General features: G+C 42.4%; 2 protein-coding genes across 2 annotated transcripts; one reads left to right on the forward strand and one right to left on the reverse strand.

Moving 5' to 3' along the window:
- The first annotated feature begins 4,801 nt into the window (after window positions 1–4,801).
- On the forward strand, window positions 4,802–32,672 carry LOC116518827 (ribonuclease P protein subunit p30-like). The gene is made up of 11 exons (XM_032232360.1): window positions 4,802–4,933; window positions 7,765–7,820; window positions 9,904–9,960; window positions 17,806–17,880; window positions 19,080–19,151; window positions 21,953–22,042; window positions 23,604–23,720; window positions 27,173–27,202; window positions 28,625–28,662; window positions 30,414–30,493; window positions 32,300–32,672. The coding sequence occupies exons 1-11, from the start codon at window positions 4,852–4,854 to the stop codon at window positions 32,410–32,412; spliced, it is 810 nt and encodes a 269-aa protein (XP_032088251.1). The 5' UTR covers window positions 4,802–4,851; the 3' UTR covers window positions 32,413–32,672.
- Window positions 32,673–36,085: 3,413 nt separating this feature from the next.
- Window positions 36,086–54,774, reverse strand: LOC116518615 (ankyrin repeat domain-containing protein 1-like). The gene is made up of 9 exons (XM_032232131.1): window positions 54,689–54,774; window positions 50,135–50,314; window positions 46,793–46,930; window positions 46,594–46,701; window positions 44,520–44,618; window positions 40,754–40,852; window positions 40,509–40,607; window positions 38,058–38,156; window positions 36,086–36,751 (listed from the first exon to the last, which is right to left on the reverse strand). Exons 1-9 carry the CDS (start codon window positions 54,713–54,715, stop codon window positions 36,647–36,649), a joined length of 954 nt encoding a protein of 317 aa, XP_032088022.1. The 5' UTR covers window positions 54,716–54,774; the 3' UTR covers window positions 36,086–36,646.
- Window positions 54,775–71,860: the final 17,086 nt, after the last annotated feature.

Raw genomic sequence — 71,860 nt, forward strand, 5'->3', positions numbered from 1 at the left:
TGCTATTGCTACTCGACCGAACCTGTCCAAACTGGGAGGAACCCACCTCTGAAAGGAAGAAAGATAATTTCAATAAGCTGGCCAACTAGAACCCATCTTTCAAGGGCTACGACGATCTTTATTTTAATTGACACAAGTGTCATGTCAGTTTCTCACCAGATCTGGCCAAACTAATTCCTGTAAAAATTTGTAATAAGTTGCCTCTAGGAAAAGAAACAAATACACAGTGTGGTTCTCACCTGATGACCAGAAATTTTGTTGGAAGCCCAGCTACCCATGTGACTGAATCTGTTTTTTTTTTTTAATGTTTTTGTGGTAGTTGTTAAGTGAATCACTCATCATAGAGTGAGCCGAGGTGGCGCAGTGGTTAAATGCAGCACTGCAGGCTACTTCAGCTGACTGCAATTCTGCAGTTCGGCTGTTCAAATCTCACCGGCTCAGGGTTGACTCAGCCTTCCATCCTTCCGAAGTGGGTGAAATGAGGACCCGGATTGTTGTTGGGGGCGATATGCTGACTCTGTAAACCGCTTAGAGAGGGCTGAAAGCCCTATGAAGCGGTATATAAGTCTAACTGCTATTGCTATAAAGCAAACCCATTCTTCTGAATGGGCACTTTTGCAGAAACCAGCCAAAACACTGGAAACCGACAAAAAGTTACAAAGCATGATCGTGTGGCCCCAGGACCCTAAAGACAAGCCAACTCCCAAACACTTGAAATATAGTCATGTGACTGAAGGGTGGGGGACATTTTATGATGCTCGGAAGTGCTTTACAGGTCATCAAAAACATTCATTCCAAGGCTGTCATAACTCCCAAGCCTAAGAACAACTGGTTATAAGTCAAGAACTACCTGTATATGTTTTTCCATGTGTATCATATTCTGTGTTTTCAAGGGACAGGATACAATACAATAGCAGAGTTGGAAGGGACCTTGGAGGTCTTCTAGTCCAACCCCCTGCCTAGGCAGGAAACCCTATACCGTTTCAGACAAATGGCTATCCAACATCTACTTAAAGACTTCCAGTGTTGGGGCATTCACAACTTCTGGAGGCAACTTCTTGTTCCACTGATTAATTGCTCTAATTGTCAGGAAATTTCTCCTTAGTTCTAAGTTGCTTCTCTCCTTGATTAGTTTCCACCCATTGCTTCTTGTTCTACCCTCCCTGGAGAATAGTTTGACTCCCTCTTCTTTGTGGCAGCCCCTGAGATATTGGAAGACTGCTATCATGTCTCCTCTAGTCCTTCTTTTCATTAAACTGGACATACCCAGTTCCTGCAACCATTCTTCATATGTTTTAGTCTCCAGTCCCCTAATCATCTTTGTTGCACGCTTTTCTTCCCCACATACCCTGCCCCCTGTGTCAAAAACCCCAAAACCAGCTGGCCAGTAGGAGGCACAAGCATGGCAGAGCTGAACTGGGGCGATGGCTCACGTGTCCACAGAGAGGGCACTGCACACCACCTCTGGCACACATCGGTTCCACCACAAAACCGCGGAGTACAAAATCGCGCTCGACGAAAGCGCGCATTTGATGTCATCACAGCGCGACGAAAACATCGCGCTGTGATCGAAAAATGTAAAAATAAAGCGAAAACCTTACCCTAACCCCCCCAAACCTAACCCTAAACCTAACCCTAAACCTAACCCTTAACCTAACCCTAAACCTAACCCTTAACCTAACCCTAAACCTAACCCTAAACCTAACCCTTAACCTAACCCTAAACCTAACCCTTAACCTAACCCTAAACCTAACCCTAAGCCTAACCCTTAACCTAACCCTAAACCTAACCCTAAACCTAACCCTTAACCTAACCCTAAACCTAACCCTAAGCCTAACCCTTAACCTAACCCTAAACCTAACCCTAAACCTAACCCTTAACCTAACCCTAAACCTAACCCTAAACCTAACCGTTAACGTAACGCTAAACCTAACGCTAACCCTTAACCTAACGCTAAACGTAACCCTAACGCTCTAAACCTAACCCTAACCCTTAACCTAACCCTAACCCTAACCCTTACCTTTATGTGAATCGGCTTGCTTTAATTTTAATTTTATTTAAATTTTTAATTTTTTTCGTCGCGCTGTGATGACGTCACATGCGCGCTTTCGTCGAGCGCGATTTTGTCCTCCGCGGTTTTGACGGGTCACGTGGCCATCATGGTCATAGAGTTACTTACAAACTGGCCTTCTCCATGGTTTCTACTTGCACTTTGGAAGATTCGCTCTCTTAAATTCACAGATCATTACTATCATTTCTTCCCCAGCTGTTGAGAAGCTGTGGTTTATATTTCCCTGGATCAGAGGTGGATGAACATGTTTTTAGGCAGGAAATGGACTCACTCTTTAACATCCCCCACTTTCCTTTAATGGCCCATTAAAATGCTCAAGCCAGTTCTACTCCACGTAATAAAGAGTTCTCCCCTTCAGCTCCAGAGTGATGGGATTAAGGCATGATAAATATTAGCCTTCCACAGAAACTGATCTCAAATCTTGGCCTCATGGGAGTCGGATAACCAACCAGAATGCATTCCTTACAGAGGAACAGGAAACAGAGAGGTGGCTGAATAGAGGATAATAAATCCAGGAACTTTCAGCCCTTCTCTCTCTTTTCTTCTTCACCCAACATCTGGAAGCATGCGATCCCCCTTTTCTGTTCAGGAGCTCCAAGCCATGTGATCCTGTCCACCATTAAACCATCTTTCCAAGCAGCCTCCATGTCTCCAGTGTCTTTTTCCCCACTTGAACCTAGAAGGACATTTCTACCAACAAAACAATTTTGACTCAAGTTTTGTTTGCATATGACAAATCCCTATTTTTTTCCTCTGTTGAAAGAAATGTCCTTCTGGGTTCAGCTCCAAGTGGGGAAGAAGACATTGGAGACATGGAGGTCTTTATTATGTAAAGTGGGCTAGCCTGGCCTTCTCAATGGCCTATTGACAAAGTGTTAAGGACATTTCTACCAACAAAACAATTTTGACTCAGTTTTGTTTGCATATGACAAATCCCTATTTTTTTCCTCTGTTGAAAGAAATGTCCTTCTGGGTTCAGCTCCAAGTGGGGAAGAAGACATTGGAGACATGGAGGTCTTTATTATGTAAAGTGGGCTAGCCTGGCCTTCTCAATGGCCTATTGACAAAGTGTTAAGGACATTTCTACCAACAAAACAATTTTGACTCAGTTTTGTTTGTATATGACAAATCCCTATTTTTTCCTCTGTTGAAAGAAATGTCCTTCTGGGTTCAGCTTCAAATGGGGAAGAAGACATTGGAGACATGGAGGTCTTTATTATGTAAAGTGGGCTAGCCTGGCCTTCTCAATGGCCTATTGACAAAGTGTTAAGGACATTTCTACCAACAAAACAATTTTGACTCAGTTTTGTTTGCATATGACAAACCCCTATTTTTTCCTCTGTTGAAAGAAATGTCCTTCTGGGTTCAGCTCCAAGTGGAGAAAAAGACACTGGAGAACATGGAGGCTGCTTGGAAAGATGGTTTATTGTTGGACGGGGCCACGTGGCTTGAGCCCTGAACAGAAAAGGTGATCACATGCTTCAATGTTGGTGGAGAAGAGAAGGGCTGAGGGAGGGGCTTGCTAGGCTTCTTATAACCTGTTCAGTCCCACCTCTCTGTTTCCTGTTCCTGTGTAAGAAATGTATTCTGATTGGTTGTCAGACTCCCATGGGGCCATGCAGGGGGCTACTCTCTAGGCTGTTTTGAATCCAGGTATAGATGAGTTCTCAGATGCCATGTGGAGAGTTGAGTAATATCCCTTCCCCTTGCAGCTGCAGTGGGGGAAGTCTTTATTATGTAAAGTGGGCTAGCCTGGCCTTCTCAATGGCCTATTGACAAAGTGTGGATGGGCAGGAAGCTACAGGCTACAACTATTCTGTCTTTTAAAGCACGCTTCTTTCTTTTCACATCCAGAGAAATATTCTGCCTTTTCAATATTTCCTAGGATATTTCATTTTTCTGGGAGAGGGCTGGATAACTTCCCACACCTCTACTGATTTCTTCATCTTCTTTTTACATTCCACTTGCCTCCAGAGGTTGTGAATGCTCCAACATTGGAAGCTTTTATAGAAGACATTGGATAACCATTTGTCTAGAGTTTCCTGTCTAGGCAGGGGGTTGGACTAGAAGACCTCCAAGGTCCCTTGGAAGCTTTTAAGAAGAGGTTGGATAACCATTTGTCTAGAGTTTCCTGTCTAGGCAGGGGGTTGGACTAGAAGACCTCCAAGGTCCCTTGGAAGCTTTTAAGAAGACGTTGGATAACCATTTGTCTAGAGTTTCCTGTCTAGGCAGGGGGTTGGACTAGAAGACCTCCAAGGCCCCTTGAAAGCTTTTAAGAAGACTTCGGATAACCATTTGTCTAGAGTTTCCTGTCTAGGCAGGGGGTTGGACTAGAAGACCTCCAAGGTCCCTTCCAACTCTGTTATTCTATTAGAAATCTATATACAACCTATTTTCTTCCCAGGCTAACATGTCTTCTTAAGAGTTTCTGTAAAAACAATAAACTGTGTTTCCCACGGCATTAAAGACGCATTAAAGGCATTAAACAACTGCCCATTTCCTGAAAAATATACACAAATCCACAAATAACATTTTTATTCTTCTTTCCTTTAAAAAAAAAAATCATAATTTACAGCCCTAGCTCTGGAACACCGCACGTGCGCTCCTTCCTTCCGCGCTCTGCGCAAAAAAGCCAACGCTAGCCAATGCGCAGGTGCAAACTAAGGTTTTTTTAAGAAAAAACTACACTTCCCAACATGCAACGCGCGTTTAAAGGCGCAGGGGCTTGTTTTCTGTTTTTTTTTTTTGCTCTTTACGGTTCCCCTCCACGTGGATGGAAGATGGCCGCGTTTGCGGACCTCAACATCCTCTACTCGCCGGAGAAAGAAGCCTTGCAGAAGTTGGTGGAGGCTGCAGCGCACCGTGAGTTTAGATCCATGGCTCCTGTAAAAAGTCCAGGGCGGCCGGGATAAGAGGAGGCGGCTCCGCCCGGGGCCCAATTGAATCCAAATCCATCCACTAGTTTAAAGTGGAGATTGTGGGTTTCCCTTTTGCCATTCAAACTCCGTGCCACCTTTAGATTGCGCGGATGGTTGTGTAGGGTGGGCGGTCTGGAGGGCAAATTTGCTTTCCCGTCGTTTAAATCAGTGTTTCTCAACCTTGGCAACTTGGAAGATGTCCGGACTTCAACTCCCAGAATTCCCCAGCCAGAAATCAGTATTTCTCAACCTTGGCAACTTGAATGGGGAATTCTGGGAGTTGAAGTCCAGACATCTTCCAAGTTGCCAAGTTTGAGAAACACTGATTTCTGGCTGGGGAATTCTGGGAGTTGAAGTCCAGACATCTTCCAAATGCTGGCTGGGGAATTCTGGGAGTTGAAGTCCAGACATCTTCCAAGTTGCCAAGTTTGAGAAACACTGATTTCTGGCTGGGGAATTCTGGGAGTTGAAGTCCAGACATCTTCCAAATGCTGGCTGGGGAATTCTGGGAGTTGAAGTCCAGACACCTTCCAAATGCTGGCTGGGGAATTCTGGGAGTTGAAGTCCAGACACCTTCCAAATGCTGGCTGGGGAATTCTGGGAGTTGAAGTCCAGACATCTTCCAAATGCTGGCTGGGGAATTCTGGGAGTTGAAGTCCAGACATCTTCCAAATGCTGGCTGGGGAATTCTGGGAGTTGAAGTCCAGACATCTTCAAAATGCTGGCTGGGGAATTCTGGGAGTTGAAGTCCAGACATCTTCAAAATGCTGGCTGGGGAATTCTGGGAGTTGAAGTCCAGACATCTTCCAAGTTGCCAAGGTTGAGAAACACTGGTCTAAATAGAAAGGGAGCAGGGATCCCTTTTGGGAGATTGGAGCAAAGCGAGTAAAGACTCTTGAAATAAAATGCACTGTATGTGAAATGCTTTTGATTGTTACCCATTGCTGCCCACTGTTATGTTTTCACAGACGGAAGTGAAATGATTGCATGGGGTTAAATTATCTTCCTTAAAATAATAAACACTCTTTTGTTTTTAATTTTTTTTATATATTTTAAACACATAAGCACATCAACAAAAACAAACACATAACTTAAAAACAACATAGCGACAAGAAGTTCCATCGTATATCATACCGCAGTTCCGAATCGGTTTCTTTGCAGTTAGTGTTTTCCCTACTCTACATTTCCATCTTTCATTCATAATCTCCTTATTCGTTATCCATTTTTGTGTACAATTCTTTATTTTATTTAAACTTAGCTACTTATGGCCAAATATTATTTACCTATATTGCGCTTTATAATTTTACTGTCATTTATTCTCTTACATACAGATTATAGGTACACATTCACATAGTTTTTCTTTGCCATTCTTATATTATTGTTATTCCATTTGGAAGGTTATCAGGGATAGTTTAAAATGCTTTGTAAAATAATAAACACTCTTATTCCATTTGGAAGGTTATAAGGGATAGTTTAAAATGCTTTGTAAAATAATAAACACTCTTATTCCATTTGGAAGGTTATAAGGGATAGTTTAAAATGCTTTGTAAAATAATAAACACTCTTAATGTGCTCAGGGACCATAATGTCACACTGATTTTTTTTTTAAAAAAAGTTACTACTACAAAAAGCGAAAATCACAGTTCTAAGATCTGATGTAAGTTGGAATAGCCTCAGACCTGTACATTGAATTTGTGAAGATTTGTGTGTGTGTGTGTATACACACACACACTCATATTAAGAAAAAGAAGAATTTTAAGAAAAAGCTAAATATGAACAAATCCAAATGCTGTAACCTAGAAGGTTTTTTAATGTGCATGTGTGTATATATAATATTTTGAAGATTGTGTTAACTATTTAGCAGTTAGCAATAGCAGTTAGACTTATATACCGCTTCATAGGGCTTTCAGCCCTCTCTAAGCGGTTTACAGAGTCAGCATATCGCCCCCAACCACAATCCGGGTCCTCATTTTACCCACCTCGGAAGGATGGAAGGCTGAGTCAACCTTGAGCCGGTGAGATTTGAACCGCCGAACTGCAGAACTGCAGTCAGCTGAAGTAGCCTGCAGTGCTGCACTCTAACCACTGCGCCACCTCAGTTCTCTTTAATGTATTATTTTCATTCTGCCTTTTATTATTATTTTTATAACTTAAGACAACTCACATACCTAATACTCCTTCCTCCTCCTATTTTTTCCATAGGTAGGTTGGGCTGAAAGATTGACTGATGCCTGAAGCAGAATTAGAACTCCAAATCTCTTGGGTTTAGTCTGGTGCTTTAACCCCTGGGCCAAACAATCTCACAGTTTTAGTTTTAACTTTTTATCGTCATTTGTTGGAATTAATACCTGCATAGAATCAGAACAGAAAATACAGTGTTTGGGGTTGCAAAGAATCAGGCATGACTTAACAACTGAACCACAAAATACCAAGCATATAATATTGTGTTTAATTAATTACTAACTTGTTCATGATGCTCTACAAAATGATAGTGAAATTTATCTTAAGCCTCTTGGTTCTTCAGTTGGAAATAGTTTTGTTTAAAATTGTGTGTAATTCAGTCCAAAGTCTCCTTTTTGGGGGGTGCCTGAGAATAAGCAAACTTTAGATGTATATTCATAAATTGTGTAATTGCAATTCAGAATAAGACAGGAAATCATCTGGTATACATGGAAAGCAGGATAGCTACCAGCTGCATCAACTAAAATGCTTTTTCCCCCCCCTTGTTGAATATCCTTCTCTTGATTAACTGTATTATGTTTTCTTTTTTTTAAGTTGGCTATTCAACTGTGGCAATCAATTATGTTGTCAGCTATGAAGAAAAGAAAAAAGTAAGTCTTCTTTCTGAAACGTTTATTGACCTTATGTGGTTGATGCCTTTGCAGGCTTTAAGCATGACTTCCTTCTACAAGGATAAAGTGTGCTAGAGCAGAGCAAACACAACAAGGGTAGTGTGATTTCTGTGCATTAGATAATCAGTTTGCTTTATTTTATTTTACAAAAAAGGATGCATCTTTATTGAATGGCTAGAAAATTGACCAGGCAGACTTTCCTAGGTTTTTATTTATTCATTTCTATTTCATATTTCTTAACTACCTATCTCCCTCTGAAGCTGGGTTTTTATTTTTGTTTTACTGGACAAAAGATGGGGTGATATTTGTCCCTTGGCAGTGGTAAAACTTTTGCGGGGCAGCAAAATGAGGGTGGCGACAGTTGGAATTAGTCTCCGAACCAGCCATGGAAATCTGAGGAAATAAACAGCCACTAATAATAATTACTAAGGTGTGCTGAATATAATCTAATCCCTCCACCCCTTCAAAGGAATTGCACAGCCTTGCTTTGTATAAAGCCTTTATACCAGTGTTTTTCAAACTTGACAGTTTTAAAATGTGTAGACTTCAACTCCCAGAATTCTGCGTGGGGAATTCTGGGAATTGAAGCTCACGCATTTTAACATTGCGAGGTTTGAAAAACAGGCTCTATACAGATACTCCTTGCCAACCAACGATTCAAAGATAATGGACTTCCCCAGTGTTCGTCTGGTGCACCAATTGCGGCCCTATTTGGATCGGGAGGCACTTCAAACGGTTACTCACGCCCTTGTCACCTCAAGGCTGGATTATTGCAACGCGCTCTAGATGGGGCTACCCTTGAAAAGCGTTCGGAGACTGCAGTTAGTCCAGAATGCTGCCGCACGAGCGATATTGGGTGCACCGAGGTACACCCATGTTACACCTGTCCTCCGCGAGCGATATTGGGTGCACCGAGGTACACCCACGTTACACCTGTCCTCCGCGAGCTGCACTAGCCAATTGGTCTCCGGATGCAATTCAAGGTGTTGGTTATCACCTTTAAAGCCCTACATGGCTTAGGGCCAGCATACCTACCCTCTCTAAGCGGTTTACAGAGTCAGCATATTGCCCCCAACAACAATCCGGGTCCTCATTTCACCCACCTCGGAAGGATGGAAGGCTGAGTCAACCTTGAGCCGGTGAGATTAGAACCGCTGAACTGCAAATAACAGTCAGCTGAAGTGGCCTGCAGTACTGCACCCTAACCATTGCGCCACCTCGGCTCTTTTATCTTGCAAACTATTTCTTTTCTCTAAACAACTATTCAGTGGTTTGCAGAATTGATTAATACAGATCAACCATTAATGGCTATGAAAAGAAAGTGTAGCCTATGGGAATAGCTCTTTGTGTCATTTGGATTTTTGTTGTTTATTTCACAATATAGCTTTGCATGCAGGTTATCTGTGGGTTTTTTTTCCCCCTGTTGGTGGATATACGCTTCAAGGTGCTAGTCGTTACTTTTAAAGCCCTTCATGGTTTAGGACCTGGCTACCTGAGAGACCACCTCCTGCCATTTACCTCCCAAAGACCGATTAGATCACACAGATTGGGCCTCCTCCGGGTACCATCGGCGGGTCAATGTCGGTTGGCGGCTCCCCGGGGCAGGGCCTTCTCTGTTGCTGCTCCGGCCCTATGGAACGATCTCCCCGTAGAGATCCCGACCCTCACTACCCTCCCGGCCTTTCGCAAAGCTGTGAAGTCCTGGCTGCTCCAGCAGGCCGGGGGGCTCTCGAAATATCCAGGCCCCCGGAGATTGTGACTGTTGTATATTTTAATGTTGTTTGTGTATTATTCCCCCTCCCTGTTTTATTGTAAGCCGCCCGGAATCCTTCGGGAGTGGGCGGCATACAAATCAATAAAACTATAAACTATAACTAACTGTTGATCAGCATCCAGCCCCATTTTAAGTGTATTTTAAAATGATTATATATTTTTATTTTTTATTTTATATTCCCTTGTTTGTCTGTAAGCCTGCCCAGAGTACCCTGGGAGTGGGCGGCATACAAATACTAATAAACTTCCAAACTTATTTGTTTTTTCCCCCCTTTATATCTGTTCCTAGGAAATTGTCAAGCCAATAACCTCCGCAGAACTGTTTACATCCTTGCCTCTTGTACAGGTATGCTTATGTATTTAAAACTATTGTGTTCTGAAAAGCAGATATCGCCCGTAGACTTCATTGAGACCGTAACATTATTTTGCTTCCTTGAAATAAATTCCGTTGAACTTTCACGCCCGGGAATTATGGTTCTGGTTGCATACACAGCAAACAATGAGATGAATGTGCTTAGAATGCGGAAGATATGCTTTAAAAAAAAAGTTGCTCGGAGTTATTGCGATCCAAACTTAGCAAATCTGAGAACCTAGGTTAGCTGCTTCCCTCTTATTTATTTATTTATTAGACTTATATACCGCTTCATAGGGCTTTCAGCCCTCTCTAAGCAGTTTACAAATTTTTTTAGCAAATTGAGTCAGCAACTTGCCCCCACAGTCTGGGTCCTCATTTTACCCACCTCAGAAAGATGGAAGGCTGAGTCGACCTTGAGCCGGTGAGATTTGAACCGCCGAACTGCAGATCACAGTCAGCTGAAGTGGCCTGCAGTGCTGCACCCTAACCACTGTGCCACCTCGGCTCTTACATTATTCCTGATTTATTATTTGTTTGCTTGTATGTGCCCCGAGAGCTTATGCAGCGGAGACAAATTCCTTGTGTGTCCAATCACACTTGGCCAATATACTATTCTATTTGTATGGAGATAATTTTTTTTAAAGAATGTATTTTTCAGTTCAGCTTATAGTTGAATGCAGTCCACATTGTCATTTCATGTAACTTCATTCTGCAACCTGCATAGTACAGCTGCATTTGAAATTATTTGGAAGATAATTTTTTTGTGAGCACAAAGGAATCATCTTTCCTTGAACAATGAAAGCAACCGTAATTTCCAAAAGGATTGGTGAGCATGATATCTGGGAACGTCAGAGGCAGAAGGAAGAGCCATTGAGTGGACAACATACCTCCCAACGGCCGATAAGATCTCACAGGATGGGCCTCCTCCGGGTGCCGTCGACCGGACAATGCCAGCTGGCGACTCCTCGGGGGAGGGCCTTCTCTGTAGCTGCTCCAACCCTATGGAACGATCTACCCCCAGAGATCCAGACCCTTCCCACTCTCTCGGCCTTCCGAAAAGCCACTAAAACCTGGCTATTCCGGCAGGCCTGGGGCTGTTGACCTCATGGATGAGGTCCAGCCCCACCTAGATTGAGTGTATGATGTGTTGCCTTTTAATCTGTTTTCTCTTTCCTTATTTTTAACTTTTTTATCTTTTTAGCCCTGTATTTTGTAAGCCGCCCGGAGTTCTTCGGGATTGGGCGGCATATAAATTCATTAAATTTACAATTTACAACTGACAAATAAAAGAAATCTCAGCTGACAGAAGGATGGAGCGTGTTTCAGAAGGGACTCTCCAATATTTTAAAGAAAGCAAGAAGAAGAGAAGGGAAACATAATTTCAGTCATTCAATGTTATTTTAATGCAGGGATGGGGAATAATGGCCCTTTTATGACTTGTGGACTTCAACTCCCAGAATTCCTGACCCCGCATGACTGGCTCAGGAATTCTGGGAGTTGAAGTCCACAAGTCATAAAGGGGACATAGTTCCCCACGTCTGTGTTAATATAATCTTACAATAAAGGACTACTGGATAAGCATGCATGATTGGCCGCTTTTCCCCTAGATGAGCATCCATCCTACTGGTGGAAAGCAGCTAAGTCCCGCCTTCCAGTGGATATTTCCCTTCTGCAATGCATTTTGTGAATTACCGTATTTTTCGGAGTATAAGATGCACCGGAGTATAAGACGCACCAAGATTTTGAAGAGGCAAATTTTTTAAAAAAAGTTTTTGCACTCTGCAGACCTCCCAAAAACGTCCTGTTTTTCACAAAGACGGGTGCGTTTTTTGTCAAAAAAAAAATGGGCATGCATAGCCTTTAGAAGGCTTGTAGAGTGCTCCTGGGGGCGGGGGGGGGGCAAAAACAAGCAAAAAACAGCCAGGTTTTTGTCAAAAAAAGGGCATGCATAGCCTTTAGGAGGCTTATAAAATGCTCCTGGGTGCTCCCCCCCCCCCCCCAAAAAAAGGGAAAAACGGCCTGTTTTTTGCTCATTTCTGCCCTCCTGGCCCCCAGGAGCACTCTGGAAGCCTCCTAAAGGCTATGCACAGCCATTTTTGCAAAGGGAACGGGGTTTCGGGAGGTTAAAAATGCTGTATTCAGTGTATAAGACGCACCCAGATTTTCACCCTCTTTTTTGAGGGAAAAGGGTGTGTCTTGTACTCCAAAAAATACCGTACTGCTTTCAGAGGCTTTGCACAGCCTTAGTGATTTGGTCAGATTTATGTTTAGGGTCATAAAGGGGAACTCTGTAATTGTTTTCCAAATTAAATCATACCCAGGCAAAGCAACTCCAGGGAGGCTTTGAGTCCACTAAATTAAATAATACATTGTAGGCTGTTAGTCCCCAAGATTCCAGATCTGTTTTCCATAAGTACTAGAGACAATATTTAGGATATTGTTTTTAAATTTTTATTTCTTTACTTTCAAAACAAACATACAACTCCTCCTTCTTTACATATTGTAGAAAGTGTATCAGCTGGTTACAAAAGGCTTTTGTGCATCTCTTCCACCGTCATCAAATATAATCCATATTAATTCAAATATCTTAACTCAAATATTTACTATATTAACCTCATCATACCTCCACTTTTATTTGACTATAGTTATTTAAACATCCTTCATCCTTAAATATACCAAGACTCAATACATTGAATCAGATTATTATTATTAATAATAATTATAATAAAAAAATAAAACTAGATAGAGTTAAGTTTTAACTAATAGGGGAAAAATGTTATGATATAGAATATAGTTAAATAAAGAAAGGATAATGATAATAAATTATATACATGGAGGATTAGAAAATTTTGGTATTGATTATTAGGGATGTTTAGCTAAAACAGGATATGAGGATTAAATGTTAATGGAGGATTTTACAAATAAGCAAATGAAATGGATTAGAAAATTTTGGTATTGAATATTTAGGACATTTTAATTTGAATATAAATTTTATTGATATTAAACAAAACAATAACAAATGTTGTTATTGTTCCTGATTTATTTGATATTCCCTTCTTCAGTCACATTCTAAGGAGGATTCTTGCAAGACTCTGATTTGTACCTATAGATCCTGAGAAGTCTTCAACATTTATTTGGTTTTGTCTTAATACGTTTTAATCTAACGTTATCTGGCCAGAATCCATTAGAACTGAGGGAAAATGTAAATACTGGAAACTAAATAAAGTAAATAACTGTGGCACGAAACACCCTGTGACTGATGCCCAGTATATGTCAACTCAAGTATGATCTATTTAGGATATTCTCCTCATAGAAAACTTGGACTCATCCCAGGGAAGCATTAGCTGCTGTACTGGAAGCAATTTATGGACAGGATAACATTTTAATTTTTGAAATGTCCAGCCTTTAAGGTTAAATGAAATTCATGCGTATATGTGCTTATGGAAGAATTGTGTAAAGAGTAAGGTAGTTGTCCTCGATAGAGATATACAATACAATACAACAGCAGAGTTGGAAGGGGCCTTGGAGGTCTTCTAGTCCACCCCCCTGCCTAGGCAGGAAACCCTATACCGTTTCAGACAAATGGCTATCCAACATCTTCTTAAAGACTTCCAGTGTTGGGGCATTCACAACTTCTGGAGACAAGTTGTTCCACTGATTAATTGTTCTAATTGTCAGGAAATTTCTCCTCAGTTCTAAGTTGCTTCTCTCCTTGATTAGTTTCCACCCATTGCTTCTTGTTCTACACTCAGGTGCCTTGGAGAATAATTTGATTTTCTCTTCTTTGTGGCAACCCCTGAGATATTGGAAGACTGCTATCATGTCTCCCCTGGTCCTTCTTTTCATTAAACTAGACATACCCAGTTCCTGCAACCGTTCTTCATATGTTTTAGTCTCCATCTTTGTTGCGCGCTTGTCATCCCCACATATACCCTGCCCCCTGCGCATTCGCGGCAAAACCCCCAAAACCAGCTGGCCAGTAAGAGGCACCAGCGCATGCATGGCGGAGCTGAACTGGGGCGATGGCTCACGTGCCCACAGAGAGGGCCCTGCACACCACCCCTGGCACACATGGCATAGGTTGGCCATCATGGTCATAGAGTTACTTACAAACTGGCCTTCTCCATGGTTTCTACTTGCACTTTGGAATATTTGCTCTCTTAAATTCACAGATCATTACTATTATTTCTTCTCAAGCTGTTGAGAAGTTGTGGTTTATATTTCCCTGGATCAGAAGTGGATAAACATGTTTTTAGGCAGGAAATAGACTCACTCTTTAACATCCCCCACTTTCCTTTAATGGCCCATTAAAATGCTCAAGCCAGGCTCAGGCTATTTATTGATATTCTGCCTTAGTTATGCCCCCCCCCCTTTCCACTTCTTATACTTCACTTTTTTGTCTTTCAATTTGTCAGAGAGTTCTTTATGCAGCCATGATGGGTTTCTTTTGGGAGCTGTTATTTTTCTTCTTCATTGGTATTGTGCTAGACTGGGCTTTTGTAATCTCATTTTTCAATATTTCCCAAGCTTCTTGAGTTGTTTTCCCCTTGAGGATTCTCATCCATGGAATTCTTCCCAAGCTCTCTCTAAGTTTATTGAAATTAGCTCTTTTAAAGTCCAAGACTCTAGTTTGACTTTGTTCTACTACTTGTGTTTGCATAATGTTGAATTCCAGTATTGCATGATTGCTTGATCCCAAGGTTCCTGTAGCTTCAACACCTTCTATCATTTCCTCTCTGTTAGTGAGAATTAAGTCTAATATGGAACCAGGAACCATTACTTAGCCCAAAGGAACTGAAACGTTTTTTTTAAAAGTCCAGATAACATTAGGAAGAGACTGAAACAAACATCTCCAAAATTCATTGGCATATAAAGAGGAGGAGGAGGTACACCACATAATCAGACCTGCAAAATTCTGTTATTATAGCCTATTTCAATAAAAGTGGATGTAGCTTTCCTCTGGAGTTGAACTCCTAGTCTGGTCTAACTAATGGGATTGGCAATTTCCCTGCATTGTATCATTTAAACCAAAGCCAAAACAGATGTGAATGGGATACCGCTGATGGGTCTGGTCCAGATTCAATTTTTTTTACTACCGGTTCTGTGGGCGTGGCTTGGTGGGCGTGGCAGGGGAAGGATACCGTAAAATCTCCATTCTCACCCCACTCCAAGGGAAGGTTACTGCAAAATCCCCATTTCCTCCCGATCAGCTAGGATTCAGGAGGCGGAGAATAGATGGGGTGGGGCCCAGTGGTGGGATTCAGCCAGTCCGCACCTATTTGGGAGAACCGGTTGTTAACTTGGTAAGCAGTTTGGAGAACCGGTTGTTGGGAGAAATCTTATTTAGTTTTTTTCCACTTTACAGGGCTAATCCTGTAAGGAAGGCAGGAAGGAAACATTCTGGTGTTGTTTCTAGCCTAATCTTTATTGTCCTCGCTTACAGAAACTGCTTTTCCAGTTAACCCTATTACATTTTAACAGCTAAGACGAAGCGCCTATCGACCTGAGTGACATTGAGTTGGCCACGCCCACCCAGTCACATGACCACCAAGCCACGCCTACACAGCTGGTCATTAGGGCAAGGAGCCGGTTGTTAAATCATTTGAATCCCACCACTGGTTGGGCCAGTCAGAGGTGCTATTTACCAGTTCTCCAAATTACTCAAAATTTCCGCTACCGGTTCTCTAGAACTGTTCACAACCTGCTAAATACAACCTCTGGGCTGGTCCCCATCATTACATAAAATAAAGCTCTGATGGGAAGTTTTAGGCTTGTGTGTAGAAGGAAATCATTTGCTTTATTGTGGTTTTACTTCCACAGATAAGAAAAGATCTTGTGAGATCTTACTACCTTTACTGGTTCCAATCCAGGGGGCATTTTTTGTTGCTTTGCTTCTCTACCAAAATGTGCACCATGCTCAAAAGAATAACTCTTGTAGAGCATTTATTGTTATCATAATAATTACTAGGCCTGAATCACTAGGCTTTGCTGGTTGGCCTTGGGACAATAGGGAACTAACCACAGTGGAGGTGGGTATTGGACAAATTAGCTGACCCCACCTCCCTGCTGTGCTTCCTACCGTGACCCGACAAATGCGTGCACGACAAAAGCACGCCGACGAAACCGCAGTGCGAAAACCGTGACGTCATCAACGTGCCCACAACAGCGCGCCGACAGAAGCGAGATTTAAGTTAAGGTAAGGGTTAGTGTCAGGGTTAGGATTAGGTTCAGGGTTAGGTTCAGGGTTAGGGTTAGGTTTAGAGCACGCTGTTGTTGGCGCGCTTCTGCATTCATTCGTCGGCACGGTTTAGAACTCACGGTTTTCTCGACACGGTTTCGTCAGGCGCGCTTTTGTCGGTGAACCGCTTCCTACTACTCTTCTGCCCATCTTTTTCATTACCATATGGTAATAAAGTAGTGTAGAGTAGAATAGAATAGAATTCTTTATTGGCCAGGTGTGATTGGCCACAAGGAATTTGTCTTTGGTGCATATGCTCTCAGTGTACATAAAAAGACAAGATACATTTATCACGAATCATAAGGCACAGTACTTAATGATAGTCATCATAGGGTACAAATAAGCAATCAAATCATACTAGGAAGCAATATAAACCATAAATATACAAGCAGCAAAGTTGCAGTCATATGGTCATAAGTGGAAGGAGTTTATCATTTATTTCTATTGTTTCATGGCTGTAAAATTATTTTTGTGTTTTGTTTTATTTATTTTTTCTGCTTTACTGTTGTAAGCTGTCCAGAGCAGCCCTGTGGCAAGTTGGATTCAATGAATAAATAAAGAGGAATGACCACTTAAAACCAGAAGTATCTATGGGTGGGGGTGAAGAGGGGAGACAATTGTGTTATTAAACCACACCCTTTTTAATATGTGCTCAAGTGTGACATATAAAAAGGGGCAAAGCTATGTTGTCAGCATCCTCTCCCCCTGCTTGAGCTCTCCAGAAAACACTAATGAGCAGAGCAACTTTAAGGAATCTTACACGCGCATATACAATCTTGATATATTTACTGAATAACAGGAGTGGAAAACAAATGGAAAAGTAAGTAGTAAATGATAATGCGAAAAATGAAACAAAATAAACCCTAAAGTAATTAAAATGTCAAACAGCACCACCTTTATTAAAAATAACCGATTACAACTGAATAATGTTGATTTACTTATTTAATCAAGTTGATATAGTCTCCCCGTCTCACAAATGAGATGGCTTTAGTGGTACTTTCCTAGCTGTGGCTGCAAAACGAATTGAGGTTGTAAAGTAAGACAAGAAAGTTGTGGACTTCCTTGTCTTACTTTACGTAGAGTAAAGTAACACGGTTCACCGACAAATGCGTGCCCGACAAATGCGCGCCGACAAAACCGCCGTGACAAAACGGTGACGTTGAAAGCGCGCCCACTAAAGCGCGCCGACAAATGCGCGCCGACAAAAGCACGCCCTAGAAAACAACGCGAAAACAAGGGTAACAACGTTAACAACCCTAAACCTAACCCTAATCCTAACCTAAAAACCGTAATCGCGGTTTTGTGGGCGCGCTTTCAACGTCGCCGTTTTGTCACGGCTGTTTTGTTGGCGTGCATTTGTCGGGCGCGCATTTGTCGGCTCACGAAGTAACACATGGCGCTGTGTTTGCTTTCAAGGTGGGCCGTCTGATTAAGAACCCTGGAAGAGGTGGGAGGTGCTGTAGGTTTTCTGAATTAAGGAAAGGACACGTCTCTGTGGTGATGAAGATTTGTGTAGGCTCCTATTGAGAATACAGTATCCTCCTCCAATAATGCGTAGGCTTAGGTTTCTGTTCTCACATGTTTTTTTTCCTTTACAGGGGAAATCCAAGCCAATTAAGATTTTATCAAGGCTGACACTAGTGGTTTCTGATCCATCCCACTGCAATGTTCTAGTAAGTTTGTAAAGCAGTTTTTGCAAGCTCTCTTGCTTCACAATCCTTTGTTAAGGAAGGGGTGTGGGATATATCCTGCTGCTTGGTAATAAGAGGGGATCGCTGAAGGCTGTTTTTGCCTTCTCTTTCTGGTAACCAGTGGAACTCTATTCCACTAGAAATAGAAAAGGATAAAATTTAATTTATTATTATGGTTGCTGCTGTTATTATTATTATGGTTAATCTTCAGTTTGATTCACAGTCTAGTTCAAGTCCTAACCAAGGACCTAAGTAGCGTCTGAGTATATAGGCAGTTCTGAGTAGGGTGATGTTTTGCAAAGTCAGGAAATTCAGGTCTAATAAGTTCAAAATTTATATGTATCTAGGGGTTCACCGACAAAAGGGCGCCCGACAAAAGCGCGCCCGATTAAACCGCAGTGACAAAACCGCGAGTTCTAAACCACGCCGACAAATGAGCGCTGAAGCGCGCCAACAATAGCATGCCGACAGAAGCGCGCTCTAACCCTAAACCTAACCCTAACGCTAACGCTAACCCTAAACGTAACGCTAACCCTAACCCTAAATGTAACGCTAAAGGGATGATGATGACTATTATTATTAGATTAATCATAGTTCTACTACTGCCTCAGATACGAAGACTGGTTGGGTGACAGGATTACTGTGGTGGGGAAAAGAGGACAAGGAAGGAGTATTAGGTATGATTGCTGCCTTGAATTATTTATAAGAATAATTAAATTATAATTAAATCAATTATAAGAATAATTAAAAAATGAGATAAAGGCAAATAGAAAAAATAATGAAAAAAAACCTTCTGATAGGGCTCTTTGGAAACATTTCCCCACATTAAACCAGTTAATTTTATTTCTTAAAACGTTGTTTAGAATAATTACCGTATTTTTCAGAGTATAAGATGCACCGATGTATAAGGTTTTGACACATTAGAGATGTTCTGGGTTTATTTTGAGTAATTGAAATCCTAAGAGTTTGACAAAGAGTCTTTGTTCCCTCTGATTGATTTCACAGTGCTAGCAACAGCTTTGATATTGAATGGAACAGCATAAGCTTCTGTCTATTGTTTGGCCACTGAATTACTCAATATTTGTGCGTGTTACATAAGACACAAGCGTTCTTCCTTTTTAATCTGACAACAGGTTATATTTGTTTTGATTTTTTTGTTTGTTTTGTTTTTCTATATCCAGAGAGCGACGTCCACAAATATCAAATATTATGACATCTTTGCTGTATTTCCTAAGAATGCGAAACTCTTTCACGTAAGTGGGCCTTTCCCTGGCATGGGAACTGAAATGTCAATGAGAGGGCAAAGGAAGAAATTTAGGAAGAAAATTTGCTTGCCAAGCCGAGGTGGCGCAGTGGTTAAATGCAGCACTGCAGGCTACTTCAGCTGACTGCAGTTCTGCAGTTCGGCTGTTCAAATCTCACCGGCTCAAGGTTGACTCAGCCTTCCATCCTTCCGAGGTGGGTGAAATGAGGACCCGGATTGTTGTTGGGGGCAATTATGCTGACTCTGTAAACCGCTTAGAGAGGGCTGAAAGCTCTATGAAGCGGTATATAAGTCTAACTGCTATTGCTATTGCTATACCAAGTACAAGTAAGACTTGGGTTACGATCCTAATTTATTTATTTATTTGTCAACAAGAAAACAAGTATCAGTATAGACATGGACACAAAATAAATGGATATAAATAAGCAGAACATAGCCATAAACACATAAAATGAGTACATATAAATGGGGACAATAGGACAGGGATGATAGGCATGCTAGTGTCTCACACTAGGGACCTCTTGGCAATAGCAATAGCAGTTAGACTTATATACCGCTTCATAGGGCTTTCAGCCCTCTCTAAGCGGTTTACAGAGTCAGCATATCGCCCCCAACAACAATCCGGGTCCTCATTTTACCCACCTCGGAAGGATGGAAGGCTAAGTCAACCCTGAGCCGGTGAGATTTGAACAGCCGAACTGCCGGACTAGCAGTCAGCTGAAGTAGCCTGCAGTACTGCACTCTAACCAGTGCGCCACCTCGGCTCTAAGGAACGCATAAGGTCCACGGTAGAGAGCTTAAGGTAAAAGGAAACAGGGTTGGAGGAACTAACAACAGGATCAGGTAAAGTGTTCCACACATTTACTACTCTGTTGCTGAAATCGTTTTTCCTGCAATCAAGATTAGAACGGATTACATTTAGTTTAGCCATTAATATTCATATTAATTGTGGCTGGAATTTCTATTCTATTCTCTATTCTTTATTTTTTCTATTCTATTCTATGTTCTATTCTCTATTCTTTATTTTTTCTATTCTATTCTCTATTCTTTATTTTTTCTATTCTATTCTATTTTATTCTGTTCTATTCTCTATTCTTTATTTTTTCTATTCTATTCTCTATTCTCCATTCTTTATTTTTTCTATTCTATTCTCCATTCTTTATTTTTTCTATTCTATTCTATGTTCTATTCTCTATTCTCCATTCTTTATTTTTTCTATTCTATTCTCTATTCTTTATTTTTTCTATTCTATTCTATGTTCTATTCTCTAGTCTATTCTCTATTCTTTATTTTTTCTATTCTATTCTATTTTATTCTGTTCTATTCTCTATTCTTTATTTTTTCTATTCTATTCTCTATTCTCCATTCTTTATTTTTTCTATTCTATTCTCCATTCTTTATTTTTCTATTCTATTCCTATTCTATTCTTCCAGAAAGTTGGGACTTTTGCATAGCATTTATCCTACAGCTAACAATCCACTCTTCAGCAGATGGCGCCCTTGCTTTGATTATGGAGACTGGAAATTGTCATTTATCTCTGGTGATAGTAGTAAAGAATCCTTCCCTTTCTTTATGCTAAATCCATTGTTTCTATTTCTGCAGGATATGGAGGGGAGGGGGGGGGGAAATCAGGGCCTTTGTCCCCCAAAAGTTTTCACAGCATTTTTGATCTTGGTGAACATTGGGTTAAAGTTTTGTTTTTAGTGGCAGATTTTTACTATTTCTAAGAACCCTTTCAGAAGACTGGCTCTGTTTTTCTGTGCGGATTTTTTTAAATGTTCTCTTTTTGAAGAACAATGCTGATAAAATGTCAGAGAATGGCAAGGTGTATGTGGCAATGTACTTTATAAAGCTCTACGTCATTCACGGGGAACCAATCAATCTAGCTAAAAATAGCAACTACTAAAATATATATTTCCCCTAGATTAGATTGCTGATTAGGAAAGGATTTTTGTATTTAAGTGCCTTGTGAAACAGGTCCTACCTACAAATTTCTGGGCTAATCCTGCGTGCCGAGCCGAGATGGCGCAGTGGTTAAATGCAGCACTGCAGGCTACTTCAGCTGACTGCAGTTCTGCAGTTCGGCTGTTCAAATCTCACCGGCTCAGGGTTGACTCAGCCTTCCATCCTTCCGAGGTGGGTAAAATAGCAATAGCAGTTAGACTTATATACTGCTTCATAGGGCTTTCAGCCCTCTCTAAGCGGTTTACAGAGTCAGCATATCGCCCCCACAGTCTGGGTCCTCATTTCACCCACCTCGGAAGGATGGAAGGCTGAGTCAACCTTGAGCCGGTGAGATTAGAACCGCTGAACTGCAGATAACAGTCAGCTGAAGTGGCCTGCAGTACTGCACCCTAACCACTGCGCCACCTCGGCTGAATGAGGACCCGGATTGTTGTTGGGGGCAATATGCTGACTCTGTAAACCGCTTAGAGAGGGCTGAAAGCCCTATGAAGCGGTATATAAGTCTAACTGCTATTGCTATTGCAACCTTGTACCACTTTTTAGTGAATTTAACTCTGCCTTCACAGGAGTATACAGGAGGAAGTATCACAAAAATCACATCAGGCTGGGTGTGGCTGGCAAGCTGATGGAAGCTGGATGGTTTATAGCCTGTTTTGCAGTAGAAGATTTGAGACTCCCAACTTTATGCAATATAACTTTGGTCTTTCGAGATTGTCCGGCTAAATATTGTGCTGATCCTGCTGGAAACACAATTATCACTTCTGCATGAAACAGTTTCTTTTGATGTGTACTGTCTGACCATATGCTTCCATGATGATAATTTAGGTGGCATGCACAACCTTAGATGTAGACTTGGTGTGTGTTGATGTGACGGAAAAGCTGCCCTTCTTCATCAAGAGACCATCTGTCAATGTGGTAAGGGGGTCTTTTAATAAATGCCTTGATATTTCTCTTTGTGGTTTTATTGGGTGGATAGAAACCTGTTCTGTCCCCCCCTTCTCCGCTCGTTAACAGACGACAGGCAGACAAACGTAAAAGGAACTCACTTTATCAGTTCTCGGCTCAGACTGGCTGCGAGCCCCAAAATAAACATAAATAAAGTCTCTGATGAGATAACAGAATACCAAACAAAAACTCTTACAAAGCAATGCACTTCTCCAAGTGTCTCCTTGAATCAGGGTTACAGAAAGCCAATCACTTCTCCAAGTGTCTTTCAAATAAACCACGACCGATGATCAATGAATGTTGAAACGAACGAATGAACGTTGACTCCTGCAACCAGGGCGTGGCACCATCCGTCCTTTTATCACCAGAGGACCCACTAACGAGCCCCAGCTGCATTGTTAATCTTGCATCCCGAAAAGACTCACAGGAGACTTCTGCTGAGTCACAACAGAAACCAGTGGTGGGATTCAGCCAGTTCGCACCACTTCGGGGAGAACCAGTTGTTAACTTTCTGAGCAGTTTGGTGAACTGGTTGTTGGAAGAAATCATTAGGGCAGAGAACCGGTTGTTAAATTATTTGAATCCCGTTACTGATAGAAACTAACACATTACTGGCTGCTTTCACAGGTAGCAGGAAACCTTCTGATTTAGTCATGGGGCAGCCCTTGAAGAGCATTCGGAGACTTCAGCTTGTCCAGAATGCAGCCGCGCGAGCGATCGTGGGTGCACCTCGGTTCACCCACGTAACACCTATCCTCCGCGAGCTGCACTGGCTGCCTATTGGTCTTCGGATACGCTTCAAGGCGCTAGTCGTCACTTATAAAGCCCTTCATGGTATTGGACCTGGGTACTTGAGAGACCGCCTGCTGCCAATTACCTCCAATAGACCGATTAGATCCCACAGATTAGGCCTCCTCCGAATTCCATCCGCCGGCCAATGCCAACTGGCGACTACCCGGAGGAGAGCCTTCTCTGTGGCTGCTCCGGCCCTCTGGAACGAGCTCCCCGTGGAGATTCGAACCCTCACCACCCTCCAGGCCTTCCGCAAAGCCCTCAAAACCTGGCTGTTCCGACAGGCCTGGGGCTAAAGAGCTGTTGCTCCCCGTCTCGAATGGTATGACTGCTGTGTGTTTTTAAATTACGTATTGTTATGTTCCGTCTTTTATTTTTTGTCTGTACCCCCTTCCCCTGATTTGAATTGTGAGCCGCCCTGAGTCCCCTTGGGGAAAAGGGCGGCATATAAATGTAATAAAATCAAATCAATCCAATCAATCAAACATGTTAAATTCAGCACTACACCTGGGAATAACTTGCATGGTATTTTCAATAGCCAACTTCAATTAGTAGCCAGAACTTGTTGTAGTTTACCAATTCTGTCTTGTTTTGTTTGTGACCTGTTGTCGAAGTTAGGGTTAGGGTTAGGGTCTGGTGTCATGTTTTAGGCAATCACTTCATCCCAGTGGCTGTCTCTTATTCCCCCTATCCGTCCCCATTTAATTCAACGTGATTATTTTTTCTCTTTCTTGTCAAGGCAATAGAGCGAGGTGTCTACTTCGAACTTATTTACGTCCCCGCCATCAAAGACTCCACAATGCGACGGTACACAATCTCGAATGCCTTCAGCCTGATGCAGATCTGCCGTGGAAAGGTGAGATCAAAGGTGTTTGCGCCATGTCTTCCGTCCCTAGAATCTCTAATTATCTGGTATGAATTAACGTAACGTAACTTGCTTACTTACCCTTATATTTTGGAACGCTGGGGAGTGCGGAGGTGGGGGATTTGAAAAAAATCAGAATGGCAGCCAGACCATGTAGCCGAAGCCTCAGCCATTCTATGGGGCTACCCCTGAAAAGCGTTCGGAGACTGCAGCTAGTCCAGAATGCAGCCGCGCGAGCGATATTGGGTGTACCGAGATACACCCATATTACACCTGTCCTCCACGAGCTGCACTGGCTGCCAATTGGTCTCCGGATGCAATTCAAGGTGTTGGTCATTACCTTTAAAGCCCTACATGGCTCAGGACCAGCGTATTTGCGAGGCCGCCTACTGCCACATACCTCCCAACGGCCGATAAGATCACACAGGGTGGGCCTCCTTAGGACGCCGTCAACCGGACAGTGTTGGCTGGCGGGGTGTCGGAGGTGAGCCTTCTCTGTGGTTGCTCCGACCCTGTGGAATCAGCTACCCCAAGAGGTCCGGACCTCGCCCACCCTCATGGCCTTCAGAAAAGCTGTTAAGACCTGGCTGTTCCGGCAGGCCTGGGGCTGTTGACCTTATTATGTAGGGTCCAACCCCAATTTGAATGTATGCGTGTTGGAGAATTTTAATCTTTATTTTTATTTTGTTTGTTTTTCTTTTCTTGTTCTGTGTAAGCCGCCCGGAATCCTCCGGGATTGGGCGGCCTATTAATCTAATAAATTAAATTAAATTAATTCTAATGTGTTGACACATGCACAAAGGAATGGGGCTTTGATCATAGAGTTGCAACCGTCATTGTGATATTTTTTTTTGACATCCTACTCCTCCCTAGGTACCCCTCCTACAGCAATGATAATAAATGGATTTATCAGCAGTCATCTGTTCAATAAGTCCAACTAATCTGTGTTAAGCGAAGAGGAGAACGAGTTGTTTGCCATGACTTTCCACCTGAAAAGCTAACAAAATCCTGAAGGAAATCAAATGCTTGTGGAGATTCTCAACCATCCAGACCGTGGTTGACGTTGAAGTTAACCAGTTAACTTTTAACTTGTGTTCGGAGACTACAGTTAGTCCAGAACGCAGCCGCGCGAGCGATTATGGGTGTACCTAGATACACCCATATTACACCTGTCCTCCGCGAGCTACACTGGCTTCCGATCGGACTCCGCACACACTTCAAGGTGTTGGTCATTACCTTTAAAGCCCTACATGGCTTAGGACCTGAATATCTGGGAGACCGCCTCCTGCCACATACCTCCCAACGGCCAATAAGAACTCACAGGCTGGGCCTTCTCCGGGTGCCGTCGACCGGTCAATGCCGGCTGGCGGCTCCTCAGAGGAGGGCCTTCTCTGTAGCTGCTCCGACCCTGTGGAACGATCTACCCATAGAGATCCGGACCCTCCCCACTCTCTCGGCCTTCCGGGAAGCCATTAAAACCTGGCTATTCTGGCAGGCCTGGGGCTGTTGACTTCAGGAATGAGGTCCAGCCCCACCCAGATTGAGTGTATGGTGTGTTGTTTTAAATTGTATCTTTTTAAATTGTTTCTCTTTTTTAACTCCTTATATTAACTTTTGCTGTAAGCCGCCCGGGATTGGGCGGCATATAAATTTATTAAAAGTTAAAGGTTGTCCCAAAGACATTTTTCAAAAGGCAACTGGACTTTCTTGGGGTTTTTTTTCCCCTTGAAAACATTTTGCTTCTCATCCAAGAAGCAAAACATTTTCAAGGGGGGAAAAAAAACAAGAAAGCCCAGTTGTCTTTTGAAAAGCATCTTTGGGAAGGAAATCAAAGAAAATATCTTAACCAGTGAGCTGCGTACAGGGCCTTTTGGCAAAACCTAAGGTGCTGAGGAGGCCTTGAACACTTGCTACTGAAAAAGGGGGGGGGTTGCGATTAGTGCCCGTGCATGTATAAATATGGGCATGCCCCCCCAGTCTCCCCAGGTGTCAGCCTCTGCTTTGCTGTTGCTTCGACTGCCATGAAACGGGGAGGGAGGGCATGGTATTTGGGAGGGGTTACTAATTGTGCTGGAGGAAGGTTCTGGAGTTCAGCTGCCTGTCTGACTACGCATGCGGAGGAGATTCCCGCCAGGACTAACGGCACCAACATTTCATCTTCATGATGCCTTTTGAAGTTATCTCACACCTGACACTTGGGAGAATTATGATTGGACTGTAGCTGTGATGCCAAGGGGTGGGGAATGGGCTATTCTATATATCAATTGCTTTCACACCTAAATAATCAGACTTCGCTTCGCTATGCCTTTAATCATTTATAATTAGTAAAAGTACACTTGATTTCTACACATGGAGTCTCGTGGTCTTCTTTCCTAATTATCTAATGGAGAGGTTCTGACACCAGGAATGCTGCTAGAAATTTCTGAAAAAAGGAATAAAGAATCAGTTTGTCTTCCGAGAAAATCGCCCCGATTTCCTCCTCTGGTGCCAGAATGAATTGCCAGAATTTTACTTAATTATTATGTTTACATATACGCAATTAACAAAGACAGCCTTTAATCTTAAAGAAAAATTTAAAAAAATTAAAAATGCAAACTTGAGAAAGGAAGGGGAAAAAAATCTGACCTTATATTTTAAGGGAGAAAGGGAAATTCCTGAAACGCTTGAGGAGTAATCTCGTTAATGGCATTGTTTTAATTTAACATTTGAGTTTCGTTTAATATAATGGGATGGCTTACCAGATTTAGGGTTTGTAGTTTCTTTTAATGAAATGGGCACAATATTAAAACAAAAAAGGAAGGAAGGAAGGAAGGGGAAAAAGAAAAAAAAAGAAAATTAAGACGAGATAGGAGCATAAAAAAAAGGACAAAGAACAATTTGACGGTACTTACACCTGGAAACACATCTGGTGGGAAAATGGATATTTTTCCACCAGACGTATCCACTTTGATTTGGCCTTGGGACTCAAACGCTATTTACTCCCACCCAACATACATACATATTAATCCCGTCTAAAGACTGATATTTGAGTCAGCTTTCATCCTTTTACCTTGTACTCAGTCTTCTAGATTTAAACTTTGCAAGGAATGTTCCTTCCTTCTTCCCTTCCTTCCTTCCCTCCCTCCTTCCTTCCCTCCCTCCTTCCTTCCCTCCCTCCCTCCTTCCTTCCCTCCCTTCCCATTAAAATAAGCAGTAAATACATGAAGAAAAGGAAACTTCTAGAGAGTGACAGAGGAACAAGGATTTTTTTCCTCCCCCTTTTTATTCTTCAGTTTATTTCACAGAGAGAGCTCAGTGTTTTAGCTTTTGTCCTCCAAAAAGAACATCCTGACATTTGGTCAGATGGGAACGTTCTCTGAGAATGTGGTGCTCTAACAATTCGGTCCAATTATGTGGATTAAATGCCTAAAATAAATAACAATTGCATTGTTCTTCTTTCCTAGAATATCGTTCTGTCCAGCGGAGCTGAAAAGGTACGGATGGGCTTGGGTGTCACTCCGATTCTTTAAGGATCAGCAATTGTTTGAATAGATGCCTCCTCTGTTTAAGCAGCCCATATTTGATCCGTATTTGATTTTCTGCGGCTCGTTCAGATGCCCCAAATTCTCTGCTTCCTTCCATTACAAAGTCAAGGGATCCTCTGGTACCTTCTAGCTGATAATTACACTTTTCATTCAGTGGCTTGTCAAAAACTCCGCTGGATCTGCGACAACTTGCCCATCAGTCTGTAAATACTGACTCAGTGGTCATGGCAGCACGTTCAAAGGCCAGCCCCTTTTGGACGTGTTAGATTGCATTGATGTGACCACCATTTTGACTTTGTCACACACACACACACACACACACACACCACCCACAAATGTCACTGCTTCCATTTGGCTTGATGGGAGGAGTATGAACGTGATCAGAGGGAAGATAGGTATGTCTATCTTCCTTCTCCAGTGGCTAATGCTGCATCCAGCCTTTGACACCCAGAATTTGACACCCAGAACTGCTAGGTTGGCAGAAGCTGAGGCAAGTGATGGGGACTCACCCCGTCATGTGGTGCTAGGGCTCAAACTGCCAGAATGCAGAGAACCTATATTTTACACTTTATACCGTATTTTTCGGCGTATAAGACGCACCTTTAAAAAGAGGATGAAAATCTGGGTGCGTCTTGTACACTGAATAGAGCATTTTTGGCCTCCCGAAACCCCACCCCCTTTGCAGAAATGGATGTGCTTAGGAGGCTTCCAGAGTGCTCCTAGGGGTGGGGAGGGCAAAAATGAGCGGAAAATCGGCCATTTCTTGCTCGTTTTTGCCCCCCAGCCCCCAGGAGCACTCTATAAGCTTCATAAAAGCTATGCATGCCCGGTTTTTTTTGACAAAAAACAGGCCCATTTTCACAAAAAACAGGCCATTTTTGGGAGGTCTGCAGAGTGCAAAAACTTTTTTTTAATTTGCCTCTTCAAAATCTTGGTGCGTCTTATACTCCGGTGCATCTTATACTCCGAAAAATACAGTAATTCCAGTGTCTTTAAGCCACTGAGCCAATACACCTCTAAAATTAAGCCTGCACATGTGAAATTTCACTGTCCATGGTTTTGGAAACATAGCAGAACGTGATAAATTCTCTTCTATTACACATATTTTGGCAAAAATTGAATATTTCTCGGGTGGGAGAAAGCTGATGTTGTTACATAAAATCTTGACTATTTAAGCGGTAATTATATAACCCAGCTCGTCTCCTGTCAAAATTAATGAGCTGTTTAATGGCTGGAGGAAGAATGCTTCTCTTGTATGATCCAAGTATTGACTCTCGGAGTGCAGTGCTTTCATTCGCATGTACGTAATTAACAATTTATGATCTGCATCTGTATTCATCTCTTTCCTCCCCCCCCCCCTTTCTGTTGTAGCCTATCCAGTTGCGAAGTCCGTATGATGTGGCTAATTTGTATCCTTTTAAAATGAATCGATAAAAGCCCCGAACTGTGAAAGATGCTATGATGCATGTTGTGACTCAGCAGAAGTTTGCTGTGAGTTGAGTCGGGATGCAGGAATAACAATGCAGCTGGGGCTCGTTAGTGTGGTCTTCTGGAGATAAAAGGACTGATGGTGCCACGCCCTGGTTGCAGAAGTCAACGTTCGTCGTTTGTTTATGGAGAATTCAGTGTTTGAGTTTGTGAGACACTTGGATAAGTGATTTTGCTTCTTGAAAACTTGGTGCTGTAAGAGTTTTGTTTCTGCATTCTGCTGCGTAACCCTTGTTTGCAGGAGACTTTATCTGTGTTTGTTTTGGGCTCGCAGCCAGCGTGAGCCGAGGACTGATAAAGTTATTTCCTTTTAAGTCTGTCTGACTGTCGTCTGTGAACGAGCGAAGAAGGATGGTCAGAACAGATACATATCTGAAAAAAGGGACAATCGGGCATAGAATAGCATCTCTTCCTTGAGTGATGTAAAAGTTTTGGATAGGAAATGGCATATGAAACCCAGCCATCAGGATACTGCACCTCGGTATTTACTGATACGTCAGCAAAACAGGCTAGAAAAAAAACACGAATCTGCCTTGGTTTGAAGAATAGAATTTGCAGAGGTTTGACCTTAAAGGCGTAAATACTGACTCAGTTTAGAATGAAAAAGAATCAGGGAAATAAAACCTAGATTTTCTGCCAGATATCAGATACATTTAATACCTTAATGCAGTGTTTCTCAACCTTGTCAACTTGAAGATGTCTGGACTTCAACTCCCAGAATTCCCCAGCCAGCATTTGCTGGCTGGAGAATTCTGGGAGTTGAAGTCCAGACATCTTCAAGGCATTCGCTGGCTGGAGAATTCTGGGAGTTGAAGTCCAGACATCTTCAAGTTGACAAGGTTGAGAAACACTGACCTAATGCCTATGGCCAGGAAAGGATGTAATAAGAGGAATCCTTCCATTGGCCGAGATTTCTGATCTCATTTTTTTCTCCCGCCCTCTTATTCCGGCACAGGTAGATAGGCAGAGTCTTCTGACCTAGGCTTCCCAAGAGGACGAAGCAGACTCCTTGTCCCAATAAAACCTCTTTTATTTAGGTTAAAGGGAATTCCTCTCCAGCAAAGTCCTGGCAAGCGTGGACTTTCATGAGATTTCACAACTACAGACCTTTATTAGGCTTGGAGAGTTGCCAGATCGATATCTTTCAAACGCCACCTTGTAGCAGCAATTACTTGGCAAGAAGTCAGGAACAGAGATCTTCACCCGGATGAATTGAAGTAATTGTTTCCTGCAAACTCCACTCCGCTTTATTCCCTCTGGGAGGGGCCATTCACCGTCCACCTGTGCCTTTACTACCGAGTCGGCCCTTAGCTGTTCCCTTCTCCTGGGAGCTCTGCTTATGTGCACATCGGGAACAGGCTCCAGCTATTCTTCTGCCCCACTGATATCCCATTCCAAAGGCAGGTGATAACTGTCGGACGGCCTTGGCCCCATCTCTGCCTCCAACGCAGAGCTCTCGTCCGAGCCTTCCCCAGACTCCAGGACTGGCCCATGTTCCTCCCCAACCTCCTCACTGTCCGAATCAACTGCCAGCTCTGCTGGCAGTTGGCGGACCCCAACAATATCGTTTGAGTTCTTTCTTTCTTTTCCCCTGAATTGCATTCACTCTTGTCCACTGATGAAAAGCATGTTTATCTTTTGAGACGTGAAGAATCCTTAATGAAAATTGCAGAGGTTGGTTATTCGGCCTTTCAGAAAGCCATGGCAAGGCAGCTGTTTCAACCAACAGCCGAGCCGTCCTTCTGCATGGAGGTGAGTCCAAAGAGGGATGAACTTTGTACAAACAGTCCTCAACATTCGACCACAATTTATAGCAATAGCAATAGCAGTTAGACTTATATACCGCTTCATAGGGCTTCCAGCCCTCTCTAAGCGGTTTACAGAGTCAGCATATTGCCCCCAACAACAATCTGGGTCCTCATTTCACCCACCTCGGAAGGATGGAAGGCTGAGTCAACCCTGAGCCGGTGAGATTTGAACAGCCGAACTGCAGATAGTAGTCAGCTGAAGTGGCCTGCAGTACTGCACCTTAACCACTGCGCCACCTCGGCTACTTAGACTTATATACCACTTCATTGCCCCCAACAATCTGGGTCCTCATTTTACCCACCTCAGAAGGATGGAAGGCTGAGTCAACCTTGAGCCGGTGAGATTTGAACAGCCGAACTGCAGATAGCAGTCAGCTGAAGTGGCCTGCAGTACTGCACCCTAACCACTGCGCCACCTTGACAAGATGTATAATACAAAGAAGGGATGATGAACATTTCCCTTATTGGTTCAGTTGCCTTCAGCAACTCTAATTACTAGAGGGGAAAAAAACAAGAGATTTCTTTTTGAAGATAAGTTTTATGCTGTTGGTTCTCAATTGTTATTTTATTCCATTCTGATTTTGTTTGTTTTAAATGGCTTTCGGTTGCAAGAAACTTGTATTTATTCTTATTTGGAAGATTCCAGGTTGAAAAAGGTGGTCCCCTCCTATTTTTCTGAAAAGGCATTTGATTTGTAAGCATCTTCTTGGATTAACTAGAGTCCTTCACCATATAAATTGTAAATAACCAAGAAAGTAGGGAGTGATTTGTACCAAGCTAGCTTCTGGGGCAACTGCAGAGTTAGAATGAGATAATCTATCCTAACCCACAAATTCATTATGGCTTAATACTACTTTATTTATTTATTTATTTATTTATTGTTACAATTTTTATTTATTTATTGTTACAATTTTTATTTATTTTTTGTTACAAATTTTAAAACCTTTCGGAAAAAATTGTTGACCCGGCTTCCCCCCCCCCCCTTTTTACATCCTTTCTTGTACATAGTTAATTTTACATCATGTCATTTCTAATTTCGGCCCCCCGTTTTCTTTCCAAATTTCCATCTTAACTTTAAATTTTTCTTAACAAAATCATTTTTCGCCCTTAACATAAAAAAAAAGTATTCCGACTATTATCATTTCGTTTTCCATTTGTTATTTCTAGTTTCTATATGCAGCTTATATCACCAAATTCCATTTTTATATAGCAAGCATTTTACTTAAATTGGTTATCCACAATCCACAATTATTATTATTAACAATAATATCTTGGAAAATGATGCATTTTGTTATTGTGAATGATATATAAGATAAGATATTATTGCTTAATACCGCATTATGGCTTGTGATGCTGACCTTCCTTTCCTCTGCATAAGACTGCTATTTTGCCCCATAATATTTCATTGGGTAATTCAATTCTATGTTACCTTGGCTAGAAAAGGAGTGGAAAACTGGCGACCCCTGGGCCAGATGTGTCACGCGTAGGCCACGCCCACCTCAGCTCCGCAAAAGAAGAAAAACCATCAGGATACGTCACGTGATGGCAATGTGACACAGCGAGTTTGACACCCGTGGGCTAGACACTGGAATTACTGTATTTTTCGGAGTATAAGATGCACCAGAGTATAAGACGCGCCAAGATTTTGAAGAGGCAAATTAATGTCTACATTAGAACAGGTTCTTACATCACACATCTCGTCATACTTTTCCATTGGCGGGGTTTCTAAATCATTCTTCTTTAATTTCAGAAGCCAGGAAATCCGCCTGTGGAGTGGTGTATACAGTGAAGAAACCTCAACCTCCAGAAGATGAGGAAGAGGATGGCGCTCCACTCAGTAAAAAAGCCAAAACAGATTTGTGAATTACAAGTTTACTTCTCTGACACCCATGGTCAGCCCAAACCTCCAAGGCTATCTTACCTTACCTGATGAAGAGGAGGGATTTCATATCGCTAAGTTGACACGAGTATCTACTTAGGTGAATTCTCTATATGGACTTTAGGAGAAATAGATGATGCTCCTTGAATATTGACTGGTGAAACATGGCAACACAACATTTAAAAGAAGTGGGAGAACTTGTATATAGCTGCTTTCTTTTATAATAAATATATCTTATCAAATACAACTTTCACTATTTGTTTACCCACTCATGATAAAAAAAACCTTGACATTCTACATATGCAACCTAGTTTTTTTTTTAAAAAAAATGTGTTGGCTTTTATTAGCAATAGCAGTTAGACTTATATACCGCTTCATAGGGCTTTCATCCCTCTCTAAGCGGTTTACAGAGTCAGCAAATTGCCCCCACAGTCTGGGTCCTCATTTCACCCACCTCGGAAGGATGGAAGGCTGAGTCAACCTTGAGCCGGTGAGATTAGAACCGCTGAACTGCAGAAAACAGTCAGCTGAAGTGGCCTGCAGTACTGCACCCTAACCACTGCGCCACCTCGGCTCTATTAATCTGACTACACTTGCATGCGGAAAATCGTTACAGTACTGTAATTTCATTACAGGATTATAACGTTAACAGGAATTCCACATCTGAGTTCCTGTTTACAGAGACATTAATGCAGCGTAATCGTTTGAAGAAATTTCAGCCTTAGCTATGACCAACGTTTCTGTCACTTTACTCACAACTATAATACCGGAGCATCCAGATTATTTGTGCAATTTAACCAGAAGAACTGTCCTATCCTGGGTTAAGAAGTAACCATGCCTTGCCAGCTGTAGTATGAGACAAAATGAGCTGAGGTCTGAGACATCTTAGGAATGTTACATATAATTCTTACTTTCCATTTCCAATTCCCATTCTAATGGCTTCAGGGCAAGATGACAGTAAAATAGTATTTTAGAAGCTCCTGAAGGATTACACTAAATGAAGAATCTTAAATAAATGTCACAGTAACAGTTCTGTGTTCAACTATATACAGTAGATCTCAGATGGGAGTTAAAACAAATACCAACTGGTGGTATTTGGGACCGCAAGAAAATTTTGGTGGTTCGCAGAATTTTTTTTGCATTTTTTATATTGCACTAAATCAGGGATTGTCACTCTATGGCCCGCCAAAGCAATTAATCCCGCTTGCTGACTGGAATGGGGTCCTTCAGGCACTTAGCTTGACTGCGTGTTTAGTAGCGCCAGCCCCTCCTACCCTGGGAGTCCAGGCTCTTCAGTGAGCAGCACATGAAACTTCGGCTGGGTTTCTTGAAAGACAAGAGTTTTCAGTGGGCCGATCTAGCGTCCGGGCTGGCTACAAGAGAAACATTCATTCTTGGCCCTATTTGACATTCCTAGCTGCAATGGACAGAAAAGCTAGGGTTGACCCCCCAGACACTTCTCCAACATTGGTGGAGACAGCAGTCATGCATGGGTTAACTCAGTCGGTAACCAATAGAACTGAGTCTACCAAAGGGATGTCATCGCCTCAGGGGAGTGTCCTCCCGCTTTTCTAGACTCAGTTCGATCGAACTGGCTGTGCTAACTGCTTTCTCCTCAACTTTAAAAGTTATTTAAATTGGATTTAATTGGATTTTGTTCTAAATTTCATCTATAATTGGAAGGAATCAGGATAGCTCTTTAAAGCTAAGTCTCTCAACTAGCCCGGGGCTATGGGAAGAGATTCTTATATAGCAGTAGACTTATATACCGCTTCATAGGGCTTTCAGCCCTCTCTAAGCGGTTTACAGAGAGTCAGCATATTGCCCCCAACAATCTGGGTCCTCATTTTACCCACCTCGGAAGGATGGAAGGCTGAGTCAACCCTGAGCCGGTGAGATTTGAACCGCTGAACTGCTGATCTAGCAGTAGCCTGCAGTGCTGCATTTAACCACTGCGCCACCTTGGCTCTTGAGGCTTTTGTCTCTGGAGATTGCCAGCAGAGAGCTCTCCGGCAAACAGCACCTTGTGGCAATGGCCGTTGGAAGCCCTGTTCTGCGCTGCTACCTCTGGTACCTCTGTTGGGCTATGCACCCCCCCCCCTCACACCACAGCCGTTCCAGCTGTCTCCAAAAGCTGCCAAGGACCGCCAGCAGTCCAGAGCAGCCGCCAGAAGCACCGCCGCTGCATGCCGACGCCGTTCCTCAACGCTCCCGCCCCATCAGAATGCCGCCGCTGCTCCTCTCGGGCTCCGCAGGGCCCCCCCCCCTCGCAGGGCCTTCGTCGCCCTCACTTGCCTTGCGGGCTTGGCTACCTCGTGGCGCCTAGCCCATAGGCTCTGTAGCCTCAGTGGCCATTTTGTTTTGGCGCATTTTGTTGAAGTTCAACAAGTCGTGAGTACAGGCCATGGCCTCTTCTCCTGCCCCTGAGCCACAATTGCCTCTATCCACCAACAAGACCCCTTCTGCTGGGACCCGCAAATGCAAACTGGCCCCAGAAGCATCCCCCACGGAACCTTCCCCCAAGGCCCCAGCGTCTTATACTTTGGAGCGTCTTATACTCCAAAAAATACAGTAGACATTATGTAGCCTAAACAAAATTTCTTTCTGAGAGCCAAGGTCATCCTTTGTCTCTGCACCTGACCGGAATTGGAATTGGTGGAACTGCTAGCATGGCAGTGGAACATTGGGCCATGTGATGGGCTGGTGGGTGTGGGGCAGTTTTGTGAACTTTCAATGGGGTGGGGAAAACCGGGAAGCTTTCAGATTGGGGTTTTCCCAGATGTGCCAACATGGCTCTCTTAATAAATTGGAACTTTGAGGAATACTTTGCCTTGAACTCTGATTTAATTTTGGGTGCTATTTGGAACTCTGATACCAGAACTTCTTTTATCATCTCAACTGATGCATTCATTCAAATGCAATTCATTCATTCCCTTTTATATGGCCAAGCCATCTCAATGTGCTGCTTTCACACTGATTAGTTGTCATTCGCCTTGTATCTGCAGTTCAGCGGTTCAAATCTCACCGGCTCAGGGTTGACTCAGCCTTCCATCCTTCCGAGGTGGGTAAAATGAGGACCCGGATTGTGGGGGTGATACGCTGACTCTGTAAACCACTTAGAGAGGGCTGAAAGCCCTATGAAGCGGTATATAAGTCTAACTGCTATTGCTATTGCTATTGTATTCAGTCTGTGTTCCTTCATCACCCATTCAAAACTGCTGTGGGTTTTTACCACTTACTATGAGAGGCAAACAACAGTATTTAGTAGCTATCATGGTGGCTAGCCATGGTTTGTTTAAACTTTAATTAGGAATGCACCACCATTGGTTTTGTTCATGTAACTTAAGCATTTTTTCTGTTAGCTGATGGAACATAATTTTCAGAAAAATAAGTAAAGTATTCAGGCAGAACAAACCATTCTCTTATTTAAATCTTAAAGGGAATTTAATACAAAATGTACATAAAAAGCCATACAAATATACAGAATTTTTCTTCCATTACCGAGCATGTAAAATTAATTGCATTTTCTTCTACTTCACTTCAACACTTTCCTTTACGCAATATTCCGCTTTGAACTTTGTAGTTCATTGTCCACTATTTTGAGTAAATCTGGTCTACTCTTCGTAGTAAACTTTAAAATAAACCAGATCTGTTCCCTTTTTTTCATTCGACTTCCGCTGTTCCTTTCTAATGTCATTTCTTTCCATACCTCTGTTCTCCAGCTCCCATCTTTGCTTTTAACAGTTTACTCTGATAATAGCAATTTCAGCAGAAATGTTGGGTGACACCTAAAAATTAATTACGTTGGGGTTAAATTGGGAAGAAAGAACTTGTGAAGCTGCTAATACATTCAGAAACGTGATTGCCTTGTATAAATACTCCTGCCCTGACTATCACTTCTACAACTCTAGTATCAACAGGACGATTTGAAAGAGAAACATCAGCCAGAGAAACTACATCCGAGAAAAAGGGAAGAATGGAATACAAGATATAAATAGGAATAAATAAAATAAAAAAAAACCTTGAAACTAGTGGAATTGTAACACTCAAGCCGTGCTTTTGAACCTTTTATCCTCAGACTTATTCCAAAGGCAAAAAAACACTCGTTCGATGAGGCAAAGATGGCATCACGTATCCAGGAATTCTTCTTCACATTGTTCTTTTCGCCGATAGTGGTGCCATGTGTGCAAAGAAACGGACCAGCTTTCAATCTGGTTCTCAGAACGTGTCTATGGGGGAATTCTTATAAGCGTTGAGGTTATTGAAGACTTCCTTGGTGCCGTTTTGCCACTGCAGAACAAGATCCATCGGAGTTTTCCCTTCCTATGCAAAGACAGTCAAGAAAATGCAGTTAGGCTTCTTGGAATGTGATTTCTGTTATCCTTTATTTTTATTTTACTTGATCGATTTCTTGTAGGGCCAAATGAGGGAGAGAGGTCTGGTCGCATGATTTGAATAAACATGTTCAAGAAGGTAGGTGCTTTGCACTTCTAGAATCCGTATCCGAATATATGTTGTATATGAAAAGGATTGCTCTTTTAAGGAGGTGATAACAGAAGAAACAAACACATCTCTTCTGATGTACCTTTTCAGCTTCGAAGCCGAATAGATCCGTAAGGTTAGGCAAGGGGTTTCTTTGCACCCCAGATCTGGGATAGTTTGCCCAAATTCGGCCATGCTCTTGTAGGAATCTATCCTATGCTCCCCTCCAGAAAATATAGGTCGTCCTCAAATTACAACAATTCCTTTAGTGACCAAAGTGACTTACGACCAGGGGTAAAAGGCTACTGGTTTGGACTAGTTCACTTGAACTGGTAATAAAAAATGCTACTGGTTCGCCGAAACCTGTAGTAAAAAAAATGCTACCGGTTCGGGTGAATGGAAGTGAACTGGTAGCAGACTTCAGAGCACTTCACCCCTGCTTATGACCATTTTTCACACTTATAACCACTGCAGCAGCCCCATAGTCATAGGATCAAAATTTCAGAAGCTTGGCAACTGACTCATATTTATGACACTTGCTGTATCCCGGGGTTATGTGATCACCTGTTGCGACCTATTGACAAGCAAAGTCAATGGGGAAGCCAGATTCACTTAAGAACCGTGTTTCTAATTTCACGGATGCAGTAGTTCACTTAACGACTGTGGCAAGAAAAGTCGTGAAATGGGGCAAAACTCACTTAACAACAGTCTCGCTTAGCCACGGAAATTTGGGGCTCAACTCAAATTTAGGTCAAGGGCTAACAGTAGCATTGAAAAATAGACTGTTTTAAGTTACGTCTTTTTTGGAATATAACATTAGAATCAGTTGAACAATAAAAAGCAACTGAAAAAATATTTCAAAACAGTAGGATGGTTTTTTGGGGGGGAGAGAAGCCTTGTAATGCATTCATTTTCCAGTTTGTTAGCAATGAGTATAATCTGACATGTAATTTGCAATTTGTGAGCTTGATCCATCCTATTTAAAATAGACGCAGTAAAATCCATGAGACTAAACTTAAATCACAGTTACTATAAATAACACTGATTTCAATGCCTCTATATTGCCTGATTTCAACTCAGCACTTCTACGTGACTTCAGTTTCGCAACAATGGGGGAAGGGGGAAAACTGCGAATGGAGTAACTTACAATGTTCTTTACATTCAGGTTAGCCCCATAGAGAATCAGGAGTCGAATCATTTTATATCGATTTAATCTCACTGCATCGTGCATTGGCGCATCCCCCTCCTAGGGGAAGGAAGGAAAATTGAATATGACACACTTGTAGGCTGACCGTGTACAATATTGGCAATGCTCAACAAAGGATATCAACATGTTGCAACTGAAAGCTGTTATCTAATCTAAGTGAAGAGAAGGACCAGGGGTGATATGATAGCAGTGTTCCAATATTTGAGGGGCTGCCACAGAGAAGAGAGGGACACCCTATCTTCCAAAGCGTGGCACGACAAAACCGCGCTCGTCAAAATAGCGGTGATAAAACCGCGTCGCTAAAGCCGCGACGTCATCACCGCGCATCATCACCGCTGTGACAACAGCGCGGCGACAGAAAGCCGATTTAAATTAAGGTAAGGGTTAGGATTAGGTTTAGGGATTAGGTTTAGGGTTAGGGTTAGGTTTAGAGTTAGGGTTAGGGTTAGGGTGCTTCGGAAGGCGCGGATTTGCCCTCCGCCCTTATGTCAGCGCGGTAAGGTCGCATTTGCTTTAGCGATTCGGACGGCGTGGATTAGCACTCGCGCTTATGTCTCCGCGGATAAGGGCTTCGCGGTATTGTGATGGAACCCTTCCAAAGCACCTGAAAGTCAAAGAACAATGGGTGGAAACTGATCAAGGAGAGATTTAACCTCGAAATAAGGAGAAGTTTTCTGACAGTGAGAAGAATCAACCTATGGAACAGAAGTTGCCTTCAGAAGTTCTTCATCACTGGAGACTTTCAGGAAGAGACTGGACAACCACTTGTCAGAAATGGTGTAGAGTCTCCTGCTTGGTCAGAGAGTTCAGCTAGATCACCTACAAGGTCCTTGCCAATTCTGTTATTCTAAGGTGTTTTTTTTTCCAGAGAGATATGAAATCGTGGCATTGAGTTGGAATGACTGGAGAGAAGGCATCCTAAACACTGTTGTTATCCTGATAGGAAAGAACACTGCCATTCCTTACGTATCTAGAATTCCTAAAGGGAGGGAACAAGTAGGTTTGCAGAGGCAGATATGCATCACTTACTTAGCCCACATCACTATGCTAAATGCTCTGTGTAAACTAATATCAGCTTCAGAAATTTTGAGTTATCCACTAATGGCATCCAATCTAGTCCAAGAGCGAAGGGAATATTTTCTACACCTAAAAACATGTTGGGTTTTTAAACAGCTTATTTCCTGTACTATTATGGGGGGTTATGGCCTTGGGTCAGGCTGCAGACTGAGATATGGGGAAACATCTTCACTTTCAGGCATTCAGTCCCTTATTCAGCAGATTTTAGTGACATGATAGTAACCCCCTTTGCTTCCAATCACAATGACTTACAATCACAATTCTGGCCTTAGTTACAGTTGTAAGTTAGCAATAGCAATAGCAGTTAGACTTATATACCGCTTCATAGGGCTTTCAGCCCTCTCTAAGCGGTTTTACGGAGTCAGCATATTGGCCCCAACAACAATCCGGGTCCTCATTTCACCCACCTCGGAAGGATGGAAGGCTGAGTCAACCCTGAGCCGGTGAGATTTGAACCGCCGAACTGCAGAACTAGCAGTCAGCTGAAGTAGCCTGCAGTGCTGCATTTAACCACTGCGCCACCTTCGGCTCTTTTTACAGTTGTACCTGTACTAAAAGTTCATGGCCTTGGCATAAAATATAGAAAGTTGTTGTGTCTTGTTGATGGTCACCTCAATTCATGGTACTCAGGGGACACTATTCAGTAGCACGAGAATCCTGTCTTCCTCTATATTTGAGTCCTCCTGGTCTATTTTTACAAGCACAAAAAGCCACCATTACACCAGGTCCTTGTTCAATATGCCTTCTGATGGGCATTCTAAGGGTTCCACCACAAAACCACGCTCGAATAAAACGCGCTCGAATAAACCGCGTCGCTGACGTCATCAACAGGGCGACAACAGCGCGGAGACAGAAGCACACTGTAAATCCTAAACCTAAAATTAACCCCTAAACCTAAACCTAACCCCCCTAAACCTAATCCTAAACCTAACCCTAAACTTAACCCTTAACCTAACCCTAAACCTAACCCTAAACCTAACCCTTAACCTAACCCTAATCCTAATCCTAATCCTTAACCTAACCCTAAAGCTAACCCTAACCCTTAACCTAACCCTAACCCTAACCCTTAACCTAACCCTTAACCTAACCCTAAAGCTAACCCTAAATCTAACCCTTACCTTAAGTTGAATCCGCGTGCTTTCAAAGCGCTATTTAAAGTGCCCTTCTTTCTCCGCGCTGGCTGTTGTCGCCCTGTTGATGACATCAGCGATGCGGTTTAATCGGGCGCGGCTTAGTCGAGCGCGGTTTTGATGGGTCACGCATTCTAAGACCACCTACTCTATCCCTTATCAAGGAAGGAGATGATATACTTACTCTATCTTTAGCATTCAGATCTGCTTCACATGCAATGAGATGTTCTCCACATTCATACTGGCCAGTCCTTACCGCCACATGTAAAGGACTGCTGAGCAACTAAGGGAAAAAGAAAAAGTGGGAAAAAAGCATTATCCATAACTTGTAGACCATAAACTTGGATGGAGAAAAGAACTTCATACAAGCAGGTTCCAGATCCACATCTTCCGTAAATCAAATTTTTGGGGACAATTATTGTAAAATACCTTGTCTTTGGCATTTCTGTTTATCCCTTTGTTTAAGAGGAATTTCAGAACATCTACGTTTCCACCTCGGCACGTCCAGTGAATAGCCGTTGATTCCAGCTACAGCAGAAGCAGCAAAACAAAAGATCAGGAGATTCAATCATGGAGGAATAATGAAAGCGTAGACTATTTTAAAAGTATTCAGACTCTTGGCTGGTTATCCTTTTGATTGGCAAAAACCTTTTCAGCTTCCCGGACTTACAGATTAACTACAACTGAAAGATCTTTCAATAAAAGATCCAGATTTTTCTGGATACAAGCCAACAAGTTAAGAAAATGATCTAAGATCATGGTGGCTCCTGCATATAAACAGTGATTCCTAACGATCAAGACTTGATTAAGTTGTATTCATTGAGGAACACAAGCACAGCTTTATTCTGGGTTATTATTTTCTGTTTTGAACAGTAGCTACAGGTAGTCCTCAATTTTTGACTGCACCTGAGCCCCAAATTAGTGTTGCTAAGTGAGAAATTTGCGAAGCGTTAAATTTTGCTCCGTTTTTACGAACTCTTCTCGCCGCCTTTGTTACGTGAAACATTGCCGTTATTAAATTAGTAAGTATTTAAGTATTTAATAAATTTATAGGCCGCCCAATCCTGAAGGACTCCGGGCGGCTTACAGAAATACATTATAAAAAAAAAATAAAGAATTAAAAACAAAGAAAACAGATTAAAAGCACTCAATCTGGGTGGGGCTGGACCTCAGTCGTGAGGTCAACAGCCCCAGGCCTGCCGGAATAGCCAGGTTTTGATAGCCTTTCGGAAGGCCAAGAGAGTGGGTAGGGTCCGGATCTCTGGGGGTAGATCATTCCATAGGGTCGGAGCGGCTACAGAGAAGGCCCTCCCCCGGGGAGCCGCCAGCCGACATTGTCTGGCTGACGGCACCTGGAGAAGGCCCACCCTGTGCGATCTTATCAGCCGTTGGGAGGTATGCGCCAGACCCCGTTGTTAAGTGAATCTGGCTTCCCCATTGACTTTGTTAGTCAGGAAATTGCAAAAAGTGATCACATGTCCTCGGAATCCTGCAACCGTCATAGATGTGTGAGTTTCAAGCATCCCAATGTAAATCACATGGGCATGGGGATGCTGCAATGGTGATAAGTGTTAAAAAAAATGGTCATAAGTTACTTTTTTCAGTGCCTTCAAACTGTCACTAAGTGAAGTGTTATAAATCGAGGACTGCCTGTATTAGTTCCTAATGTCAAAAACAAATGCCATCTTCTACTCTATTTAAAACATGCATTTTATTACTAAGCTGAGGTCCCCCTTTACACTCACTCCTCTTGTACTAATTTAATCAGAAAGGCAGTTTACTCCTCAGTTATTTTTGCTAGGTATAAGTACTGACTTTACAGTGGTAGAGACTAACTTGATTCTGCACTTAATAACGGCAGCAAGACTGTTGGTGGCGCAATACTGGAAGAAGGAAGATTTGCCTACAATTCAAGGATGGACATTGAAAGTCACAAACTTAGCCGAGATGGCTAAAATATCGGCATATCTTAAAGATCACTCAAATGAGAGATATAAACGAGACTGGAAAAAATGGATTGATTATATACAAAACAAATACGGGACTAAGAAATTCCAGATAGCCTATGCTTAAGATCAGGAGTGAATTAAATTGTTCAAAGTTAGCTTAGCAAGAAGAAGCTAAGATCAATGTAGAGATGTTATTAACTTTTTTTTTACTTCTTTTTTCTCAATATATTTTAGACTGTGTTTGTTAAAAATCTATACCGTGTACGGGCTCTGGGAAGTCGGGGGGGAGGGAGGTGGGGTGTTAGGGGGGAGGGTGGGGGGAGGGTGGGATATATACTATGTGTTAGATTTCAATGTAATGCGATTTCACATGTATACTGTTTCTCTTTAATTTCTCCGTAAAAATAGGACAAGCTGAGTACATTGACATATAGTGGAAATACACCAAGGGGAGGAGGAGTGGGATAGAAGAAAGATGGGTAGAGAGGGATGGGAGAGAGGATGGGAGGGAGGGAAGGTGAGAAGGAAGGGAGGGAGTGGATCGGGAGAGAGGAGAGGTAGAGGGGGAGGGGAAGTAGGGTAGAGGGGGATGATGGAGGGAAGATAGAAAGTTGGAGGGGGTGGAAGAAAGAGGTGTATGGAGAGTGGAAGAGGTACATTGGGTTTCTATTTTGGGGGGTATTGTTGACAAGAGGAATTGCTGTGATTATTGCTTAATGTTGTATGGCCCGGCTATGCACAGTATATATGTGAGTGTATGAAAATGAAAAATGGAAAATAAAAACATTTTAATATGAAAAAATAGGATAAGCTAAGTAAAAAAAAAAATACAGAAAGGCAGTAGGTCAGAAAGCCAACCACTTCACCAGAAGAGCATAACTTGGCATGGATGCTGAGAAAGTCATGTGTAAATCATTGCAGCAGGAGCATACCCTTAGAAGGCAACTTATGATGAAGTCCCTTTTATGAATTGTACAGTGCGGTAAACAACAGACCCCTTAAGCAATTACATCTGACCAGAGGCATGCATTGCTAACATGAATAACAAGGGGTGGAGGAGCCTTATCTGCTGGCCCCACTCCAAACAGCTCACACCCCCTATTATCCTGCTCTCTCCTTCATGACAACTGGGAAGTCAACCTGAAAGGAGGGCTTGTTGTCTACAAAAGTTTGCTTGATGTGATTGAGAATATGAACGAAGCACAAATTAGAGAGAGAGAGAGAGAGAGAGAGAGAGAGAGAGAGAGAGATGATATAGATATAGATATATAGATATATAGATATATAGATATATAGATAGATTAGATAGATTAGATAGATAGATAGATAGATAGATAGATAGATAGATAGATAGATAGATAGATAGATAGATAGATAGATAGATTGATTTTACAACCCCCGGTATGCCCAAATATGGGAGAAAGATCACTACTTCCACTCTCTGTCTTCGGCTCGTCACAAGAGACCATCCAGACAGAACCCAATTTTTTTTTTTACTGTTGCCTTTTTGTTACATTTGTTATATTTGTGCTGATAAATAAATAAAGGGAGACTAGTATAGATCTATTTCAAGCTATTTAGCTCTCATCAGCTAGCCATACCCTTACAGGCTCGATTCCCAGTAAGGGTATGGCTAGCTGATGAGAGCTAAATAACTTGAAATAGATCTATACTAGTCTCCCTTTATTTATTTATCAGCACAAATATAACACACACAGACACACACACACACACACACACACACACACATATATATATATATATATAATACCTACTTATTATATAATTATGGTATTATATATATAATACCTATTATATATAATACCTACATACCTACTTCCCTGGCTCAGCTGATAAAGAGAACCTTGTGGCTTAGTGGTTAACACAACTGCTTGATATGTAATACAGCACAGGTTCAAATCCCAGTAAGGGTATGGCTAGCTGATGAGAGCTAAATAGCTTGAAATAGATCTATACCAGTCTTCCTTTATTTATTTATCAGCACAAATACAACACAAATGTAACAAAGGCAACAGTAAAAATATTGGGTTTCTGTCGTGATGGTCTCTTGTGATGAGCCGATAGACAGAGAATGGAAGCAGTAGACTTCCTCCCATATTTGGACATACCAGAGGTTGTGACACTAAATACATACATACATACATTCTCATAAGTCTTTCAGACACTTTACATGTTTGTGAGAATCAATCTGAAGGACAGTGTAAATGCGCAGAGTTTTGGCTTACCATATCTTGGAATTCAAGATGAGCCCCAGCTGCTACTAACTTTTCCACAATTCCCAAATGTCCTTGTGAGCAGGCACGGTGCAAGGCTGTACGCTTGTACTGTCAGTTGGAAGACAGATAGCACAATCAATAGTAAACAACTGCCTCTTTTTATTTTTAAAGCATTATTTCTCCCTCCCTCTTTCTCCTGGTGATTTTTCTAATCTATAGTCTTCAGATTTCCTGGTGGTCATATAAGTACTAGCAGAGGTGACACTGTTTAGTTTTCTTGATGAGCCTGATATTAACTAAGTATTGCCACCTAGACTGTGTGTGTGTGTGTGTGTGTATTTATGACACTAACCAGAGCATAGAACACAGTGGTGGGATTCGGCCAGTTCGCACCTATTCAGGAGAACCGGTTCGTAACTTAGCAATAGCAATAGCAGTTAGACTTATATACCGCTTCATAGGGCTTTCAGCCCTCTCTAAGCGGTTTACAGAGTCAGCATATCGCCCCCAACAATCTGGGTCCTCATTTCACCCACCTCGGAAGGATGGAAGGCTGAGTCAACCTTGAGCCGGTGAGATTAGAACCGCCGAACTGCAGATAGCAGTCAGCTGAAGTGGCCTGCAGTACTGCACCCTAACCACTGCGCTACCTCGGCCCTTAACTTTCTAAGCAGTTGGGAGAATCAGTTGTTGGAAGAAATCTCCTTTTGTTTTTTCCCACTTTACAGGGCTAATCCTGTAAGGAAGGCAGGAAGGAAACATTCTAGTGTTGTTTCTAGCCTCATCTTTATTGCTCTGATTACAGAAACTGCCTCTCCGGTTAACCCTTATTACATTGTGACAGCTAAGGAGAAAGCTCCCATTGACGTGAGTGATGTCAAGTTGGCCACGCCTATCCAGTCACATGACCACTGAGTCACGCCTACCCAGCTCGTCATGAGGGCAGAGAACCGGTTGTTAAATTATTTGAATCCCACCACTGATAGAACAACTCAAAGAAGAAGTGCAGCATTGGAAGATGTGGAGAGATTTGGCCCATGTAATTACTAAGAAGGGGAGGGGAGGGCGGGAGGGAGAGATGAGAAAAAAATATTAAATATTAAATGTCTACAGAGACAGTTGCTAACGTGCTTTTTCAAGAGGCAAGTGGACTTTCTTTGTTTTTCCTTGAAGATACTTCGCTTCCCATCCAAGAAGCTTCTTCAGGTCTGACTTAATATTGGGAAATGGAAGGATTTACAGTCATCTGGTTATTAGTACTCTCTTTGAGAGCCGTTGAGGCCACTTGAAGGTTTATCTGGGCCCGCCTGAATAGTGCAAATGGGTGTGGTACTTCTTGGAACTGCTGAACTGCTACTGGATGTAATGCTTATTCAGCCAGTTCTGACAGGTTCTGGAAAACCGTAGCGGAAATTTTGAGTAGTTCGGAGAACCGGCAAACAGGCTGGCCGCGCCCCCACTGCCTCCCTGCTTCCCAGCTGATCTTCTTTTGTTGCCCTGAACAGGAGAACTGATCTGTAAAGCAGGTTTAGTGGGGTGGGGAGGAAATGGGGATTTTGCAGTATCCTTCCCCTGCCACGCCCACAAAGCCACACCCATTTGAATCCCACCACTTTTGTTTTTCCGCAGTGTTGGTGGAAGAAAGACTGGATTACACTCTAAGAAAATGACCCTCTTAAAAACTATTTTGAGAGTTATCCCCTCCCAGAAAAGAGCCGAGGTGGCACAGTGGTTAAATGCAGCACTGCTGGCTACTTCAGCTGACTGCAGTTCTGCAGTTCGGCTGTTCAAATCTCACCAGCTCAGGGTTGACTCAGCCTTCCATCCTTCCGAGGTGGGTAAAATGAGGACCCGGATTGTTGTTGGGGGCAATATGCTGACTCTGTAAACCGCTTAGAGAGGGCTTAGACTATATACGTCTAACTGCTATTGCTATTGCTAAAAACCTGAAAATTGGAGGTAGAACACTTAGGTTGCTTCAAAGGCAATGATTCATTAAGCTACAGCTTCTAGTATCCTTTGGGGGGAAACTGTTCAATTAGGATCAAACAAATAGTACAGAAATCAGTCAAAGCCAATGTACCTCATCACAAGCATCTGGGTCTCCTTTGTCCGCTAAATACTTTTCAATTACCGGCATTTTGTTCTCCAAGGCGGCTTTTAAAAACGTGGGAACATCCACAGTCCCTGTCTGAGATAGAATCAAAAGAGCTCATCGTTATTCGGAGATGCTACTAAATGGAGAACAGAAGAAATTAAAATACTTTGTCGCTTGAACATACTATAATTTCTTGCTCAGGCTCCTTCTCAGCTGGGACTCTGGCCTTCTTCACCTTTTTCCTTTTCTTCAGAGTGATGATTTTCTCAAGGTCTTCCAAACTGTCAAGCTTTGTTCTCGCCTCTAGTTTCTTTTTCTTGATCTGGACAAAAGGAACGAACGATTCAGTAAGAGGCTTTGTGGCAGGGTTCCAAACAGCATCCAAAATTAAATCAGAGGCCAAGGCAAAGTATTGCTCAAAGTTCCAATTTATTAAGAGAGCCATGTTGGCACATCTGTGGAAAACCCAAATCTGAAAGTTTCCCAGCTTTCCCCACCCAGTTGAAAGTTCAAGATCTTGCCCCACAAGCCCATCACATGACCCAATCTTCCACTGCCATGCTGCCAGTTCCACCCATCCAGTTGTAATTATAATTGTAATTTAATAAATTTAAATGCCGCCCAATCCCGTAGGACTCCGGGCGGCTTACAAAGTACAAGAGTAAAAATAAAAAGTTAAAATATAGGGAAAGAGGAAACAGATTTAAAAGCAACACACCATACACTCAACCTAGGTGGGGCTGGACCTCGTTCATGGGGTCAACAGCCCCAGGCCTGCCGGAACAACCAAGTTTTGCAAGTCTTTCTTCCCGAGATCTCAGTAAAGAAAATGTTGGACAAAATGTATTGTGCAATAGTTATATTTGTACATCTGTATCAGTGGTGGGTTTCAAAAAATTTTCGAACCTACTCTGTGGGTGTGGCCTCCTTTGTGGGAGTGGCTTGCTGGCCATGTGACCTGGTGGGAGTGGCTTGCCGGCCATGTGTTCTCTCTCTCTCTCTCTCTCTCTCTCTCTCTCTCTCTCTCTCTCTCTCTCTCTCTCTCTTTCCTTCCTTTTGTCTCTCTGTCCCTCTTTCCTTTTTTTCTTTCATCTCTCTCTCACTTTTTCTTTCTTTTTTCATTTTTCTTTATTTCTTTCTTCCTTCCTTCCTTTCTCTTCTCTTTCTCTCTCTGTGTGAGTCTGTGTGAGTCTGTCTGTCTGTCTGTGTGTGTCAGTGGTGGGTTTCAAAAAAAAATTGGACCCTCTTCTGTAGGTGTGGCCTGCTTTCCGGGTCCACTGGTGGAACCTCTTCTAACCGGTTCGGTAGATTTGACGAACCAGTTCTACCGAGCTGGTGTGAACCGGTAGCGACCCACCTCTGATCTGTATACTGCTAATCATTATTCCACTAAACACATTAGAAGGTTGAATACTTGATTGCACAGGTAAATTCATTGTATAAAACGTTGCGATAAGAGTAGCTTTTTGAGGGAATCTAAAAGGAGAGTCGAGAGTTTGATTTATTGGTTAAAGGTGTTAGGCTACAACGTGAGAGAGACTTGTGTGGACTAATCCTGCCTTAAGGCACAAAGCCAGCTGTCCTTCTCTCTCGGGCATAAGAAGAAAGCAATTCTGAAAATGCTGGTGAGAAAATTGCGTGGACTTTGTCCATGAAGTCATGAGGAATCACGACTGGCTTGAAGGGGGAGGGAGAAAGAGAGAGATTGTAGTAAAGATGCATTTTTGAAATTAGTTGATCAAGAATTACTTCCAAAACCTACAACTCAAGAATGGACATTGAAAGTTACAAACTTAGCCGAGATGGCTAAAATATCGGCATATCTTAAAGATCACTCAAACGAGAGATATAAACGAGACTGGAAAAAATGGATTGACTATATACAAAATAAATACGGGACCAAGAAATTCCAGTTAGCCTATGCTTAAGATCAGAAATGATTTAAATTGTTTAAAGTTGGTTCAGCAAGAAGAAGCTAAGGTCAATGTAGAATGTTATTAATCTTTTTTTTATTTCTTTTCTTTTTCTCAATATATTTTAGACTGTGTTTGTTAGAAATCCATACCGTGTACGGGTTCTGGGAAGTCGGCGGGGGGGGGGGGGAGAAGGTGGAGGGGGGTTGGGGGAGAGGCTGGAGGGAGGGAGGGGTATATATTAGGCTAGACAAGAATTTGGTGGTAAACTATAATTATTTTGATATACAAGAAATTGTACTTCGATGTCTTACTGACTGAGGAATGATGAAATGTTTGCCTTAAAAGAAATAAAACTTTTGAAACGAGAAAAAGAATTACTTCCAAAAGAAATGATGCGAAGGGGTTGTTGGTGCAATAACTATTAGACATTATGGAACAGGGTTGTACTCATTAACACCTCGTGAAAAGTCACTTGAGCCGCTACCCTGTGCGAAGGATGTGTCAGCTTGTATTTAAAGCAGAGGCAACATACTCCTTAAACGGTTCTCAAGTAACTCATAAATGCATCATGTAACGGTTTGTTGCCACTTACTCACCGACGGATCTTACCTTTGAAGGACTAAGCAGGAGCATGTTCTAGCAAATGTAGGGCTCATTTGGCTGAATCAATACATTTCTCAATTGGTTCGGCTGCCATTATTAATATGTAATGTAACACATAAAGTCCTTCATGGCGCAAGGTCTGGTTTAGTGGTGGGTTACCAATTTCTTTTACTACTGGATCTGGCCCACAGGATATTTAGATCCGGTCTGCACGTGGTCCTCCCGAGCTCCTTTTTCACTGGCACAGGATTGCAGGAGGCCGTGGCAGCCGAAAACGGAGCTCGGGAGCCCGTTTTCACTGGCAGAGCGGTCGGTCCACCACAGATGTCCCCGATAGGAATGACATTGAACTGGCCACGCCCATACCCACCCTGTCCCCCTGAGGTCAAACACAACCCTGATGCGGCTGTCAATGAAATCGAGTTTGATACCCCTGTTGTAAGAGTCCCTGGGCAATCATTTGCTGTATGCCAAGAGCAGAACTACAAGCATTTGAGTTTTCTAATCTGATATTCCTTTTTATAGGTAAGTAAATAACTTACTTATAGAAAGTATAGAAAGCAAATAACTTGCCACCACCTATAGCATCTGAGAAATTTGTTTGAGTGATGCTCGTAAGAACCAGTATCATGTAGTTTCTGTGGTCAATCCTGTCTTAATGCTCCATTGAGTAGTCGACATTGTCCAAATTTTCAAAATAAAATTTCCCCAATTTTGTTCCCCAGCTAGAATTTCCTTGAAAGTGAAATTGTGTTCCATCATGAAGGCAAAGATTAAGCACTCCCCGGGGGATTCTTAATAGCTCATCCTTTTAATTTGTTTCAAATCTCAACTTCCTGGTTTTCTCGTTATAATTAGGTTTGACTGAACGTTTTTTTCCCCCTGATCCTCAGCATAGTTCTACCAGATGATGAAGGCTTGTCTAATATGATTGTGGTAGAGAACAGCAGTAAATTAGAACAGTGGCGATATATTCCCAGAAGATACATAAAAATTCACTATTTTACCTCAGCTTGTAGCTCCTTCTCTTCTTGGTAAGTCAGAGTGCGCGGTGTTACTGAGGGATCAATGACCGTCTTCAGGTCTTCTTGTTTCTCCAATCTCACTGTAGCTTCATATTCTCCATCTTTGAAGTCCTCCGGAAGGAAGTCCCCCATTTCTCTACCTTCTGTCTTTTTGCCTGTCGTCTGTCAAAGAAAACATATGTCTTAAGAGTAGAGTTCCAAAAGGTTCTCCCTGACAAAGCAAAACAGGGAGGAAACTTATAAAAAAAAGCAAATTCTACAACCACAGAAAGAACGTGTTGACAAAAAAAGAAGTGAAATGGATGTCCCAAGATCCTCATGACAGACAGAACCTTGAGGAAATGGTAAGTGAACCAGAGGTGGGTTCCTACCAGTTCGCACCTATTCGGTAGAACCGGTCCATCAAATCTACCGAACCGGTTAGAAGAGGTTCCACCAGTGGACCCGGAAAGCAGGCCACACCTACAGAAGAGCTTCCAAAATTTTTTTGAAACCCACCACTGGTCCTTGGATATGATTATTCTACACTATCATGCTCCTATTTATAAAACTCAGTGCCTCTGTGGAAGGTAAGGATGACTACTGCGTTTGTGGCGCAATCAGAACATTGCGTGTGTTGAAGTTGTTTTAACGCAAACCAAAGACGCCTTTTAAAAAACAAGTTTACATCCTATTCTCATGCATGCCAGTGCTGTGTGTGAGGTAATTTAAGGTGGTTCTGACAAGTGTCGTCGGCATCTTCATATCCCGTCACATGGGTGGCAAGCCACTCCCATCGGGTCACATGGGTGGCAAGCCGCTCCCACAAAGGAGGCCACACCCACAGTGTAGGTTCAAACAATTTTTGAAACCCACCACTGAAGTGAACTGATAAGAAACCACGAGCTGTATAGATATTGCTGAGGGCAACACTATATTTGCAATGAAGTAATTGTGGAAAAGATTGGGATATTCAGAAGCAAGAGGGTTGGGGAAAAAGAAAGCAGCAGAAGGCATTTCACTTCTCATCCAAGAAGCTTCTTCGGCTCTGACTGGATGGTGGGGATCAAGAAGCTTCTTGGATGAGAAGAGAAACGTCTTCAAAGAAAAACCAGAAAGTCCAATTGCCTCTTGAAAAAAAGCACATTTGGGACAACCATGACCTGGATGGTAGAGGCAATAGATTGAAGAAAAAGTAGGTGATATTGAGGCTTGGAAAGAGCCAGAATGAAAGGGGGGAGGGGAAATCAAGAAGACTATCATTATTCCTTGAGAATAGGATGCTCAATTCTGTTGGGAGGTAAGACAAAATAGCACTAGTAGGATAGTTATCAAGAGACTAAGCGGTTTGAGAAAATATAGTTACCGTATTTTTCGGAGTATAAGACGCACCTTTTTTCCTCAGAAAAGAGGCTGAAAATCTGGGTGCGTCTTATACACTGAATACAGCATTTTTTTGCTTCCTGAAACCCCGCCCCTTCACCAAAATGGCCATGCATAACTTGTAGGAGGCTTTCAGAGAGCTCCTGGGGGCTGGGGAGGGCAGAAATGAGCGAAAAACGGGCCCCCAGGAGCATTCTATAAGCTTCCTAAAGGCTGTTCTTTTTTTTTGACAAAACATGGGGCCGTTTTCGCAAAAAAACGGGCCATTTTTTGCTTGTTTTTGCCCCCCCCCCCCCCCCGTCCCACCCTGGAGCACTCTACAAGCCTCCTAAGGGCTATTCATGCCTTTTTTTGTTGGGAAAAAAAAACCAGGAGGTTTGCAGAGTGCAAAAACTTCTTTTTTAATTTGCCTCTTTAAAACCTTGGTGCATCTTATACTCCGGTGCAGGGGTGGGTTTCAACCGGTTCGCGGCAGTCCCTGCGAACCGGTTGGTCGGCGAACCCAGAAGTAAGTAACTTCCGGGAACGGCGAAGGGCCCACCCGCCCGCCCGTGCTCCTTACCCGGTTTTGACGAGTTCTGCGCTTCTACGCATGCGCAGGACACATACAGCGGCTGCGCGATCCTCCAGGAGCAGCTGGAGCCTCGCGCAGACGCTAGTACGCATGCATGCACCGCGCGCGTGCACGAGGACGCCGCCGGCCCCGTTCCAACCGAACCGGTTGGAACGGGGCGAGAAACCCACCCCTGCTCCGGTGCGTCTTATTCTCCGAAAAATACAGTAAGTTTTGCAGCAATTTTGAGAGACAAAGTCAATGGGTATAGTAAAATAGAGAAGCCCTCCGTCACTCACAAAGGGAAGGCTGGAGATAGAACAGGAGTTTGACTAAGGAAACTGCTACTGTGGACCGTGAATGTATCGGGTTGCAACATCTGACACTCACATTAGGACGTTTGCCATCGTAGCAGTAGTATGGCCTGCGACAATGAAAGCCCAGAAGCACTGAAGGATGTCAGAAAAGATCTTTATATCTCAATTGGAATTAGCCATAAAAACTCCTCAGCTCCGAGCATCTGGTCATCGGCTAATACCAAGAATACTACAGGTTGTCCTGGACTTATGAAGACAGTGAAGCACCCAATGTTTCTGTTGCTAAGTGAGACATTTTCTTGAGTTTTGCCCCATTTTACAACCTTTCTTGCCACAGTTGTTAAGCGACTCACTGCAGTGTCTAAGTTAGTAACTTGCTTGTTACTAAGTGAATCCAGATTCCCCCATTGACTTTGCTTGGAAGAAGGTTGCAAAAGATACCCAGCCGTCATAAGAGCCGCGGTGGCGCAGTGGTGAAATCCAGCACTGCGGGCTACTTCAGCTGACTGCAGTTCTGCAGTTCGGCTGTTCAAATCTCACCGGCTCAGGGTTGACTCAGCCTTCCATCCTTCCGAGGTGGGTAAAATGAGGATCCGGATTGTTGTTGGGGGCGATATGCTGACTCTGTAAACCGCTTAGAGAGGGCTGAAAGCCCTATGAAGCAGTATATAAGTCTAACTGCTATTGCTATTGCTATTGCTAATTAAATTTAAAATCAAGTCTGGTAGCAGTTCGCAGTCTGCAAGCAGCTAAAGTTAGGGATTGCTACATCTCACTGAAATCACCGAAGCAAATCAGTGCGACTTCTATAAACCCCAATGCTTCCAGTGGCTTTTAGTCACGACTATGTTTAGCTGGATGAAGGCAAAATGGTGGATAATCCATCCAAGAATGTAATGGGGCATGTTTTTTTAAAAGAATATATCCTACTCCCTTGTTCCTGCCTACTCTCTATTGACTGACAGACTCCTATGCCATCTGCTTTCGAAATCCTTTTTTGCTTACGGGAAGCTTCAAGAGACTTGGGGGTCCTGCTATTGAGAAATAGGAAAAAAAACTCTCCCCAAATTTGCCAGGTTGATCTTGAGTTCGTTCACACCAGCTTTGGTGGCGAGTTGCTGACATTGAAAGTCACAGAAATCCACATTTTACGAAAGAGATTTCATTAAGTAAAAATCTCTTTCTGATCGAACCACAGTAGACCGTGAAAAAGACTCCCTCCAATCCATCCCCTTAAATTCAATAATACGCTTAGGAAATTACACAGGGTTTTAACCATACACTTTCACTTTTTATTTTCTAGACCTAATAAACAACCATCCAGGTTGTCATACCCATATTCAATGACAAATTAAGCTCAGAGGGGTGGAATAGCTAAAGGGATCACTTATTTGCCAGTACAAAAATCCTGTGCTATAATTACAGCCAAAGTGTTTTGAGATAAGCAACTATTTCAGAATCGCTTCTATTTTCTTTCCATTCCTTCACTCTCATTTGATGCCATTAATAACACAGTCATAAGCAGCAGGGGTGACTAGGGACCTATTAAAGCTGGGTCATCTAAGTCCTGTTTTAATTCTTTATTATGTTGTCTGGAATGGGAGTTGGAGCCAGACTTGTGTGTGTCTGGCATAGTTGACAAGCGTAGTTGAGAATACTCTGAATCACAAGGGCTGTTTAAATAGCTGTGAAACCATCACGCTCCTTCTGTTTCGGTCGTATATTTCTTGCGAACGATCTCGAAAGCCTCAATATGGCAAAAGATGGCGTGTAATAAATATCCTCTTTTGAAAATTTTGCCGACACTTAAATAAGACAAGCTTTTTTTTAATAAAAAAAAAACTTTGTAAGCTAAACTACAGTACAATGCATTGCTACGTAAACTATTGTTATTAAATGTATAACATGCGTTTATATGAAAGGTAATGTTTTCAGTAACGATTTCAGAAATAAACAACCCTTTCCCTATTCATTCATCTTCATAATAATCTTTAAACCTAGGGGAATATCATGATTGTCACAAAAGTTGCTAGTGATAAAAACTATGGGACAATAGCTCAGCTAAAGACATATTCACGTGTGAATTGAAATTCAAATAGTAGCTGTTGTCTCTTTGTTCTGCTTGCTTCAAAGGACCACACCCCACTCCCCAATGACATTTTCATTCCAATATAATTTCCCCTTAGGTACCACCTTCAATCAAAAGAAACAATTTGGTCTTAGAGATAACCATGATGGTTAGTCCACATGCTATTGAACTGTTCAAAAAATAATAATAATCACACAAGGTAGTTGGATACTTACTAGGTCTTCTACCAGTAGCGTCATCATCCTGGCTTGTTGGCTGGTCAAAAGCTGATGGTACAATGGAGTATTTCCTCTCCAGAAAGATGCCTTTGCAGTCCAAGGCAATTTGACTGAGACATGCCAAGCTCTCTTAGTTTATATATCTTTGCAAAAACTTCTTCTGAGTGAGATAATCTTCCAACCTGGGAATCCAAACAGTTCAGCAATAGGTGTTTTTCACATTCCAGGCATATTAACTAGCCAGATCTAGTGTCAAGGATAGGAATTGGATGGGGTGGGGGGGAGGCTGAGTGGGTTGAGGAAGGGTGAGGGGAAGAGGAAAAATCCTGCGGTGTAACGGCACCGAATATCTGAATCAGTATGAAATGCAAGAGCTTCATTCCATTGGCAATGACCACACAGCTCAGCAATGCTAACCATAACAGCTGTCCGCAGATACCACCCTTATCATAACTGGCTCCAACATGAGCAAGAGACACCAGGAGTGGAGGGGAGACAAGGCAGCCCTTGTTTTGTGGGTAAACAAAGAAGTAGGTCAACTGATGGAAAAATAATTATTTTGGTGATAGTATGCCCTGTTTATAAATAGTTCTGTAGAAAAATACAGTATATTCTCCCCCTTGCTCTCATCCCACCCCCCCAGTCTCTCTCATAGACGCAGAAACACACACACACACACTTATCATGATGTCACTTGTCTATATTTGTCAAGGAGAATTTTCTGAGGGGATTATGGAAGCCGGAGTGATGTCTCTGGTGCTAAAAGGACCGGCTGACACGTTAAGTTACCATCAAGATAGGAACGCAAAACTCGCCTGCTTTTCATTTTCTCTGGAATCTGTCACTGCTTATAAACAGGGGTGATGAGGGTCTGATTTCAAGGGGCAGGAAGGTGAAACTGCAACTTAGTGTAGTGACCAAAGTTACAATGGCATTGAAAAAAGTGGCTGATGGCCATTTTTCACACTTAGAGACCATTTTCACACTTAGCGACCGTTGCAGCATCCCCGTGGTCACGCGATCAAAATTTTGATGTTGGGCAACAGATTCGTATTTATGATGGTTTTCAGTGTCCTGGGGTCATATAATCACCTTTTGACAAAGTCAAATGGGGAAACCAGATTCACTTATGTTACTAACTTATCAGCTGCAGTTATTCACTTAAGAACGGTGGCAAGAAAGGTGGCATAGTGACCAAAGTTACAATGGCATTGAAAAAAGTGACTGATGACCATTTTTCACACTTAGAGACCATTTTCACACTTAGCGACCGTTGCAGCATCCTCATGGTCACGCGATCAAAAATTTTAATGTTTGGCAACAGTTACAATTTATATTTGCAAATTGTAGTTGTGTTGAAATTTTTTTAAAAAATCACAATACTATTTTTGCGTTGCATGAAAAATTTTGTTGCTCCGTATAAAATTTTTAATCAAGGCCCCCCCCCCCCCCCGGGTCAAAGGTGTCCCTCTTTACCAGTCTGAAAATCTGGTCACCTTAGGTAAAGACTTACAACGAAATTGGAAAAGACAATACCTTTTTTTAAAAAAAATAATCTAACTCTTGTCCAAGCTATGCCTTTTAATGAGGAATTCATGGTGGGCGTTGGAATTTTGGCCCTTGGGAAATATAAAAAGATGCAGCAAATTGTTAATATCCTGATCCAATTAATTGGTTCTCACTAAAAGCCATTTCAAAAGTTAATGTATTGGATTCCAAAACCATATTCCATCTCCAAGTGCCCTCGGCCAGTGATGACAAACCTTTTTTGCCTCAGGTGCCAAAAGCACACATGTGCACGCTATCGCACATGCTTGGATTGGATTGGATTTATTGAATTTATAGGGCGCCCAATCCCGGAGGACTCCGGGCGTCTTACAGAAAATAAATTTTAAAAGAAAAGTTAAAAACAAACAGAGGAAAGCAGATTAAAAGAAGCACATCATGCACCCAGTCTAATGGTTCACCCACAAAACCGCGCTCGACTAAACTGCGCCCGACTAAACCGCGTCGCTGACGTCATCAACAGGGCGACAACAGCGCGGAGACAGAAGCACGCTGTAAACCCTAAACCTAAAACTAACCCCTAAACCTAAACCTAACCCCCCTAAACCTAATCCTAAACCTAACCCTTAACCTAACCCTCAACCTAACCCTTAACCTAACCCTAAACCTAACCCTTACCTTAAGTTGAATCGGCTTGCTTTCAAAGCGCTATTTAAAGGGCGCTTCTTTCTCCGCGCTGGTTGTTGTCGCCCTGTTGATGACGTCAGCGACGCGGTTTAATCGGGCGCAGTTTAGTCGAGCGCGGTTTTGACGGGTCACGCAGTCTAATCTGCCGGCCATGCTTGTGTGCCCACCCCCATAATTTAATGCCCCCCATGCTGTACCCCCTGCGCATATGCACGTAACCCCCTCCCTGCTGCCCCACGCATGCACTCATGGCTTTCTTGGAGCTCAGGGAGGGTGGAAAATGGCCAAAAATCAGCTGACCAGCTCGAACATGCACGCTGGACCTGACAGGGCAATGCCTTGCCTGCCCTCAGAAATGGTTCCACATGCCACCTGTGGCATGCATGCCATAGGTTTGCCATCACGGCCCTAGGCAATGTGTAGAAGAGCCGAGGTGGCGCAGTGGTTAGGGTGCAGTACTGCAGGCCACTTCAGCTGACTGTTATCTGCAGTTCAGCGGTTCTAATCTCACCGGCTCAAGGTTGACTCAGCCTTCCATCCTTCCGAGGTGGGTAAAATGAGGACCCGGATTGTTGTTGGGGGCGATATGCTGACTCTGTAAACCGCTTAGAGAGGGCTGAAAGCCCTATGAAGCGGTATACAAGTCTAACTGCTATTGCTATTGCTATTAAAAATAAAACTCCTATCTTTAAAAGAAAACCAAAGTATAAAATAAAGATGCCGTATGCTACAGTAAAGAGAAAGAAATCTATTAAAATCAATAGTCATATTAGCAGCAGTAATTTCAAATGAGTATCCTCTGTATCCTAATTCCAACTTTACTGCACGACCATGTAACATTGCTATATAAAATATTCTTTGGATAGCCATTTCCTTGCCAGGAGGGAATACACTGAAATACGGAGGGAGGCAGAGGATGAGCTTAAATTGGTTGTTTAGAAAAGGAGGAGCGAAGTGAAGGGCAAAAGGAGGAAATGGCATTTTATCCTTCAGAAAAATATTGGAGGACATTCCGTGGCAGAGAAACAGATGCTGGGCTAATATTACACGGAGTTAGTTGGAACATGGACATGGCCTTGACAGAACTTGATTATTTTCTTCAAAGAGAATAGATTTAAGCATGTTTTTCATTTGGATATCATTTCCGGATTTTGTGGTTGTGATGAAAAAAAATAATGAAACTTTGACTTTGGTTCGTCGATTAGATACAGAGGTGGGTTCCTACCAGTTCACACCAGTTCGGTAAAACCGGTTCATCAAATCTACCGAACCGGTTAGAAGAGGTTCCACCAGTGGACCCAGAAAGCAGGCCACACCTACAGAAGAGGGTCCAGAAAATTTTTGAAACCCACCACTAACACACAAACACAGAGAGAAAGAGAGACAGACAGACTGACAGAGAGAGAGAGAGAAAGAGAAAGAAAGGACAAAATAAATAAAGAAACACACACACACAGACAGACTCACACAGAGAGAGAAAGAGAAAGAAAGGAAGAAAGAAAGAAATAAAAAAGGAAAAAAGAAATAAAAAGTGGGAGAGAGATGAAAGAAAAAAGGGAAAAGGGAGAGAGATAAAAGGAAGGAGAGAGAGAGAGAGAGAGAGAGAGAGAGAGAGAGAGAGAGAGAGAGAGAGAACAAGGCCGACAAGCCACTCCCACCAGGTCACATGGCCGGCAAGCCACTCCCACAAAGGAGGCCACACCCACAGAGTAGATTCAAAAAAATTTTGAAACCCACCACTGATTAGATAGATTTGTCATTATAGAAATGGCTAGTTACATATTAATGTGTTAAAGCGAAAAGTTGAAGCTGGAATGTTTTTTACTCTTACGTTGTGCTAAAAAGAGTCGGAAGTCCACACATTTTTTTCCACTTTCCCCCCCCTTGTGCGTTACATTTTCTTTTCTCCTTTCTTTTCCCTTCCCCTAATTTACCATTTCTATTTCTCTTTGCATTTTATATAGGGATAAAATAACAAGAGCCAAAAAAAAAAAAAAAAAATTAAAAAAAATCAAAATTGAATTGAAATAGGGAAGGAGTCAGGAGATGTGCTTAAAGTGGTTGTTTAGAAAGTCAAGGGCAAGAGGGAGAAATGGTATTTTATCCTTCGGGAAAAATATCGGAGGACATTCCGTAACAGACGCCGGGCTAATATTACACAGGGTTAGTTAGAACATGGACATGGCCTTAACAGGACTCACCAGTAGGGGGCGAAGTCATTTTATAGATTTACTAATTTGCAACAGAGATACAATATCAAGAAATAATGTTGATAAGTGAATAAAGGGAATTACTACAGCTTTACAACTGGTCCTCAATATAACATTAAGGAAAAAAAATAATTAAACATTAACAAGGTACAGTACATTGAGTTAGTTTATGGTATAAAAAAAAGAATATAAAACTTTGTGCTTAGTGCCAACAGCTCCTCTAAGGAGGGGGGAGAAAGAGCCAAGGTGGCGCAGTGGTTAAATGCAGCACTGCAGGCTACTGCTAGATCAGCAGGTCAGCGGTTCAAATCTCACCGGCTCAGGGTTGACTCAGCCTTCCATCCTTCCGAGGTGGGTAAAATGAGGACCCAGATTGTTGTTGGGGGCAATATGCTGACTCTCTGTAAACCGCTTAGAGAGGCCTGAAAGGCCTATGAAGCGGTATATAAGTCCACTGCTATTGCTATTGCTATTGCTAAGAGGAGAATGATAAGAGGAGGAGGAGGAGGAGGAGGAGGAGGTGGAGGAGGAGGAAGTGGAAGAAGAGGAGGAAATATAAAATGTCCATGTACCTTGTGCACCTAACTGTCCATTTCTCTCTGTGAAGTTGAATAATATTTCTTGAATTATGATCTTTTTTTTCCATAAATGTGACAGCCACACTTCATTTGTCAGAAAAAAAGCAGGAAGCATGAGAATCTGCTTAGCCTGGCCTTTCCCTGTATTGCTTCGTCCGACTGATTGATAGTTCTCAAAGTTTCAGACTAAGGGTTTTCCAGGGATGAAATCTGGAATGGAATGCTTGGCCAATGTGTAGATGACATAATCTAGTTGAGAGGAGGCTTAATGCTTTAGAAGGTAGAAAACAACATTCAAGAATATTTGATAAGTTAATAGCAATAGCAATAGCAGTTAGACTTATATACCGCTTCATAGGGCTTTCAGCCCTCTCTAAGCGGTTTACAGAGTCAGCATATCGCCCCCAACAACAATCTGGGTCCTCATTTCAGCCACCTCGGAAGGATGGAAGGCTGAGTCAACCTTGAGCCGGTGAGATTTGAACCGCCGAACTGCAGATAGCAGTCAGCTGAAGTGGCCTGCAGTGCTGCACCCCTAACCACTGCGCCACCTCGGCTCTTCCTCTTAAGGAAATGAGCCGAAAGTTCCTTGAGTTAAAGATATACAAAAACAAATGCAGAGAGGTAGATTAGTAATAATACTTCTGAAATCAATTTTAAATTGTAATTGATTGTGAAATTAATATACGATCAATCATTCTTTTAGGTTGAACCAATAGAGATAGTAACACTGATTTCCAAATCAAACAAATAATTCCACTGTATCCCATAATGCACTGGTTAAATCCCACTTCAAGTATAATGACAGGCCCTGAAGACAGATTTAAGGTCAGAGAAAATTTTGGTAGCGAAAATTCTGTGTAGTTCAGAGAACCAGCAAATGCTACTTCTGGCTGGCCCCAGAGTAGGGTGGGAATCAGTGGTGGGTTTCAAAAATTGTTGGAACCTACTCTGTGGGTGTGGCCTCCTTTGTGGGAGTGGCTTGCCACCCATGTGACCGGATGGGAGTGGCTTGACGCCCGTGTGACCGGATATGAAATTATGAATTAGTACTTAGGTTGGTCCAAGTAGCTATTCAGAAACTCTGGCATTGAAGCATTCAAGTCTTAAAGCTGTCAAGTTACAAGATCCTTGCCAGTGGGGGACATCAAACATTTTTGGAACCTCTTCTGTAGGTGTGGCCTGCTTTCCAGGTCCACTGGTGGAACCTCTTCTAACCGGTTCGGTAGATTTGACGAACCGGTTCTACTGAATAGGTGTGAACTGGTAGGAACCCACCTTTGGTGGGAATGGAGATTTTGCAACATCCTTCCACTGGAATGGTGTTGCAAAATTTTGCAGTATCCTTCCCCTGCCACGCCCACTAAGCCACACCACGCCCACCAAGCCACACCACGCCCACCAAGGCACACCACACCCATCAAGCCATGCCCACCAAGCCACGCCCACAGAACCGGTAGTAAAAAAATTGAGTTTCACCACTGGTTTTGTCTTGAGAAAAGATTCCTGGGGTCAGGGAAAGAGTATTTACTTGCTTATTTGGCTCATATGTCTACCTAGCTTATGAAAGCATGATTCCTAATGGGATGTCACATAGAAAAAGCCCATGATTTGTTTCAAATAATTTCATAGGACAAGATATGGAATACTCTATTTCGAAAGTTTGATAATAATATGAGCAATTTGATAATAGAACCAATTTCCTAGGGAGGTTAAGAGGTTTCCTCACTGGAAATGTTTAAGTAGAAGCTGGACAGTCATCTTTGGAAGATGCTTTAATTTGGATTCCTGCAATGGTCAGAGGGCTGGACATAATGGATCCTCTTTGATTCTTTGATTCTTATATTACTTCCGTTATTCGTGAGACGCTAGGATAGAAATTTTAGAAAGCAATCAATATAATCTACTTGAATTTGTTACATCTTCTAGCTCAGTGATGGCTTTTTGTCATTGGGTGCTGAAAGCATGCATGCCCATGCCCGCATCCATAATGCAATGTGCGCACAACCCCCCCTCCTGGGGCCCTGCCCCTTGGGCATATGCGCGTGCCCCCCCCCCCACAGCCCATTCCCCCATCCCCCCGGAGTCCCACCGGAGACTGAAAACAGCCTGTTTCCCAACTTATGGTAGTCCCTAGGTTCGCCCGTGACCCGTCAAAACCGCGCTCAACTAAGCTGCGCCCGATTAAACCGTGTCACTGACGTCATCAACAGGGCGACAACAGCCAGTGCGGAGAAAGAAGGGCGCTTTAAATAGCGCTTTGAAAGCAAGCCGATTCAACTTAAGGTAAGGGTTAGGTTTAGGGTTAGGTTTAGGGTTAGCTTTAGGGTTAGGTTAAGGGTTAGGGTTAGGGTTAGGGTTAGGATTAGGTTTAGGGTTAGGTTTAGGGTTAGGTTTAGGGTTAGGTTTAGGGTTAGGTTTAGGGTTAGGTTTAGGGTTAGGTTTAGGGGGGTTAGGTTTAGGTTTAGGGGTTAATTTTAGGTTTAGGGTTTACAGCGTGCTTCTGTCTCGGCGCTGTTGTCACCCTGTTGATGACGTCAGCTACGCGGTTTAGTCGGACGCGGTTTAGTCGAGCGCGGTTTTGTGGTGGAACCAGGTTCGCCATCATGATCATAGAGAAATGGGAGAAGACATCCCTATATACCCTTATCTCATGATACTGAGTGAAATGGGATAGAAATCTAACCAATCAATAAATTAATTAATTAAACACACAGCTGGTGTTACGATGAAAACTGAGAGGGTTTTGCTTCCCCGTAAGAATTTATTTCTTCTATTGGCTGTTGTCAATTTCCTATGGAAACAGTAGGGGAAGGAGAGGAGGAAGGAAGGAAGGAGAGAAGGAAGGGAGAGAGAGAAAAGAAAAGAAAGAGAAAATAAGGTGGTGTCACAACAGGCGCTAGGGATGGTAAACAAAGCAATCCAAACTGTGCCTTATAACCTTTTAAATGGAATGACAATAGTATAAGAATGGCAAAGAAAAAGAATAACCATGTGAATGTATACCTAGAATTGTATGTAAGAGAATAAATGATGATATAAGAAGATATAAGAAGAAGATGTAAGAATATAAAGCACAATATAGGTAAACAATATTTGGTTATAAATAGCTAAGTATAAATAAATACAGAATTGTACATAAAAATGGATAACGAATAAGGAGACCATGAATGCAAGATAGAAACGTATAGGAGGGAAAACACTAACTGCAAAGAAACCGATTCGGAACTGCGGTATGATATACGATAGAACTTATTGTTCCTATGTTGTTTTTAAGTTATGTGTCTGTTTTTGTCGATGTGTTTATGTGTTTAAAATAAAAATGTATTTAAAAGAAAAGAATTTATTTCTTTTTAAAAGATGAATTTAGAGCCCGTGGACATCAATCTGGTTTTTGTTTTTTTTAATACCCAGTGGAAGATTAGCTGCAAGCAAACACGTGTGGATTGCTGGGATGACATTCTCAGCTGCTGTAATGTGGAAGAGCATTGCCTGAAGTGACACGCTAGCTTGCTTCCCAGAAATCTCCTAGATCTGTTAACACTTTCATGAACCTTAAAGATGGAGACAGATGATGATTCAACTGGGTGCTATTGGTGGATTAAGTATTTCTCAATTTGAAGCAGCATCACAAACATGAACAAGAACCAAACACTGTGGAGAGGGGAAGAGGGACATAAGAAATGTCATTTTACAGTAAATACTTTGAGTCACACAATTAGATAATTTGGGGGGGGGAGGCCTTGTAAACAGTTTGAGGGGGGGACAATGACTTTCACACCAGCTACCTGATCATGCCATCAGAATTTGATTTACATCAATGGGCTTTAGATCCGTGGCACGACAAAACCGCACTTGTCAAAATAGCGGTGATAAAATTGCATCGCTAAAGCCGCCGTGACAACAGCGCGGCAACAGAAGGGCGCTTTAAAACGGCGCCGCGGCAGAAAGCCGATTTCAATTAAGGTAAGGGTTAGGATTAGGTTTAGGGGTTTGTTTTAGGGTTTGTTTTAGGGTTAGGTTTAGGGTTAGGTTTAGGTTTAGGGTTAGGTTTAGGGTTAGGTTTAGGGTACTGAGTGCTTGGGAATGCGCGGATTTGCCCTCCACGATTATGTCATCGCGGTAGGGTCGCGTTTTTCCTTAGCGCTTCGAACGGCGCGAATTAGTCTTCGCGCTTATGTCTCCGTGGATAAGGGCTTCGCGGATTTGTGGTGGAAGCCTTTAGATCACACACACCACTTCAATTTGGAGACAGAAAGTTTACAAAATAAATTAAGATACGGTTTTACTTACTTATTTTGAGATTTAAATCTTACCTATCTCCCCACAAAGAGCACAAAAATTATGAAATTGAAATAAATCTACCGCGTTATAATTCAAAGTCAAAAATTGGTACACCTGATTTACCTCATCATTATAGACATTATCACATTATTTGACATCGGGTCAAATAATACAATAAGAAACAAATTATGGCACTGCTTGTAGAAAGTCAGCACCTACTTCTCTCCTAGAAGAATGAAATATTTTGGGAAATATTTTTTTTTTAAAAAGGCAGACTATTATATTTCCCAAAAGAGAGAAATGGAGAAACATGTTTTTTAGAGGCAGAAGCAAACCCTGCTTTCCTTAATAGCCCACAGCAGATGTCAGCACTTAAGAGATAAAAAGCTTATTGAAAGAAGCCTACTGTCTAGATGGCTCTATTCATAAGCAAAACACTGCAGGCAGAAATCCATCCAAGACAGCGAAATGGAAGGCTGAGTCAACCTTGAGCCGGTGAGATTTGAACAGCCGAACTGCAGAACTGCAGTCAGCTGAAGTAGCCTGCAGTGCTGCACTCTAACCACTGCGCCACCTCGGCTCTTCAGTCTGTCCAGGGAGAAGTTAAGAGTTGTTTCCAACTTCTGTGAAGGAAAGATGGTTGTCAGAAGCAGGGCCTGATCTTCAGAATGAACTTCTTCTCCTCGCTTTGATTTCTTCATTATTTTGCTCTGCTTCTAGTTGGCTAATTTTTATTATATTTTTATTATTAGTTAACTGAGTCCCCTTTGGGGAAAAGGGCGGCATATAAATGTAATAAATCTAAATGTAATAAATCTAACTTTTATTATTAGTTAACTGTGGGCATTTCACTGTTTTATTTACTATGGCTGTTTTATTATTGGGCATATTATGATTTTATTAAGCAAGATTATGTTATTAACCAATCCCTGGAATTTTAGTGGATCTTGTTAAATGAATGAATGTGTGAGTTAGGTTGAGAATCCAAAGTGGTTAGAATGCAGTACTTCCAGCTACTTCTGTTGACTGCCGGCTGCCTGCAATTTTGCAGTTCAGATCTCAAGGTTGACTCAGCCTTCCATCCTTCCGAGGTGGGTAAAATGAGGACCCAGATTGTTGGGGGCAATATGTTGACTCTGTAAACCGCTTAGAGAGGGCTGAAAGCCCTATGAAGCGGTATATAAGTCTAACTGCTATTGCTATTTGGTTCTAGCACAGGTAGGCTCACTGCTTGTTAGCACCTCCTTAAATAAGTTGAGAGTTTTGGAGCTTAGCAATAGCAATAGCAGTTAGACTTATATAGCGCTTCATAAAGCTTTCAGCCCTCTCTAAGCAGTTTACAGAGTCAGCATATCGCCCCCACAGTCTGGGTCCTCATTTCACCCACCTCGGAAGGATGGAAGGCTGAGTCAACCTTGAGCCGGTGAGATTTGAACAGCCGAACTGTAGATAACAGTCAGCTGAAGTGGCTGCAGTACAGCACCCTAACCACTGTGCCACCTCGGCTCAGCTTGTCTGATAGCTGCATGTTCCCAAGAAACAAACAGATTTGGGTTTAGGAGAGAGGAGGAGGAGGAGGAGGAGGAGGAGGAGGAGGAGGAGGAGGAGGAGGAGGAGGAGGAGGGAGGAGGAGGAGCAGCAGAGGAGGAGGAGGAGGAGGAGGAGAGGAGGGAGGAGGAGGAGGGAGGAGGAATAGGTTCTATGACAGCTGCAGCAAGTGCAACCACCATTCTTCTGAATCCCTTTTTCCATTTCAGATTTAAACGGCTGCACATTAATAACAACCGTGAAAACACATAATCTGGCACACATCTGTCCGTAGCATCTGTTTCTGCTTGCATCAGATCCTTGAAATAGAGATGAATCACTTGAAATTGCATCATTTTCTGTTGGCTTTAACAGGTAACCAAGGTTTTAGAAATTGTGGGTGTCTCTTTCTGCCATCGCTTTAAGAATCCTTTTATCTGGATCTTATTGTAATAGCTAATTCGTTAATCAAAGTAGTGTAAACTAAAGCACAAAGGAGAGGAAGAAATGTATTCTGATTGGTTGCCAGACTCCCATGGTGCCATGCAGGGGGCTACTCTCTAGGCTGTGATGAGTTCTCAGATGCCTTGTGGTCAGTTGAGTATATTATCATGCCTTTCTGTAGCTGCTGGTGAAGTCTTTATTATGTAAAGTGGGCTAGCCTGGCCATCTCAATGGCCCATCAACTGGGGATGGGCAGGAAGATACAGGCAGCTATTCTGTCTTTTAAAACACGTTTCTTTCTTTTCACATCCAGAGAAATATTCTGCCTTTTCAATATTTCCTAGGATATTTCATTTTTCTGGGAGAGGGCTGGAGGATAACTTCCCACAAAGACATAATATGGTTTATTTGTGAATTCATATTATAGGAACATCCACATTTTGTTTTATTAACTAAATTCAAGGTTTAATGTTCCACATGGCTTGGAAACTATTAAAAGCACAAAAACAAAGTTAGTTTAAAAAAATAGTTATAAAGCAGAGACAAGAGGTAACCATCGTAAATCTAGTCTTACCATTAGACAGCTGCTTCACAAAGGCCACATTATGTCTGGACTGCAAAGATACAGATGGCCCCTAGGGGCAACAAAGAGGCACTCCATATTCTAAGTCTTTGCTACCATCTATTGGCCATCTGGATTTTCACCGTCCAGCTATACAAAGTCCTACAAAGAATTATCAAATTGTCAGCTACGTAATTTATTACCATTGCATATTTTTTTTCTGCCATGGAGGGATAAATAAACTTTCTTTGGCTAATATTCCACAAAAGGGGATTGGATGATGGGCTCAAATGTCTACTGTGGCTGATATTTGTCTCCCTGACTCTCCCTGACAGGTTTTCCTATTCTTTGTTTTGGGGAGATCAGGTCATTTAGATATCTTGCCGATTCCCACACACCCTGTTTGATTCTGTCCCTACTGTGGAGAGACAACCTATTTAGTTCTTCTTGGAACTCCATGTCCCTCATTCTATTAATTACTACTTGCTTTGCTTGCTCAAAGCCTAGGGACATTAAGAATAATGGTCAGAGCCCATAAGAGCCCAGCTTGTGATCAATTGCTTGTTTCCAGGGTGAAGGGAAATTGTCAGTCAACACTAGTGGGGACAGTCCCTCTGGAAAGAAATGCATTTTAAGTTTTTAAGCCAATAAATGACCATCATCTTCCAGGCTCTTGCTTGAATTTGAGGCATGCCTGTCTCAATTCTTAACTGGGCATTTGGGAGCAGCTAAGATGACATGCCTGTTAATTTTCAACACTCTCATTAATGCTTAACCAGAGCTCTGAAATAATTCAAATTACAACTTTTAGTTTTTTTCTTTCTGAAATCCACAAATCCCTGGTACATAAATAGCTTTTCTCATAGCACCAAGAGAGAGCAATGTGGAAGCAATCCAAAGAAACTGTGAGTACCGAAAGATTAGGGTCCCTTATCTTCACCACGTTCCATAATGTCATAAGCACTCACGCTAAATGTGTGACAACACCCTTGGCATGGCGAATAAGGAAAGCGTTAATGTTTACATAGGCAGCATTGAGATTATTCAAACTGATATACCCACGAGATATCATGTCAACTTATTAAACACTTCCAGAATTAGGGCAACTTACCGAATATTAAGGGTAGTTATACGGTACAATATGTCATATACCCTAATCAGTTAAGCTACTAAATATTTAAAAAATTAAGCTATTAAAAATGATGCGAAATACATCAACTCGTTGGAGGTAATATTGACAGATATTTTGTTTTAGCCCTGCTACAAACATGAATTCCTTTGAATAAAAAGGAATACAATTTAAATCAGTTATCTGCCCTTTAGGTTTTCCTTGTGATTGAATTAATGCTATCTACCAGTAATCCTGGAGGGACGCGATGGCTCAGTGGCTAAGACGCTGAGCTTGTCAATCAGAAGGATAGAATAATCCCATCATCTGAATAATAATTTTAAACCCTCTAATATGTCTTCTGAGATTCTACTAAAAAAAAACACGCATTTGTAGCAGACCACTCCCATCTTGTGGTCGGCCTGGAGCCTTGCCTTGTTAGGGAATATTCTTATTTGATTTATCGGCAGCTACTGTATTCTATGATCTGAACAGCTCTGCGATTTATCTTCTAAAATGCTGAATGTTTGCATTTTATTCTTTTAAGTTAAAAGGTGGGTTAGCTCAGCCTTCCATCCTTCCGAGGTGGGTAAAATGAGGACCCGGATTGTTGTTGGGGGCGATATGCTGACTCTGTAAACCGCTTAGAGAGGGCTGAAAGCCCTATGAAGCGGTATATAAGTCTAACTGCTATTGCTATTGCTATTTTAGTTTTATGTTTTAATTTTTGCTATAAATAATAACAACTTTATCGTTTCTCTTCTGGCATTTGTCAATTTTCTCCCATGAAGGCGTGGGAAAAGACCGAACGTCTTTACACTATATGGTGAGTAAGTAGCACCAGAGTAATTCTTTCAGTATTTGCTTTTTCAGCTTTTAATTGACAACAAGGCAATTTGTGGTATATTTCTTTTAATACTGGTTTAGGATGAAGGTGGTGCAGGGAATGCTGTTACTTTCCTCCAAAGGTGGTTCCTATTTTTCTACTTGCATGTTTAGATGCTTTTGAACTGCTAGATTGGCAGAAGCTGGGACAAGTAAAGGGATCTCACTCCGTTACGCGGAGCTAGGGATTTGAATCAATTCTGAAAAGTTCTGATCAAGCAGGAAACATGCTTTTCCCCCCCTGTATTTCTTTGCTGCCATCTAGTGGTTGTTTGGATTTTTTTTTTTTATCCCAGGTGTGTTTATGGACATTCTCAGTCATCCAAATCATGGTTGTCCCAGAGGCGCAAGAGTTTTCAAGAGGCCACTGGCCTTTTTGATATATATTTTTTCTTTTGATTTTTCTTTGAGAACAAACTCATCAAGACTAGATTCAGCAGTCCATCTGCATTTCAAAACCAAAGGCCCCTCTTTTGAAGACTACAAAGCCCATATTTTGCGCAGAGAGGACCACTGGTTTGAAAGAGGGGTCAAAGGAGGCCATCCATGTCAATATTGAGCAGCCCTCTCTCAACAGAGGGGGGGAGGGATAGGACATCATCTATCTCCAATCCTTTCAACAGTTCCAAGAAGGCTCCACGCGCATTTGCACTACTCAGATAAACCTCCAGGTGGCGTCAACAATCCTCTAAAAGAATGCAAAATGACCAGCTGTCTGCAAGGAATATAAATCCTTCCATTCCCCACCAATCCAGTCAGAGCTGAAGAAGCTTCTTGGATGAGAAGGGAAAGTCTTCGAAGAAAAAAACAAGAAAGTCCAGTTCCCTCCTGAAAAATGCAAGAAATATAAATCCTCCAAGTGCTTCAAGGACCCTCTGAAAGGATGCAAATGACCAGCTGTCTGCAAGGAATATAAATCCTTCCATTCCCCACCAATCCAGTCAGAGCTGAAGAAGCTTCTTGGATGAGAAGAGAAACGTCTTCAAAGAAAAATCTAAAAAGTCCCGTTTCCTCTTGAAAAAGCATCAAATCATCGAGCTAAAAATCACCCAACCATCCTGGAGAAAAATAAAGACATTGACACCCTAGTGGGCATTCAGTAAAAGTCTATTATTCAGCTAGTCCTTGGCTTACAACAGTTCATTGTGTGACCTTTTGGAGTTATCATGGCACTGGGAAAAGTGACTTATGGCTGTTTTTCACACTTACGACCATTGCACATCCCCATGTCATGTGATCAAAATTCAGATGCCTGGTAACTGACTCATATTTAGCAATCGCAATAGCAGTTAGACTTATATACCGCTTCATAGGGCTTTCAGCCCTCTCTAAGCGGTTTACAGAGTCAGCATATCGCCCCCACAGTCTGGGTTCTCATTTCACCCACCTCGGAAGGATGGAAGGCTGAGTCAACCTTGAGCCGGTGAAATTTGAACAGCCAAACTGCAGAACTTAAGTAATATATCGGGATTTTCCCCCCCTTTGCTAAACCGGGCATGGGCATGGACAGTGTGTGATGCATCCAGCCAAGAGTTTGACAGCCCTGAGGTACATGATCGAAGGAACTATGGTTCCTGATAATGTATTTTAACTTAGATTGCTGAATTCTGGATTTAGTTCTCTGCAAAAATAAACTACATGGCGTGATTGGGGGGGGGGGGATTAATACAATAGATTGTGTGCAATCAATGGTGAGTTTCAAAAATTGTTCGAACCTACTCTGTGGGTGTGGCCTCCTTTGTGGGAGTGGCTTGCCACCCATGTGACCGGATGGGAGTGGCTTGCTGCCCATGTGACCGGATATGAAGATGACGACGACACTTGTCAGAACCACCTTAAATGGCCTCACACACAGCACTGGCCTGCATAAGAATATGATGTAAATTTGTTTTTTAAAGGCATCTTTGGTTTGCATTAAAACAACTTCAACACACGCAATGTTCTGATTGCACCACAAACGCAGTAGTCATCCTTACCTTTCCCAGAGGCACTGAGTTTTATAAATAGGAGCATGACAGTGTAGAATAATCATATCCAAGGACCAGTGGTGGGTTTCAAAAAATGTTGGAAGCTCTTCTGTAGGTGTGGCCTGCTTTCCGGGTCCACTGGTGGAACCTCTTCTAACCGGTTCGGTAGATTTGACGAAGCGGTTCTACCGAGTAGGTGCGAACTGGTAGGAACCCACCTCTGAGAAACAGGGGTGGGGTTTCAGGAGGCCAAAAATGCTGCATTCGGTGTATAAGATGCACCCAGATTTTCACCCTCTTTTTTGGGGAGAAAAGGTTCGTCTTATGCTACAAAAAATACGGTATGTCCCTGAGTCTTTTGGAGATAATAGCTCTTTGTTCCTCTTTAGATACTTCCCAATAGTTTGTGTTTTTTTTTTAATCTGCAAGTGGCACTCAGCTAAAGTGATAAACCCCTTGGGGACAGATGGCAAATATTTAAATTGTAGTATTTTTAAATACATTTTGCATCCACCTGTGACTTCTGTTCTAAAAATAGATTCCTCCCTTATTTGTTCTATTAGTATCAGAACACAATGTTCAATGATTGCTTTTTAATTAATAACACTGTAGATTTTTTTAAAGGCAAAAGTTAAAAGTTCTTTTAAACAAGCAAAATTAGTATTAAATGTCTTATTAAGTGTGTGTATGTGTGTATACCAGGGGTGGGTTCCTGCCAGTTCTAACCTCTTCTATAGAAGAAGTTCTACAAATCTACAGTCCGTTTAGAATCGGTTCCAACTCCCGCCCCCTGCCCGTCTGCACCACGCTTGCCCCGCCCACCGCTCACTGATTGGCTCACCAATCGCCCCGCCCACCTCTAAGAGTCCTATCTAAACCTTAAGCTGTCAAGTTTGAATACCCCTAGGGTTTTTTTCTAAAGAGTTAGGGGTGCAAGGGTCTTGTAACTTGACAGCTTTAAGACTTGCACACTTCAATGCCAGAGTTACTGAGCCAACGTGACTGGAGGAGGAATTCTGGGAGTTGAAGTCCACAAGTCTTAAAGCTGTCAAGTTTGAACACCCCTGGTTTTTTTTTTCTAAAGGGTTAGGGGTGAAAGGGTCTTGTAACTTGACAGCTTTAAGACTTGTGTGCATCAAATGCCAGAGTTTCTGAGCCAACATTTTGGTTGCTAAGCAAGAGCGTTGTTAAGTGAGTTTCACCACATTTTACAAGTTGGCCATGCCCACCCAGTCACATGACTGCCAAGCCACTTCTGCCCGGTCACATGGCTGGCAAGCCACTCCCACCCGGTCACACGGCTGGCAAACCACTCCCACCTGGTCACATGGTCAGCCAGCCACTCCCACAAAGTAGCAGTAGCAGTAGCAGTAGCAGTAGCAGTTAGACTTATATACCGCTTCATAGGGAT

Source organism: Thamnophis elegans, chromosome 15 (assembly GCF_009769535.1).
Source record: "Thamnophis elegans isolate rThaEle1 chromosome 15, rThaEle1.pri, whole genome shotgun sequence".
Lineage (NCBI taxonomy): Eukaryota > Metazoa > Chordata > Lepidosauria > Squamata > Colubridae > Thamnophis > Thamnophis elegans.

What these genes read in the sequence shown, in the direction of transcription:
- LOC116518827 (XM_032232360.1), top strand. Translation starts at nt 4,852, where the DNA reads ATGGCCGCGTTTGCGGACCTCAACATCCTCTACTCGCCGGAGAAAGAA. An exon ending in GGTGGAGGCTGCAGCGCACC is followed by an intron (nt 4,934 to 7,764) that starts GTGAGTTTAGAT and finishes CTTTTTTTTAAG; the next exon opens with TTGGCTATTCAACTGTGGCA. An exon ending in CATCCTTGCCTCTTGTACAG is followed by an intron (nt 9,961 to 17,805) that starts GTATGCTTATGT and finishes TTTCCTTTACAG; the next exon opens with GGGAAATCCAAGCCAATTAA.
- LOC116518615 (XM_032232131.1), bottom strand. Translation starts at nt 54,715, where the DNA reads ATGATGACGCTACTGGTAGAAGACCTA. An exon ending in AGAAGGAGCTACAAGCTGAG is followed by an intron (nt 46,931 to 50,134) that starts GTAAAATAGTGA and finishes CCTTTTGTCCAG; the next exon opens with ATCAAGAAAAAGAAACTAGA. An exon ending in ACCTGAATGTAAAGAACATT is followed by an intron (nt 36,752 to 38,057) that starts GTAAGTTACTCC and finishes GTCTTTGCATAG; the next exon opens with GAAGGGAAAACTCCGATGGA.